General features: G+C 44.8%; 1 protein-coding gene across 1 annotated transcript; it reads right to left on the bottom strand.

Moving 5' to 3' along the window:
- Window positions 1–19,543: 19,543 nt before the first annotated feature.
- Window positions 19,544–61,264, bottom strand: LOC311245339 (uncharacterized protein; the record flags this gene model as incomplete). Its single annotated transcript, XM_084335182.1, has 5 exons — window positions 61,165–61,264; window positions 60,901–60,978; window positions 30,597–30,674; window positions 21,240–21,654; window positions 19,544–19,577 (listed from the first exon to the last, which is right to left on the bottom strand). The coding sequence occupies exons 1-5, from the start codon at window positions 61,178–61,180 to the stop codon at window positions 19,544–19,546; spliced, it is 621 nt and encodes a 206-aa protein (XP_084191308.1). The 5' UTR covers window positions 61,181–61,264.
- Window positions 61,265–72,089: the final 10,825 nt, after the last annotated feature.

Raw genomic sequence — 72,089 nt, 5'->3', positions numbered from 1 at the left:
CACGCTCCTCCGTACCTGCGCACTGACGCGCATCTTCCAGACCTTCGAGCTTGGCACGCTCCTCCGTACCAGCGCACAGGCGCGCACTCTGTTCCTAGCTCCGACAGCGGCTACCCGGTGGACGACATCCTCGCCACCGCCACTGTTCCGACGCGCACACCAAGGTGTGGCGCGCACTCTGTTCCTCGCTCCGACAGCGGCTACCCGGTGGACGACATCCTCGCCACCGCCACTGTTCCGACGCGCACACCAAGGTGTGGCGCGCACTCTGTTCCTCGCTCCGACAGCGGCTACCCGGTGGACGACATCCTCGCCACCGCCACTGTTCCGACGCGCACACCAAGGTGTGGCGCGCACTCTGTTCCTCGGCTCCGACAGCGGCTCCCCGGTGGACGACATCCTCGCCACCGCCGTTGTTCCAGCGCTCTGTTCCTCGGCTCGGACAGCCAGCCACCCGGTGGCGATGCCCTCGCCCCGTTGCTGTCCCCTTACCATTACGCATACGCCGGGGTGAGTTTTGATTGTGATGTCACTCACCCAGCGTAGTGCCCTTGCCCCCGTTCCCACTGCTGTCCCTGTACCTTTACGCATACGCCTGGGTGGGTTTTGATTGTGATGTCACTCACTCAGCGTAATGCCCCTTGCCCCCTTCCCGCTGCGTTTCCTGTACCATTACGCATACGCCTGGTGAGTTTAGATTGTGATGTCACTCTCCCAGCGTATTGCCTCTGTTTTTGGTTCTCACTTAGAATAGTATTTTTGGACTTTACATCTCCCCCTGTGTGTTTGTCACACGAAGATATTATTACTTAGTTCACTTTGTTATTTGGACTGTTCTGCACCTGCTCTGTTTTTTCCCTTTGTGCATTAACTATCTCCTCTGTCCTGCAGAGCGGCCCAGATGATTTCCACCAGTCCTCCCAGTTCCTCCCTGTTCCCCAGCCCGCCTCCGCGGGCCTCAGTCCCCTCAGTCCCTAGTCCTCTTTCCCTAGTTCTCCTAGTCCCTAGTCCTCTATCCCTAGCTCTCCTAGTCCCTAGTCCTCTCTCCCTAGTTCTCCTAGTCCCTAGTCCTCTATCCCTAGCTCTCCTAGTCCCTAGTCCTCTTTCCCTAGTTCTCCTAGTCCCTAGTCCTCTATCCCTAGCTCTCCTAGTCCCTAGTCCTCTTTCCCTAGTTCTCCTAGTCCCTAGTCCTCTATCCCTAGCTCTCCTAGTCCCTAGTCCTCTCTCCCTAGTTCTCCTAGTCCCTAGTCCTCTATCCCTAGCTCTCCTAGTCCCTAGTCCTCTCTCCCTAGTTCTCCTAGTCCCTAGTCCTCTATCCCTAGCTCTCCTAGTCCCTAGTCCTCTCTCCCTAGTTCTCCTTGTCCCTTGTTTACCTAGTCTCTTGTTCCTCTGTCCCAAGGCGTTCCCTTAACCTTCCCTTAGGCGTTCCCTTACCTTCCCATAGTGTTCCTGTAATTGTGATTCTCCCTTAAAGGGACAGTGCCTTTTTCCCTGTTTTTCCCTGTTGTTCAATAAATATCTGTTTCTTGGCAAACCATCATACCTGTCTTGTGTTGTGCGATTGGGGTCGGTTACAAACCATAACAGTACGACCCCACCAAGTCTACGACCCCAGCCAGCACAGACTGTGTATGTTGAGTTTGCCTTTTTTTTTCTTGTCCCCTCTAGCTCCCCTGTTTGCCCTGTTAGCTTCCCTGTTAGCCCAGTTTAGCTTCCTTGTTAGTCCTGTTTAGCTCCCTTGTTAGCCTGTTACTCCCCTGTTTAGCCCAGTTTAGCTTCCCTGTTTAGCTTGTTAGTCTCCCCGGTTAGCTCCCCTGTTTGCTTCCCGTTTTGCCCTGTTTGACCCCCCTGTAGCTAGCCATGCCCTGGCGGCTAACCCAGTCCCTCTGCATGGCCCCGGTCTGCTAGCTTGGCCCCGGCTGTTAGCACAGCCTCTATGTTAATGCAGCCTTGCAGCTGGCATAGGCCCTGTAGCTAGCCAGGCCCAAGCAGCTAACCCGGTCCCTCTGCATGGCCTCCACTTTTTTGTGTAGTTTCTCCCACTGCTAGGACTGCCCTTCAGCTAGCAAGGTCAGTATTCCCACAGCTAGGACTGTCCTTCCAGCTAGCTTGTTCTCTCATGCTGGTCCAGCCCTGTCTGCCAGCCTAGCTCCGGCAGCTAGCGCAGCCTCTATGTAGATGTAGCAGTACAGCTAGCATAGGCCCTGTAGCTATCAGTGCCTTGGCAGCTACCCTTTCCCTCTGCTAGCCTAGCTCGGCAGCTAGCGCAGCCTCTATGTTGATGTAGCAGTACAGCTAGCATAGGCCCTGTAGCTATCAGTGCCCTGGCAGCTACCCTTTCCCTCTGCTAGCCTGGCTCCGGCAGCTTGCGCAGCCTCTATGTTGATGTAGCAGTACAGCTAGCATAGGCCCTGTAGCTATCAGTGCCCTGGCAGCAACCTTCCCTCTGCTAGCCCTTTCCCGGTGCTACCATGGTTACCCCTTTGCTACCCTGCTTGCCCCTCAGTTCCTCTAGACCAGTTCTCTAGACCAGTTCTCTAAACCAGTTCTCTAGCCCAGTTCTCTAGACCAGTTCTCTAGACCAGTTCTCTAGACCAGTTCCTCTAGACTAGTTCTCTAGACCCAGTTCCTCTAGACCAGTTCCTCTAGACCAGTTCCCCCAGTTACCCCTCGGCGACCCTGTTTCTTTTGCTAGCCCCACTCTTGTGGTGGCTTCCCCTGCTGGCTTGGCCAGTACCTCTTGTTTTGCCCCCTGCCACTCTGTCTGTATTTGTTTTGGGTCGCCGGGTGGCTCCCGTTGGAGGGGGGGATACTGTGAGGTTTTGCCCGCTGCTCACTACCTTTTCTCTGTTTCTTTAAGCCTATACTGTTTATTTTCCCTTCTCACTCACTCTCTCTAGCCCCCACCCTCTCGTTCCTTACCCTTAGTGGCCACACCTGTTCGATATTCTATTATCTCTCGCACCTGTGGTGGCAGGCTAATTAGTCCCCCTGTGGGCTTTAAATACCAGGGCGCTTCCCCTCGTTTTGGCTTGGGGTCGTGTTGTATACTTGCCGAGTCATATTCTCTAAACGCCTGGACTCTTTCGGGAGATCCTCTGGTCTACCAATGCTGTAAGATGGATCTCTCCAGCCTTGAGATGTTTGCTCCAGCCTCCATCTGCTGTCGCCGTAGCCTGTGGAGGAGACATTGTTCTGCGCTCACTAATTCTCTACTGGAGGCATTCCAGTGTTCCACTCCAGACCAGCGCACTGACGCGCATCTTCCAGACCTTCGAGCTTGGCACGCTCCTCCGTACCAGCGCACTGACGCGCATCTTCCAGACCTTCGAGCTTGGCACGCTCCTCCGTACCAGCGCACTGACGCGCATCTTCCAGACCTTCGAGCTTGGCACGCTCCTCCGTACCAGCGCACTGACGCGCATCTTCCAGACCTTCGAGCTTGGCACGCTCCTCCGTACCTGCGCACTGACGCGCATCTTCCAGACCTTCGAGCTTGGCACGCTCCTCCGTACCAGCGCACAGGCGCGCACTCTGTTCCTAGCTCCGACAGCGGCTACCCGGTGGACGACATCCTCGCCACCGCCACTGTTCCGACGCGCACACCAAGGTGTGGCGCGCACTCTGTTCCTCGCTCCGACAGCGGCTACCCGGTGGACGACATCCTCGCCACCGCCACTGTTCCGACGCGCACACCAAGGTGTGGCGCGCACTCTGTTCCTCGCTCCGACAGCGGCTACCCGGTGGACGACATCCTCGCCACCGCCACTGTTCCGACGCGCACACCAAGGTGTGGCGCGCACTCTGTTCCTCGGCTCCGACAGCGGCTCCCCGGTGGACGACATCCTCGCCACCGCCGTTGTTCCAGCGCTCTGTTCCTCGGCTCGGACAGCCAGCCACCCGGTGGCGATGCCCTCGCCCCGTTGCTGTCCCCTTACCATTACGCATACGCCGGGGTGAGTTTTGATTGTGATGTCACTCACCCAGCGTAGTGCCCTTGCCCCCGTTCCCACTGCTGTCCCTGTACCTTTACGCATACGCCTGGGTGGGTTTTGATTGTGATGTCACTCACTCAGCGTAATGCCCCTTGCCCCCTTCCCGCTGCGTTTCCTGTACCATTACGCATACGCCTGGTGAGTTTAGATTGTGATGTCACTCTCCCAGCGTATTGCCTCTGTTTTTGGTTCTCACTTAGAATAGTATTTTTGGACTTTACATCTCCCCCTGTGTGTTTGTCACACGAAGATATTATTACTTAGTTCACTTTGTTATTTGGACTGTTCTGCACCTGCTCTGTTTTTTCCCTTTGTGCATTAACTATCTCCTCTGTCCTGCAGAGCGGCCCAGATGATTTCCACCAGTCCTCCCAGTTCCTCCCTGTTCCCCAGCCCGCCTCCGCGGGCCTCAGTCCCCTCAGTCCCTAGTCCTCTTTCCCTAGTTCTCCTAGTCCCTAGTCCTCTATCCCTAGCTCTCCTAGTCCCTAGTCCTCTCTCCCTAGTTCTCCTAGTCCCTAGTCCTCTATCCCTAGCTCTCCTAGTCCCTAGTCCTCTTTCCCTAGTTCTCCTAGTCCCTAGTCCTCTATCCCTAGCTCTCCTAGTCCCTAGTCCTCTTTCCCTAGTTCTCCTAGTCCCTAGTCCTCTATCCCTAGCTCTCCTAGTCCCTAGTCCTCTCTCCCTAGTTCTCCTAGTCCCTAGTCCTCTATCCCTAGCTCTCCTAGTCCCTAGTCCTCTCTCCCTAGTTCTCCTAGTCCCTAGTCCTCTATCCCTAGCTCTCCTAGTCCCTAGTCCTCTCTCCCTAGTTCTCCTTGTCCCTTGTTTACCTAGTCTCTTGTTCCTCTGTCCCAAGGCGTTCCCTTAACCTTCCCTTAGGCGTTCCCTTACCTTCCCATAGTGTTCCTGTAATTGTGATTCTCCCTTAAAGGGACAGTGCCTTTTTCCCTGTTTTTCCCTGTTGTTCAATAAATATCTGTTTCTTGGCAAACCATCATACCTGTCTTGTGTTGTGCGATTGGGGTCGGTTACAAACCATAACAGGAAGCCCAGACCGTCCAGACGGCCGGACCACAACATCAACAAGTGAGTTGTCCTGTTGACAGGATTCAAGAGGTTTATTTGTCACATACATACATACACAAGGCCTACCTACTACAGGCTACAGTAACGTCTGCAATCACAGTACCCCCCACCCCCCCCCCCCCCCCCCCCCCCCGCCGCAAAAAAATATTAAGGTTCCTTGGCTCACCCAAAGACCATGCTATGGTTCGCACACTGGTTATAACCTATTGTTTTGTGTGTTCGGATGCTTGTTCATTTTATGTTTCCCCTCAGTAGTATGAGTGTCCCAAGTACATGTTTCTAGGGTTTTCTCTTTCTGTAGTTCTTTTGGTTTGTTGTTTGTTTTCCACTGCTAGGCAGTGGTGGTTATTTTGGGGTCTTCCCCATACATTTTAACTAAATAACTGCTTCTATATGTAAAAAAGGCAGAAAATTAAGTCACTTTGCTTTGATTTCTAGCATGTTGTTGTTTTCTTGGTATCAGATTTTCGTATTGGGGAATATCAGACCTATATCAGTATCAGTTTCTCCCTCCCAATGTTTGGCCAACAATTCATATCAAATATTCCTCAGGTGTCATCTGTTGATTGTATTTCAGGGATTTAGAAAATATGTTTTACTTCGAAAAAATTCAATTCTGTATTGCTTGCCACCAAAGAGACTTCCGTCCCTTCAACAGATCTTCAAGATCCCGTCCAGATGTATTTTAAACCCTTAACAATTGTATACAGAACATTTCCACTAAAGGAATGTTCAAAATGGCATAGCAGCATCTCTACACCTTTACTCTCATTGAGAATGCAAGGATATATAAAGGAGTATGCAAATTGGCAATGAGCACAGATTTACATCACCAGGAAATCAGAGCAGTATATCAAGACATTTCAATACCTATTCAGCTTTCTCTGTATGCTAAAGCTACAGCTGTCAAGCTACCACATAATTTGACCGTGGTGGGTTCAACCTATTGGTGACATCATACATGCAACTCAGATTTCAGGGAAGTACAGAAAAGCTCTCTCTCTCCAAGGAAGAATGTGAACAAGGAAGACTGGTGACAATCGTAATATAGCAGATACTCAATAGTTCTTTCATATAAACTTGAAATATATATATATATATATTTCAAGTTGAAACATTATGTACACTACAATGCACTTTACTGCTCCTTTGCACTGTGGTTTGTTGTACTCTGTACTTGTACCCTGTGCAATGAAGTAGAATCTAATCTAATCTAAAAACTGGCAGCAAGCCCACGGCAAAGACACTTCATCTATTGAATTATGGACCTATATTCACCTCTAGCCTGATATTGGAACTATACCAACTATTGAAATGGTTCAGTAAATCAGCTGCGGTTCTAACTAAAATGATCTGGCACGTTTGAGTGATGTAGGATCAAGCTAGGTTCAGCGTTTCATTAAAATATTCTGGTAGGAATGATTTACGAGTAATAATAATCTTGAAAGGGAACTACCAGTGCTCACGGATAATGTACTTAATAATAGTTATTTTATGAATGGGCATCAGAATGGTACAAATGGTACAGACACATTACAGCACACAGCCGTCATCTGTGTTTGACTGGACCGAGATGAAGTGACCTACACTGTATTATATTACATAGACACAGATGAGGCCAGACATTAAGTGCACAGACCTTTATTTAAATATCAGCCCCAAGAGAGGGGTCTCTGTAAGGTTCCCTATCACTCCTGAGTGTGACAAAATTTATATATTTTACTCCTGCCAAACTGAACATACGTATTTATGTTGGTTAGGTGTCTGAATAGTCCCTTACAACCCTGATCGAACTTGTTGAGTTAAAAATTCTTAATGTCGTCTACTCGACTGAAATCGGAATCTGCAAAAGGAGGCCGCAAACAGCCCCCACGCTCTCCTAGTTCACCCCCGCCAACAGATTCTGCGGATGCCGATGACACCGGGACTCCGACTGCAGGGTTGCTACAAACCATGATGGGCTCCCGCAAGACTGATATCTTCGGCAAAATCGACTCCATTTCAACCTCTCTCAGGTCAGAGATGCTGTCGTTCAAACATGAGCTTAAGAAATCGATCGAGAACGTACAAAATAAACTCGACACGCAGGGAGAAGTTATATCGGAGCTGGAGCACGGCGTTACAGATAATAGCACCCGCATTAGTGAACCGAGACTAGCGTTGGCTCCCTGATGACTAGGGTAGAGTACCTGGACAACAAATGTGAAGATCTGGAAAGCAGAATGCAGAGAAACAACATTAGTAGAGTAGAGGGAGTAGAGGGTCCACGACCAACGGAGTTCGTGGCCGGGTTGCTTCAGGAGCTGCATGGCCTTGAAAGATAGCACTTGTTTTTCATATATAATGTAAATATCTATATATATTAGTTTATACTTGTTAAACTATAAACGCTGAGACAGACAGAGAACAGAGACAGTGAGAACAGACAGACATTTCCTATGTAAGTGTGTTTGTTCAAACTCAGGCTGTAAGCAGATAAGACACTGGCCAAGGTCTGTGAGCAGTCTGGCGATCACTTAGAAGTGGTGGGGGCAGGGTAGAGAGAGAGAGAGAGACGTTGCTATGGCTAACAGCCGTTGCTAGGGAGATACACTTTATAGCTGGGGGTTCTTCTGGGTTGAGTCAGACTAGCAGACGAGCAGACGAGCGTTGACAGCGAGACAGGAGAGGAGCTCCCAGCCCGCGGACGAGGATTGGGAGAGGCAGAAGGGGAACCCCGGCCACGAGGACATAGCTAGCTTCGGCTAATGGGACAGATAGCTTCGGCTAACAGGACAGGCTTCGGCTAGGGATCCAGGGCCCTCATTTATCAACTTTTCTTAGAAAGTATTCTACTTCCGTTCGTAAGCACAGAATTTAGAATGTGTGCACGCACAAAAAAAACGGGATTTATCACACGTGCGTACACAGGTCCTACGCAGTACGCACACCTGTCATGATAAATATCACCTTGCTCCTAAGCTGGAGCTTGTGCACTGTTTTAAGTATTTGCATACCAGAACCGCCCCGATTAACCATATACGGTAATGGAACACCCCCATGAAATGTGGAAAAGTGGACTAAGCCGAGGGAAGCGTGTTATGGAGAAATACGTGACAGGCTGACAGACGTGTACACGTACGGTGATGTCGGATATGATATCTATTAACCATTGCTGCCTGGGCAGCGCAAACACTAATAAAGACCGTGCTGGAATATGACTGCCTTTTTCCGTTTTGTTCGATTAATACCCAGGGATTAAAGTTCTCCTCAATTTTATTCCAAATCGCGACGGATTTTCCGTCAATTTTCTACCTGCTGCATATGATTTCTAGAGGCATACAATCTATTTTGATGTCAGTATTGGGTAGCCTATATAAACAATAATACGAGAGCATATACAAGAACAATGAATCTCACTGCCATGTATGATGTAGCCTATACGCCATGTGTAGCCTGCCTATGTGATCAATACAAACATGAACTTGAATTCCATCATGTCTGTGTGCGGGAGCTCACAAGGCTGTTGTCACAGTGGTACAGTAATAACAGTCTATTACTCGATCCATCTACAATATCACGATGGACCGTGCCATGTAGCCTGCCTATGTGATCAATAAAAACGCGAACTTGAATCCCATCATCATATTTACATAGTCTGTCCACTATGTTTATTACTTTGTTATTTCCCCCCCCTATCTATGTAAAGCGACCTTGCATGGGTCTCTTGAAAGGCGCTATATAAAATGAAGCTATTATTATTATTGTTGTTGTTATTATTATTATCACGTCTGTGCGCGGAGCTCAGTGAAGTTTCAACGGAGCGAGGTAATCTATTCTAACCAACAAATTGAAGTAGAAAGCATTTCGTTGTGGCCAATCTTATTTGGAAACATGACACAAAATAATAATAGTATGTCGCTTTTTATTTGAAACAATATTTAATGGCGTTTGGAGGTGGGTGTTCTGCGTCTGCCCCCCATGCCAAACAAGCAAGCCAACCTTTTGTTCGCGCATGAGCCTGTTATAATTACACTACCTTCGCTATTTCACAATGAACTATAATGAATTACGGTTCATACAGAACACGTGCCAGTGTCGGGAGTAATGCACGAAAGCTTATTTCCGCGTTGAAACTGCATGAACTGAGGAGCGCATAATGCCGTCCGTCTGCAGTAACGATCTTCTACCACGGGGCGTCAGCTACGCATGCTCCGAGCTGTGCGTAAATATAAAGTCAAGTTCACGTTCAAATTGAGGGCCCTCATTTAACAACGTGGCGTACGCACAGATATGTGCTTAACCCGTGCGTACGACCATTTCTAAGCAAAGTGTGGGATTTATCAATTTGAACGTGAACTTGACTTTGTGCGTATGTCTACGCACAGCCCAGAGCATGCGTAGGTGACGCCCTGTGGTAGAATATGGGGACTGCACACGGACGGCATAGCTCTCATCAGTTGCATGCATTAGTTTCAACGCGGAAATAAGCTTCCGTGCATTACTGGCGCGTGTTCTGTACGAACCGTAATTCATTATAGTTCATTGTGAAATAGCGACAGTAGTGTAATTATAACGGGCTCATGCGCGAACAATAGGTTGGCTTGCTTGTTTGGCACGGGGGCAGACGCAGAACACCAACCTCCAAACTAAGTTAGGGTTAAGGTTAAGGTTAGGGTTAAGGTTAGGGTTAGGGTTAGGCGGAAGAGACCCTTCGGCGCTAAACCAATCAGAGAGGGTCTTCGCTGTACGCGGCTAGCCAATCAGAGAGCGTCTTCGCACACATAGGCTACGTTTAAAAATCACCAATGCAGACCAGAAAGACTTTCGTCTTGTTTACATCAGGGTCCCCCATTTTCAATTCATCATAACATATATGACATACAGATAGACAGTACTGCTACATCTATACATATATGACATACCAGATTTACAAATACAGTACTGTTTGTGATACAAAAAGAGTAAAAAAAAAAAAAAAAAAAAAAAAAAAGAGAGAGTATATACATTTGATGAAGAAACTGTACAATTGAGAATGTTGTTGCATCTACAGTAGAGCAATCATCAATGTACATTATAATATATATTATAATATTTAAAGGTAGAATCGGTAATGGCGTCAAGCAGCGACCTCTAGGCAAAATATCCCCTCTTGGTACTGTGTATTTTTTTGTTTTGGTCTGATATGTGGGTTTTGGAGTTAAAGGAATACTTCACCCAAAATGAGATTGTGTACATTAATTACTCCGTGATGCCTTGATATGTATATCTACATATCCCTTACCTACTCTAGTTACGCTGCTGGCCAGTATGACTTACTACCATAGTGTCTTTATACCTGTATCACTGTACATATTAATACTATATCAATATCTGTACATATCCCTTATACTCTTACTAGTTACACTGCTGGCCAGTATGACTTACTACCATAGTGTCTTTATACCTGTATCACTGTACATATTAATACTATATCTATATCTGTACATATCCCTTACCTACTCTTACTAGTTACGCTGCTGGCCAGTATGACTTACTACCATAGTGTCTTTATACCTGTATCACTGCTTGTAGCTTTATAAATAAGTTATTGGTGTGTTCATAATATCCTACATTGTTGATTATTCTTATTGATTTTTTTGCATGGTGCATATTGGCTGTAGAGTGCTTTTGTAGGTATTACCCCACACCTCCGCACAGTAGCTCATATATGGTAGGAAGAGTGGTGCAGTCGTAATATGGGCCAAGGCCAAACGCCACGTGCACGCGCGCTCCCGTGCACGCGCGCGCATACATGTCTCTCTCCTCTTTCATGAGGCGGAGCTGGGGACGAGACGGGCGGTCTTTTGTCACATAACACACACCCAACACTCCACACAAACAAACAAACAAACAAACAAACAAACAAACAAACAAACAAACAAACAAACAAACAAACAAACAAACAAACAAACAAACAAACAAACAAACAAACAAACAAACAAACAAACAAACAAACAAACAAACAAACAAACAAACAAACACACACACACACACACACACACACACACACACACACACACACACACACACACACACACACACACACACACACACACACACACACACACACACACACACACACACACACACACACACACACACACACACACACACACACACACACACACACACACACACACACACACACACACACACACACACACACACACACACACACACACACACACACACACACACACACACACACACACACACACACACACACACACACACACACACACACACACACACACACACACACACACACACACACACACACACACACACACACACACACACACACACACACACAGCCGTACTGTATTGTACCCATTCTGCAATCTGTTAAATAAAGTTTTCATTCATTCATTCACACACACACACACACACACACACACACACACACACACACACACACACACACACACACACACACACACACACACACACACACACACACACACACACACACACACACACACACACACACACACACACACACACACACACACACACACACACACACACACACACACACACACACACACACACACACACACACACACACACACACACACACACACACACACACACACACACACACACACACACACACACACACACACACACACACACACACACACACACACACACACACACACACACACACACACACACACACACACACACACACACACACACACACACACACACACACACACACACACACACACACACACACACACACACACACACACACACACACACACACACACACACACACACACACACACACACACACACACACACACACACACACACACACACACACACACACACACACACACACACACACACACACACACACACACACACACACACACACACACACACACACACACACACACACACACACACACACACACACACACACACACACACACACACACACACACACACACACACACACACACACACACACACACACACACACACACACACACACACACACACACACACACACACACACACACACACACACACACAGTCTAGGTGATAAGTGCCGGCCGGGGTATACGGCGCGACAAGTAAATTTTGTGTCGTCGCGCCGTATACCCCGGCCGGCACTTATCACCTAGACTTTGCATAATAATAGGATGCGCGCACTTCTGCCTCAGTGATGTAGCCTAAGCGGCGTTTAACCGCATTTGACCACCACTGCATGCCTGGTAGGAAGAGTGTACAGTACAGTGTATACAGTGTTTTTTGGTTTAGAATGTGTCTTATCTTGCATAAAACACCAACACTCCGTGCCAATTTAGTCCTGACATATTTGATATGAGGTTTCCAGTTGAGTTTGTGGTCTATTATCACACCCAGAAATGTATTCTCAAATACCCTCTCCAGTTTAATACTATCAATCCTTAGTTCAACCGGTGTATTTACTTGTATATCACGTTTACCAAATATCATGAATTTGTTTTTTTTAAATATTTAATGATAATTTATTTACATCAAACCACACTTTCAGCTTGGTTAGCTCAGCTGCAACATCCTTTAAAAGCATTTGGAGGTTCTCTCCCTCACAGAAGACATTTGTATCGTCAGCAAAAATGACATTTTTCAATATTTTAGACACATTACCTATATAATTTATATACAGTATGAATAGTTTCGGGCCCAGAATTGACCCTTGCGGCACACCACAGATTATGTTTGACCGAGTGGACCTGTACTCCCCCAACTGCACAAACTGTTGTCTTTGTTCTAAGTAACTCTTTAACCATTTGAGCCCTACTCCTCTGATCCCATACCTTTCCAATTTTAGTAGCAGAATATCATGATTTATAGTGTCAAACGCCTTCTTCAGATCTATGAAGACCCCTATTGCAAACTTCTTATTATCAATTATGCTTGTCAGTTCTTCTACTAGGTCCATTAGTGCCAATGATGTTGAATGGTGTGGTGTTCCACAAGGAAGCATACTAGGACCGCTACTATTCCTAATTTATGCAAATGACATGTCGTCAGCTTGTGACTGCAACTTGTTCCTGTTTGCGGACGACTCAGCCCTGCTGGTCTCTGACAAGAACAAGTTACAGGTTGAAAAAGCCCTCAGCTCGGAACTAGGCAAAATCTGCATATGGCTCGCCGACAACAAACTATCATTACACATGGGCAAAACAGAGTCCATTCTCTTCGGTTCAAATAACAAACTCAGCAAGACTGACGACTTCTCGGTTACAGTGGGTGACAATATTGTCACAAGGAAAGATGAAATTACCTACCTGGGTTCCATCCTAGAGGCTAATCTTTCCTGTGACAAAATGGCATCCAATGTAATAAAAAAAGTCAACCAACGAACGCGATTCTTGTACCGGATCTCCTCTCTGGTAAACAAGAATACCCTGAAGACTCTAGCAGGAGCACTCATTCAAGGGTACTACGACTATGCTTGCACCTCATGGTACCAAAGCACCTCAAAGGCACTAAAAAACAAATTACAAACATCTCAAAACAAGCTAGTCAGACTACTACTTGACCTGACTCCTAGAACCCACCTCACCCCTGCCCACTTTGACAATCTAGGATGGCTTAGAGTAGACGACAGAGTACAGCAACTTGCAATGGGCCTGGTCTACAAGATACACTACGCGACCAAGGTACCCATGTACATGTCAAAATACTTCCCAAAGGTCAGTGAATACCACGATCACAACACCAGAGGGAGCTCCACAAATCATGTAAAACCCAGATTCGGCTCAAACAAGGGACTAAACACGTTTCGCAATTATGCCACATCAATGTGGAACGCCCTGCCTAAAGCTGTAAAGGAATGTGAATCACTACCCACCTTCAAAAACACTCTCAAAAAACACCTACGTGAGACTGCAATTCGAAACTGGCCCCTACAAATGTCCTAACCTAGTTGTACAGTAAATGACCAAGTAAGGCTTTGTCAACATTCCAATGTACAGTGTAAAATGTGTGTGTGTCCCCTACCCAACCCCCCCCCCCCCCCCCCCCCCCCCCACCTCCAATGTACAGCCCCCACCCAACCCCACCCCACCAACCTCCTCCAATGTACAGTTTCTACGCCAAATGTATATACACTCCTTTTCTGGACACTTTTGTATCACAAACAGTACTGTATTTGCAAATCTGATATGTCATAAATGTATAGATGTAGCAGTACTGTCTATCTGTATGTCATGTATGTCATATATGTTATGATGAATTGAAAATGGGGGACCCTGGTGGAAACAAGACGAAAGTCTTTCTCTGGTCTGCATCCCCTTAACAATTGTATGTATTGAGATGTACTGTACTGTACCCATTCTGCAATCTGTTAATAAACTTTTCAATCAATCAATCAAAATGATTCGATCTAAATCCATATTGACTGTCTATAAGTAATGCGTGTTTATCAATGAAACTGTCCAATCGTGCAGCAAACACCTTTTCCATTATCTTTGAGAACTGGGAAAGGAGAGAAACCGGCCTGTAGTTGGTGAATAGATTTTTCTCACCGGCTTTGAAGATCGGTATCACTTTTGCAGTTTTCATTTTGGTGGGGAAGGCACCCAGTTTGAATGAGAGGTTACAAATATGCACTAAAGGGTCTGCTATGGCTATTATTACTTGCTTAATTAAGGTCATGTCAATGCCGTTCCAATCTGTTGATGTTTTATTCTTAAAATTGTTCACAGTATCCATAATTTCATTTTTATCCGTATTTCTCAAGAAGATAGTACTTGGGTTTTTATTGATGTTGTTGATGGTGTTGTTGTGTATTTTTTTTTATCTTGTGTAACACTGTAGAGAGAGCAATCAACATGTCTTTGAGTGGGAGTGTTGAGCATATTTTGTATTGGTGGACAAAGTCATGTGTCTGCTCCTGTATGACATCACTGTGTGCATGCGTACAACAGACAAGGTGTTTTGATATAAAAGAGCATGCGCACTAAATAAACGGCCCTTAGCCTAGATGAAACTCAGTCCATGTGGTCGTGTCTATTTCTTCATGTCGAATGCTAATTACTTTGGTTGACTGCACACGTGGAGACTTCTGCTGACAAAAATGTCTCACGCAACACGTTCCACATTGATGTGGCATAATTGCGAAATGTGTTTAGTCCCTTGTTTGAGCCGAATCTGGGTTTAACATGATTTGTGGAGCTCCGTCTGGTGTTGTGATCGTGGTATTCACTGACCTTTGGGAAGTATTTTGACATGTACATCGTGTAGTGTATCTTGTAGACCAGGCCCATTGCAAGTTGCTGTACTCTGTCGTCTACTCTAAGCCATCCTAGGTTGTCAAAGTGGGCAGGGGTGAGGTTGGTTCTAGGAGTAAGGTCAAGCAGTAGTCTGACCAGTTTGTTTTGAGATGTTTGTAATTTTGTTTTTAGCGCCTTTGAGGTGCTTTGGTACCATGAGGTGCAAGCATAGTCGTAGTACCCTTGAATGAGTGCTCCTGCCAGAGTCTTCAGGGTATTCTTGTTTACCAGAGAGGAGATCCGGTACAAGAATCGAGTTCGTTGGTTGACTTTTTTTATTACATTGGATGCCATTTTGTCACAGGAAAGATTAGCCTCTAGGATGGAACCCAGGTAGGTAATTTCATCTTTCCTTGTTACTGTATGTACTGTGTGGATTGATTGAACACTTTATTAAATGGGCCTGGTCGACAAGATACACTACACCACTAAGGTACCCATGTACATGTCGAAATACTTCCCAAAGGTCAGTGAATACCACGCCCACAACACCGGAGGGAGCTCCACAAATCATGTTCAACCCAGATTCGGCTCAAACAAGGGACTAAACATGTTTCGCAATTATGCCACAACAATGTGGAACGCCCTACCCACAGCCGTAAAGGAATGTGAATCACTACCCACCTTCAAAACCGCCCTCAAAGAGCACCTACGGGAGACTGCAATTAGAAACTGGCCACTGTAAATGTCCAAACCCCCCCACCCCCTCCTAATGTACAGTCTCCTCCCCACCGTATGTATATATTTTCTTTTAGGATCTCTGGGTAACAGTCCTGTATATTTGCATATCGTATATGTCACAAATGTAACAGTACTATATACCTGTGTGTCCCTATGTCATAAATATCATGAATTGAAAATGGGGGACCCTGATGTAAACAAGACGAAAGTCTTTCTCTGGTCTGCATCCCCTTAACAATTGTGTGTATTGAGCCGTACTGTATTGTACCCATTCTGCAATCTGTTATAATAATAAAGTTTTCATTCATTCATACTACTGAGCAATAGTGCTAATCAGATGTATGTACAGAGTTGTTGTATTAATATGTATCTATCCATATATATTGTGACATCCTCCAGGCACGACGCAGTATACAAGTAGATTTCTTGAACTGATTTTAATGAAGCTTGTCCATTCTCCATCCAAACCGTAAATACATGAAAATGATACCATTAGCAATTGAAAGCCCATCAAAAACGTAGATAACATCAACCGTCAACATATAACGAAAATCATCATCCATAGCAATCAATACCTTATTGGCTGCGTGCCAGACAGTATAAGAGAACATCGATTGTGTTGCGTCTTTGTCCTTTTTCTTGTTATATTGTCTTGTGTTAGACAACTATTTTACTTGCTTGAATTGACCGCAAAGTCAAGACAGCCATCCATCAAGTCATGTCGGGTCTCAAAGAAAGGCGGAAACACGTCACCGGATATTAAGTGGGAAACAAGTCTTGTGAGACTAAATAATTGCACAAGCAAAAAGAAATCATGCGCCACTCATATTATCTATATTATAAACCCATATGAAATACAACCCTGAGTATTATTATTAATATGCAAAAATAAACATATAAAATTGTAAGCGAATATAACTATATTAACAAACTGTTAACCATAGCTGCATTTACATATATCCACATCCGTCTGTACATACCTGCATATAATCCTTTGTATATCTGTAGATACTAGCCTCTATCTATCTATCTATACATTTTGTACATGTCCCTTACCTACTCTTACTAGTTATGCTGCTGGCCAGTATGACTTACTACCATAGTGTCTTTATACCTGTATCACTGTACATGTTAATACTATATCTATATCTGTACATATCCCTTACCTACTCTTACTATATATATATATATGGGAGAAAAATAGAAAATGGGGATATTTATATAATATATCCCCATCCCAATTTCATATTTCCAATTCTCCCCTCCCCTGTCTTGAACGTTGCTAGACTATGCCTCCCACTGGTCGGCTGTAGTGAGGATAGAAGCCTTGCATCACGTGTCCCCTCCGGTACACGAGGAGGCAGCCTGTCGCATCTTTTCACCGCAGCAGCTCGAACTCTCAGTGGCGAGGAGTAACGCGTGGGAGGCTCACACTGCCCCCGATACTTCCTGTTTCCGCCGCACCGGCGTCACCAAACCGACTTGTAGGAGTCGCTGTCCACAACGTCCAATCCCCACCCACCGGCCCTCCCACCCTCTAACACTGCCAATTGTGTTAGTATGACGACCGGCCAAGCCGGTAGCAACGCCGAGAGCTGGGCTCGATACCAGCATCTCCTGCGTTAGTGGTGAGCGCCTTGCCCACTGCGCCACTCAGCCGTGCCACATAGAGGCAATTTCAACGTGCTTTACGTACATTGAAAAAGGTTACATCATATGGAATAGTTGATTTAAAAGGAATTAAAAAAATGTAAAGAAACATGTCAAAGAATAAAGGAAAGGAAGGGGGAAAAAACGAACAAAGAACAAACACATTTTAAGCTGCTTTTATCAGTAGTCAATGCTGGGACACATTAAACAGTATATTATGTTATATACTATATGTATGATATATTCAGTATATGTGAAGGTCACCTCCCACAGTCAGGCTGAATTAAGGGGCCTCCTTCTGTGTGGTGAACAACATGAAAACATAAAGAAGGATTACATAATAAACATAGATGATGAAGTAAGGTTTAGTCCATATTCCAATGTACAGTTTTGCTTGTACAGTTTCCCCCACCCACCTCCAATGTACAGTTCCCCAACCACCTACCCAACCTCCTCCAATGTACAATTTCTACGTCAAATGTATATACTCTCTTTTTTAGACTATTTTTGTATCACAAACAGTACTGTATTTGTAAATCTGGTATGTCATAAATGTATAGATGTAGCAGTACTGTATCTGTATGTTGTGTATGTCATAATATGTTATGATGAATTGAAAATGGGGGACCCTGATGTAAACAAGATGAAAGTCTTTCTCTGGTCTGCATCCCCTTAACAATTATGTGTATTGAGCTGTACTGTATTGTACCCATTCTGCAATCTGTTAATAAAGTTTTCGATCAATCACTCAATCATACACGCCACACTGAGGCCTACAACAAACTGACCGGATCTTCCTTTATTCATTATGTTGATTGTACTGTAGCACTATTTTACTCTGTCCATTCTATTGCATAATTTTACTATCTATTCTATTCTACTATTCTATTATTGCACTGTATTATTTTACTCTGTCTATTGCTTTTTATTACAGGTTCAAAACTGTCAGGTATTGAACTGTGTGGGTATCAAACAAGAGACTGTCAGGCTTTAAAACCTGTGTGGGTATCAAACAAGAGACTGTCAGGCTTTAAAACTGTGTAGGACCCAGGCCTAGAACTGCACCCTGAGAGAGAACTGCACCCTGAGAGAGGGAACTGCACCCTGAGAGAGGGAACTGCACCCTGAGAGAGGGAACTGCACCCTGAGAGGGAACTGCACCCTGAGAGGGAACTGCACCCTGAGAGGGAACTGCACCCTGAGAGAGGGAACTGCACCCTGAGAGAGGGAACTGCACCCTGAGAGGGAACTGCACCCTGAGAGGGAACTGCACCCTGAGAGAGGGAACTGCACCCTGAGAGAGGGAACTGCACCCTGAGAGGGAACTGCACTCTGAGCGGGAACTGCACCCTGAGAGGGAACTGCACCCTGAGAGGGAACTGCACCCTGAGAGGGAACTGCACCCTGAGAGGGAACTGCACTCTGAGAGGGAACTGCACTCTTAGAGGGAACTGCACCCTGAGAGGGAACTGCACCCTGAGAGGGAGGTTCGAAGGGTCAAAGTGGGTATAAGACAGGAGGGAAGACTGTCAAGTTTTAAACTGTGGATACCAAACAGAGAAGGTAAAGACGACTTTGAACTGTTGAACAGAAATCCAGAACTATTTTATTGCACTGTAAAAAAAGATTATAATAATAATTTGCATGGAATAGCGCACAAACTAAAGTATGTCGAAATTAACTGGTTAGTCAGTCTTGGACTATAAACAATGCCTGTCAAATGAGCCATACTATTGTCTCCATAGCTATAATACAGAACACACGATGGGTCCGCAAACATCGCTAAAATGGTCAATAACGCTGGCGCCATTGAGTAAAGATGGGAAAAGAGCGTGGCGGTCAATGAGTCAACAGGGACGGGGTTGAATGTGAACTAGATGAGGAAGGGAGGGACGTGAGTTTGTTTCTTCTCTGGTGTGAATCCTCATGTGTGTCTTTATATATGCCTTCCGAGTAAATCCTTTCCCACAAACTTCACGACTAAATGTTTTTTCCCCCCGAGTATGAGTTCTGATATGTACTTTTAAGTCACGTTTTGCACCAAATATTTTATCACAGGGTGCAACTATAGGGCTTTTCCCCAGTGTGGCTTCTCATGTGAATATTCAGCTCTCCCTGTCTACTATATCTTTTAGGACACAGTGTGCAACTATAGGGCTTTTCCCCAGTATGGCTTCTCATGTGTCTATTCAGGTCTCCCTGTGTAATAAATCTTTTGGGACACAGTGTGCAACTATAGGGCTTTTCCCCAGTATGGCTTCTCATGTGAAAATTCAGGTGTCCCTGTGTAGTATATCTTTTAGGACACAGGGTGCAACTATAGGGCTTTTCCCCAGTATGGCTTCTCATGTGAATATTCAGCTCTCCCAGTGTAGTATATCTTTTAGGACACAGGGTGCAACTATAGGGCTTTTCCCCAGTATGGCTTCTCATGTGAATATTCAGCTCTCCCAGTGTAGTATATCTTTTAGGACACAGGGTGCAACTATAGGGCTTTTCCCCAGTATGGCTTCTCATGTGAATATTCAGGAATCTCCGTGTAATATATCTTTTAGGACACAGTGTGCAACTATAGGGCTTTTCCCCAGTATGGCTTCTCATGTGTCTATTCAGGTCTCCTTGTGTAATATATCTTTTAAGACACAGGGTGCAACTATTGGGCTTTTCCCCAGTATGGCTTCTCTTGTGAATATTCAGCTCTCCCAGTGTAATATATCTTTTAGGACACAGTGTGCAACTATAGGGCTTTTCCCCAGTATGGCTTCTCATGTGAATATTCAGGTGTCCCCGTCTAATATATCTTTTAGGACACAGTGTGCAACTAATGCCAGTATATTTCTTGCCACAAACAGTACATGTGCTGTGAGTTTGAAGGTGAAGTTTCAAGCTCTCTGTGGGTTCTAAATGTTTTCCACACAAACCACAGTCACTAGAATGGGCTTTAAGATGGAGCATTAAAGCGTTCCTATTAGGAAAACATTTCCCACACACTTTACAGCTCCAGGTCTCACATGGTATTTGGTTTGATAATTTCACCTCATGGGATGAAACCACAGAGCTCTTGAACTGGTTGCTGTTAGACAAACTCTGTCCTTTGTTTTTCTGTGTCTTCTTTGATGTCAGTGAGTTTAAACCAGGATGAGGTTCACTAGTCTCCAGCCAATCATCACTGTCATCAGTTCCAGAACAGTCTGAAGAGAGGAGCTGGCCATCTGTAGTTGGTTCTAAATCACCAGCTAAGTTACTGACTGGTTCTGATAATCCACAGTCCTCTCCATCAGGTTCTGTTTTCATCTGTTCTGTTGAGGTGCTGGCTAGAGGCTCTGTCTCTCTGTTTTCCTCAGTCTGGGTTTGGTTAAACCATGAAGACCGAGGTTTCTCTTCATCATGTTCACTCTTCACAGGGACAGGGTTGAAAGTGAACTTGATATCAGCCTCCTCCAGACCTTGAAGCTGCTCTCCCTCCTGACTGGTCCAGAGTTCCTCCTGTTCCTCTTTAATCTGTAGGAGCTCTGGGTCCTGGGTTTGGTTAAACCATGAAGACTGAGGTGTCTCTTCATCATCTTCACTCTTCACAGGGACAGGGTTGAATGTGAACTTGATGATACCAGCCTCCTCCAGACCTTGAAGCTGCTCTCCCTCCTGACTGGTCCAGAGTTCCTCCTGTTCCTCTTTAATCTGTAGGAGCTCTGGGTCCTGGGTTTGGTTAAACCATGAAGACTGAGGTGTCTCTTCATCATCTTCACTCTTCACAGGGACAGGGTTGAATGTGAACTTGATGATACCAGCCTCCTCCAGACCTTGAAGCTGCTCTCCCTCCTGACTGGTCCAGAGTTCCTCCTGTTCCTCTTTCATCTGTAGGAGCTCTGTCTGCTCCTGGCTCAGACTGGGGCTCCTCTCCTGCTGCTCAGGGGGAACCTCCTCTTCACAGACAGAGAGCTGTGGGGGGTCTGGAGGGAGGCAGAATAATAACATGAATAGTTGTAATTGCTGTCACCATTGGAAAGCCACCCATTTTAAGAATTCACACATGTTCTTCCTGTGCCCCGGGACAGTTCAGTCAGTATGTTCTTCCTGTGCCCCAGGACAGTTCAGTCAGTGACAAAACTGAGGAAAACAAAAATAAACCATGTGAACTTTGGAAATTACTCAATTTGCAGTAAAAAACTTAAAACCAGGTTCTCAAACATAAACATAAAGACGGACAACACGCTCATCACAGACAAACTGGATTTAGCCATGTACTTAAACACTTTCTTCACAAACATAGCCACAACACTGGTAAACAAACTACCCTCCCACTCAGGGCAGTATGGGGTAGAACACATAGTAGCATACTACAAGAACCTAGGCGTCCACAAAGACGACTTCAAACTGGAAATGGTAACTACAGATGAGGTACTCAAAAAACTGAGCGCCCTCCAACCGAACAAGGCCACTGGCCATGACAACATCCCCTCCAAATTCCTCAGAGACTCAGCAGCCGCCATCACCCCAGTCATGCCCCGATCACGTTTTTTTGCCACCGATACCGATCACCGATCGTCGTGAGCCATATCGGCCGATACCGATCCGATCGTTTTTGATTACATTTTTTTTTAATTATTTTATATAATTTTTATATATTTTTTATAAAATATATATATTATATAATTAGACTTGTACTTGTATTATCTGCGAGACATCGCCACCACGCAACAAGCTCCACTGTCTGTGTGTACTCTAGTAGCCTCCAGCCAGGGACCGAAATTAACTTTTTGACTCACCGGCCAGTGGCGGGTAGATGGGAAGAATCTACCCGCCAAGCATATTTCTTACCCGCCAACTTTTTTTTGATAAAAAAAAAATTATTATTATTTTATATAAACATTTTTTTTAATAAAATATATATATTATATAATCATACTTGTGATTGTGTTATCTGCGAGACTTCGCGACCTCGCTGTCTGAAAACAGCTCCACTGTCTGTGTGTATACTCGAGTGGCCTCCAGCTCCAGCAAGGATTCTCCGGCGCTGCAGCTGGCCCTAAACGCTACATTCAGCATGCAAAAGGATTCTCCTGAGCTACAGCTGGACCCTATTCAGCAGCCCTCATGCGATGTAAGCCAGGGACTCGAATACGCATGTTGTTGTAGGACATTGATGTCAGGAGCTATAGCTACTGCTGGATGGCGTTGGGACCAGCGTTTCCGTTAGAACATATTCGTGCCGGTCTGAGTGTCCTGCAAGATTTCTATCACCGGACATATTCGAGATATTCCGGTCAGAGTTTTAAACAGCAGTCTATTATAATCACATTTTTATGAGCTAACGAATTCCGTTATAATTGGACATGTGTATTAATTACATCAAGCGAAGAATGAGAAATTGATTTGCAGAATCAAATTACTATCTCTCGCCTCTCAAGTTAGTGCGATACACTACCAGCATCAAGCTCCCGCTGCAGCAGCTCTGTCACACGCACCCCCAAATGAATCTCGAGTCGACATCGCTTCACCTCGTTGTATCAGACACGTCACACATATCATAATGTTCAACTTCACGTATACAGTCATTAATATATTCCAAATAAAATAAGTCCCTCGATACTCCGTGCTGCTGCTGACTTGAAATAAAATAGACCGATACGCAGTCGGTCCGACACTAAACAGCAGTCTGTTATAATCACATTTTTATGAGCTAACGAATTCCGTTATATTGGACATTTGTATTAATTATATCAAGCGAAGAACTGAGAAAGCAGAGAGACGGCAACATTATCGTGGGTTTGCGTGACGACTCTCTCCACCTCGCAACGACTTATTTGCAAAGAGTATGGCGCTGCAGAGAAGCTGCTCTTTTCTGGGAACCGCACAACAGCGCCCCCCACCCAACATTGGCTGAAAATGGCTGAATTGGAGTACTGCTGGAATATTGCATTGTACTGCTGGTACTGCGGCTCTACAGCTTCAGAAAAGTCCGCACACCCAGCACTAAGCTCTCGCCGACAACGTCGTTGTCATTATTAGAAGCAACGAGGAAACAAATGTAATGATCGTTTCGTTCATCGCATAGGCTATTTAATTTTAGCCTATTTTAATACAATTCAAATAATCAAATTGTGCTTAGACTCGGGAATTATTTTCACCGGACATTAAGACCGGAGAGATAAAATATGTCGGACTTAAACAGATTTTGCCGGTAAAATACCGGTAATTACCGGCTAACGGAAACGCTGGTTGGGACAGTGCCTCAGTGAACTATTTAGTTTACTGCGACATTTCGTAGTGACTAGTGAGCTACCTAGCCAACGGAGGTATTATGCACTGGACTATTGCTGGAGCATTTGTTGATGTCGGGAACTATCAGTAGCTAGCTGGCTGGATAACGTTACACAATGCCTCATGTATTAAACTAAGTGAATAGTTGACTGGGTCATTTTGTAACGGTAGCTAACGTTATCTCACGAAGGTCCCACACTGACTAGACTAACGTCTATGGAAGCAAATGAGTGCCAGAAGTATTTGAATTTTACCAGACACCGGTGACTGTCGGAGGCAATAGCCTCTGTTTACATGCAGCATACAGAAACAGGTGGGGAGGGGTAGGAGCAGCAATGCGCTGCGTGTCTGTGCTGAGACAGCGAGTGAGAACTCCGCTAAAGAATTGGATCATGATTTTCGGTTTTCACATGACTATTTGATTGCCCGCCACACGGCGGGCAGACCTCTCAGTGGGAGGCGCCAAACATAAAAACTGAGCGCCAATGGCGGGTGGCGGCCTCTAGTTTTGCCCCCAGCCTCCAGCTACGGCCAGGATTCTCCGGAGCTGCAGCTGGACCCTATACTCGAGTAGCCTGCAGCTACGGCCAGGATTCTCCGGAGCTGCAGCTGGACCCTATTGATCACATTCAACAACATACCCTGAGCTCGAATACGCATCGAATGAGTGTTATAAAACATTGATATCAGGAGCCATCTGTGGCTACTGCTGGCCGGCTATATAACGTTGATACAGCGCCTCAGTGAACTATTTAGTTCAGTGGGACATTTCGTTTTGAACAGTGAGCTGGCGTCAGCTAACGTGAGCTAGCGGAGGTATCATACAGACTTGCTGGAGCGTTTGTTGATGTCAGGAGCTATCAGTAGCTAGCCGGCTAGATACCGCTCGGTTAGACAATGCCTCATCATGTATTGGACTGGAAGTGAATGGTTGACTGGGTCATTTTGTAACGGTAGCTAACGTTAGCTCAGGGAGACGCGTACATGCAGTTGTTGAGGTAGATAACCATGATTATGTTTATTTATTTAGACTAGACTACACCGTGTTTGCGTGCGGGAGGGGCCGGAGGGAGGAGCAGACGCCGCACCACTGTGTGGGAGTGTGTGCAACTCCCGGTGTCTGAGACAGAACTCAGCGAGTGAGATCGGTTTTGACGATCGGCGAAAATAAAGCATCATCACCGATCACCGATCGCATATTTATATTGACCGATCGATCGGGGCATCCCTAGTCATCACACACATAATAAACCTCTCCATAAAACAGGGACACGTCCCCAAGGACTTCAAAATTGCGAGAGTAACACCCCTGCACAAAAAGGGCAGCAAATTAGACCCAGGCAACTACCGCCCTGTTTCTATCCTTACATCCATCTCGAAAGTCATGGAAAAAATAGTATACGAACAGGTCGAAAAGTACCTTGCGGAAAAAAATCGAATCTACGAATTCCAATCTGGCTTCAGAACATCCCACTCGACTGACACATGCCTTCTCTATTTGAACGGGCAAATACTGCGGCATGGTCATTGTTACAAAGGATCAGATTAAACCGAATATATATATTTATTGATTGATATATATTGCATAATATTTGTATATCGTTTGATATCCCTTGTATATTCCTTGTACATATACACAGAATATCCCTTTAGCCTAGTACAGACCATAATATTTCATTCTCCTATTGGACAGCGGTCCACAGGCGCCAGGGCCATGCCTCCAGAGTCAGGTTCAAAGCCACCGTCAAGACATGTCTGTACATGCCCGGCCTTGCCCAAGAATAAGAGACAGAAATGAGGTTGGCACTAGATTGTTCGCCGTGCATATAAATATGGCGCAGGTGAATACAGAAGTAGAGTTACCAATAAGTTGAAGCCTCACCCACGATACAACGTGCGGTGAAGTATGGCCTGTTTGGCCCCAAATAGAGCATTGAGACCGCGTGCGAATTAATAACTGAATTGTCAGAGTTTGGCGCTATACCGTCGAGTGCGACATATTTCTATTAAGTCAGTAATAGTCTATTTGTGTATAGTGTATCGTGCGGCTAAAGTTCTACAGTGACCAGCATCACCAACGCTTCCTCGTACCAGCTAGAGTGCTTATCCAGGCTGGGCTGCTTTCATAGCGCTTTCACCCGAGGAGACCTAGACGAGGATCGTGTGGACATGTACACTGGATTAATCTACCCGACGACTGCATAGCCATTTACGGCTGGATTATATTTGTTTTGGTCCTGTGATTTATGGAGCGGAGAATCGCCGACGCCTAAACGTGTGTGGGATTTACCCTGTGAGGAGCCACGTCGAGTCTGCGCCTCAGAGAGCCTGAGGCAGGCTAGCTTTCTTCACTGTGGAGCTACAGTCTACGGAGAACAGCTGTATTCGTCTGTGGATCAAGAGACTATTGCACCGTCTCCTGTACTTGGAGTCTCCTTAGTCATCGTTGACCAGACTCTCTACTACCGACAGATCCTCTACCCCTGCTGGCTTACAACGGGGGGGACCCTTCAGTATCTCCCGCTATATATATTACCAGTGCACCATAGATATAATTCCCTAAGATTCAGGTCGTATAATTACCTCCTGCGTAACCAGAGAATGGACATTCATTATTGATTTGCCTACGCACATTCCTTTGCCTTACAAGTGCATTCAAAGTATAATAGAGAAGTATATTATGTACCTTTTGCTGCAATAAATACTTAATTATAACTTTGTGTAACCGATTTATTGTGGGAAGTGTTCATCATATTTATATATCATGTACTGTATGGCCAGTAATTAAAGTACATAAAGCGGTAGTGGTTTAATGATACCATACTTATCAATACAGTCAGGGAATTGTACCCCTCAGTTACAGTCATGCTGGACCTACAAAAGGCCTTCGACACTGTCAATCACACCATTCTGATTGACAAGCTAAAAGCAATTGGTTTTGATATTTATCAGTGAGCTGGATACAATCCTAGAGAACAGAGAACAGATGGTGGAGGTAAACGGTACCCTATCCCCCCCCCTCACAGTGAACTGTGGTGTTCCACAAGGAAGCATACTAGGACCACTACTGTTCCTAATTTATGCAAATGGCATGTCGTCAGCTTGTGACTGCAACTTGTTCCAGTTTGCGGACGACTCAGCCCTGCTGGTCTCTGACAAGAACAAGTTACAGGTTGAAAAAACCCTCAGCTCGGAACTAGGCAAAATCTGCATATGGCTCGCAGACAACAAACTATCATTACACATGGGCAAAACAGAGTCCATTCTCTTCGGTTCAAATAACAAACTCAGCAAGACCGACGGCTTCTCAGTTACAGTGGGTGACAATATTGTCACAAGGAAAGATGAAATTACCTACCTGGGTTCCATCCTAGAGGCTAATCTCTACTGTGACAAAATGGCATCCAATGTAGTAAAAAAAAGTCAACCAACGAACTCGATTCTTGTACCGGATCTCCTCTCTGGTAAACAAGAATACCCTGAAGACTCTGGCAGGAGCACTCATTCAAGGGTACTACGACTATGCTTGCACCTCATGGTACCAAAGCACCTCAAAGGCACTAAAAAACAAATTACAAACATCTCAAAACAAACTAGTCAGACTAAATCAAATCAAATTTATTTATAGGGCCCGACAACACACGTTAATGTCCCCATGGGCCGTACAGGTCTTCTTTAAACAAGTCAAGAAGACAACATAACAATAAGTCAAGAACAGAACAAGAACACCATAAGGTCCAAACATTTTTAGATGAATGCAAATAAATGAAAGAATGCAAGCACTCCCAGACATACCCCACGCGAAGGTAAGGAAAAACTCACTAAAACCTAACAATAGGGGGAAAAAAGCTCCACAGGCAGTGTGGAGGAGAGAAACCTTAGAAGGGCCATTCAAGGGGGGATCTCCCTTCTTAGATGTTGGTGATAGTAGTGTTGCAGACGGACAGTTGGTAAGCATGCACTCATGTGTGTGGTGAAACACAGATGAGTGCATGCAATAGCAACTGTACATTTTGAAAAATTAACGATAGAGCTAATAGCGATAGCAACTGAACATTTTGAAAGATCAAAGACGGAGCCGACAGCGGATCCACCCGAGGCACAGGGGCGGCGCAAAGAGGGTCACGTCCTCCCCGTCTCAGTCACGGGACATTAAACACTCCGGTCGTTGCTCAGGGACAGCCGGAGACAGGGAGATAGGGGGTGGCGCAGAGAGGGTTGCGAACTCCCCGACATCATCATCAACTAGTCAGACTACTGCTTGACCTGACTCCTAGAACCCACCTCACCCCTGCCCACTTTGCCAACCTAGGATGGCTTAGAGTAGACGACAGAGTACAGCAACTTGCAATGGGCCTGGTCTACAAGATACACTACACAATGTACATGTCAAAATACTTCCCAAAGGTCAGTGAGTTGGTGGATATTTTCAATGTTTTAGCTAATTTTGATTTAAATTGTATAATTCCCATTTTAAAATGTTTTACCATGGTATGTTTGGTATCCTTTTTTTCAGCACAGCCTCACATATATGACCTGAAAGTTAGTTTTCATATTGTATAATACTGTATATACTGTATACTGCATAATGTACAACACAAAATCGGATTGAGAAAATGTGTTATTTTTACTATGAACCAATGCAAACATATTCAATCAAGCATATAAAACTGTAGAAATGCACCCTAGGTAGCATATTTACATAAACAAAAGAGAACAGAACAGAATTCAATTTACAAATAATTATTTTCTCCATACACAGGTAATAAACACAGACGAAAATTTGATTCTCAATCACCAGCATGCTTTTTTTTTTTTTAACAAAAAGTCAGTAAAAGTAAGTTTTTTACAAAAAAAACTTAATAAGTTTTACAGTAAAAAAGTAAAAAATAAGTAAAGTGGGATATTCAATATACATATATACAGTACACATATGACTAGAGTGCAGTCATATAGAGTGCAGGATGCCTGAGGTGTATCCAAAAGAAATATATACACTACACTCATGTGTACGTACGTGTGTGTGTGTGTGTTTTGATTGATTGATTGAAAAGTTTATTAACAGATTGCAGAATGGGTACAGTACAGTACAGCTCAATACATACAATTGTTAAGGGGATGCAGACCAGAGAAAGACTTTCGTCTTGTTTACATCAGGGTCCCCCATTTTCAATTCATCATAACATATATGACATACATGACATACAGATAGACAGTACTGCTACATCTATACATTTATGACATATCAGATTTGCAAATACAGTACTGTTTGTGATACAAAAGTGTCCAGAAAAGGAGTGTATATACATTTGGCATAGAAACTGTACATTGGAGGAGGTTGGTTGGGTGGGGTGGGGTTGGGTGGGTTGGGTGAGGGCTGTACATTGGAGGTGGGGGGGGGGGGGGGGGGGGTTGGGAAGGGGACACACACACATTTTACACTGTACATTGGAATATTGACAAAGCCTTACTTGGTCATTTACTGTACAACTAGGTTAGGACATTTGTAGGGGCCAGTTTCGAATTGCAGTCTCACGTAGGTGTTTTTTGAGAGTGTTTTTGAAGGTGGATAGTGATTCACATTCCTTTACAGCTTTAGGCAGGGCGTTCCACATTGATGTGGCATAATTGCGAAACGTGTTTAGTCCCTTGTTTGAGCCGAATCTGGGTTTTACATGATTTGTGGAGCTCCCTCTGGTGTTGTGATCGCGGTATTCACTGACCTTTGGGAAGTATTTTGACATGTACATGGGTACCTTGGTCGCGTAGTGTATCTTGTAGACCAGGCCCATTGCAAGTTGCTGTACTCTGTCGTCTACTCTAAGCCATCCTAGGTTGTCAAAGTGGGCAGGGGTGAGGTGGGTTCTAGGAGTCAGGTCAAGTAGTAGTCGGACTAGCTTGTTTTGAGATGTTTGTAATTTGTTTTTTAGTGCCTTTGAGGTGCTTTGGTACCATGAGGTGCAAGCATAGTCGTAGTACCCTTGAATGAGTGCTCCTGCTAGAGTCTTCAGGGTATTCTTGTTTACCAGAGAGGAGATCCGGTACAAGAAACGCGTTCGTTGGTTGACTTTTTTTATTACATTGGATGCCATTTTGTCACAGGAAAGATTAGCCTCTAGGATGGAACCCAGGTAGGTAATTTCATCTTTCCTTGTGATAATATTGTCACCCACTGTAACCGAGAAGCCGTCGGTCTTGCTGAGTTTGTTATTTGAACCGAAGAGAATGGACTCTGTTTTGCCCATGTGTAATGATAGCTTGTTGTCGGCGAGCCATATGCAGATTTTGCCTAGTTCCGAGCTGAGGGCTTTTTCAACCTGTAACTTGTTCTTGTCAGAGACCAGCAGGGCTGAGTCGTCCACAAACAGGAACAAGTTGCAGTCACAAGCTGACGACATGTCATTTGCATAAATTAGGAATAGTAGCGGTCCTAGTATGTGTGAGAGACACTGCTCAATTGTGCCACGCAGTAAAACAGTTTCTGTCTATGAACAGAGTTATAACTAAACAAAAGCACTAATAATAATAATAATAATAATAATAATAATAATAATAATAATAATAATAATAATAATAATAATAATAATAATAATAATAATAATAATAATAATAATAATAATAAGTCTCTCACCTGTCTTGGTTAGCCCTCCTTCCATGTCTCGCCTGCACTGAACTGGTTGAAGGCAGGTCATCTGCTCCTTGCTCCTCACTGTAGAAAATAAAAAGCACATTATTTTCAACATTCAACAAGGAATCTCTTATCTTATACAGCACACAGCACAGCACAGCACATATACACATATTTACAATCCAAAGAGTGTTCTTTGCAAACCCAACAAGTACAGTAAGAGTGTGACTGACTAAACATAAGCAATACATCTCCAAAATAAGTGCCTTTACCTTGTGTTGTTGTCATCTACAATAGATGAAGATTCTTCTACTGCTACTGCTACTGCTACTACTACTACTACTACTACTACTACTACTACTACTACTACTACTACTACTACTGCTACTGCTACTACTACTGTTATAAGTCGAACTACTAAAGCTAAAGTTTTGCTGGCTGGAAAAACCTGTGTTCTGCAGAAATGATCTTGTAAACAACGGATCGCTCACTTACATTCTTCTTCTACTGTTATTTTCTGGCAGTCAACTTCCGCCTCCTTCAGCACTTACTCTCACTTTTTTCGGCTTGATTCTAGCACAACAAATGGCCAAGATATTGATAAAAATTTAACGCCTGTCAAATTAAATCTGGCACATTTTACGCATGCGTATAGGTTTATTTAGCATCGAATTGAAGCATCGAATTGAAATGATCCTGGTTCAGTTATTTATTGTTTTATCAACACCAAATAAAAAGTAGCGTGTAGTTTCAAGGCACGTCATAATGCTACGTCGGGAAAAAAAAACGGAAATAGACTACATTTCCCAGGCAGATCACGTCAAACAACGACGTCATTCTATCGCGCCGGTGTTCTGCGGAATCCTACTCCCTCCTCGAAAACTGCTGCCGTAGCGCGACTCGCTAGACGCGTCTGCAAAATTCCACTACTCTGCTGAGAACTGCTGCCGTAGCGCGAATCGCCTATATCTTTGGACAGCTGGGTGACGTCACCCTATAGTTCACTCCGAATTCCAACAGGTGTACCGACATTTTATCATCTACAAATACATTCGGATGATATTGTTTAAGATATATCAACAAGACTCAACAAGACGTTCGTCAGCAAGGTGGCAGAATATTGTAGAGTGACCGATTGTGGGTCATGCGCATGCGTGCGCAAGCACAGGAGCGCTGTCAGCAGAATTCAGCAGAGTAGTTGTTTTTAATCTAATTGTTAATACATATATATCGCTATCAAAGAATGCTCCCACTACAGAATCATTTTATATGACCTCACTACTCACTCCATGTATACTGTATGCATATGGTGAGCATATTTTTATACTCCATCATAACATTTTTATGTAAGATTTCTGGGGTAAGGTATTTCAATACACCAATATATCGCTATCAAATAAACTCAGAATTCAGGGAACAAAACTTTTTATCATCTACTTTATACATGCTTTATACATTCTGCTGCAAAGCCAATTACATGCAAATATTTACATGCTTATACAGTAATAAGTTATGTATGTACAAATATGCGGTCCACCTGTTCTCCATTGCTATACAGACCAGGGTCGGGATTAGAGCTGCCGCGATAACCGCATTACCGCGGTATCGCTGTTGCATCACGCTCACCGCAGAGTTAGGCTGAATACCGCGTCACCGCTGTTTTTTATCATAATAATAAAGTTGGCTTGCGGCTCTGCAGATATACCCTACTCGGTTCCAAGCGACCCTATTGGTCCAGCCTGGCTCTGCGGCTCTGCAGATACCCCCTACTCGACGCGTCACACTTTGTAGCCTCTGAACGAAAACAGAACGCCGCGCCGCCATCTTTACTGCCTCGCTAAGGATGCATTTCATTCAGGATTTGTTTGCGACAGAACCAAGTGCAATAAACTAAAAAGAATGGATTCACTGTGTATTCTGCCTTATTTATTGATGAAACAAAACCGACATCAACCCAATTTACCACCGAGCGGAGAGTTTAGTGTCACAACAAGATCGCTGATGTGTTAAGTTTGTTGTTGTTATTACTACAGTCAGCCGATATACACGAGAGAGGTAACGTTAAACCCGGGTTTGCTTGGTAGAATACACAATGAGAGGTAACGTTAGCGTTGGCAGAATAGACGCAACGAGAGTCTGGTTAATGTTGTTATTGATTGATTGATTGAAACTGTGTTAAACTCTGGCTTGCTGCAAGCCCAGGGCTGTACGCTAAGCTTTTTCACTAGGGGCACACTTGCCCCTAAATGAGAAATTTAGGGGCAAAGAATATTTTTTAGGGGCAAATTTTTAAATAACTATTTTACCATTATAGTAGGGCTGGGCGATATGGCCTCTAAATGATATTGCGATATTTTTTGGCCATATCACGATACACAATATATATCGCAATATTTTGACATTTCCTAAAGCACTTAAAAATGCTTGATTTAACCCTTTGATGCATACAGTCACGCCAATATGATGATTATAATAAGTCCCTGCAACATATGTTTGCATTATTAAACCATGAAGATGCTTTAAAAAATTATTTAATGAAAATGTACTAAGAGTAGTCTACTGACACACTAATAAAAAAAATTATTTACATCTAAGACTATTTATATAAAAACTCTTGGGTGCCCTTTTTTTGCACAGTACTGTGTTTTCTATCCACTTTAGCCAAACACACACACACACACATATATATATATATACTACTGTGAGAAAATAATAATTACACACAAAGGGATAATGGCTTATAGCAGACTTAATGATTTTAGAATATTTCAGATAATGAAATTAAATGTTTATCATCAACTATCCAGTTAGTATTTATACTGTCTGTAACGTTTGGCTACTTTAAATCATTGAATGTAGAGAGAGAGCGAGAGAGAGAGAGGGGGCGAGAACGCACAAGAGAGCCAGCCCCCCCCCCCCCCGGGTTTTGTTCTAGGTTCGCGTTTTGATCGTCTAAGCTGCCGTAGGTGATGACGTCACACTCGAATGTAAACAGGAAGAGTCTAACACGGAGATGGAAAGTCACAGTGGATGATATACAGAAACGAATAACTAATAAATATGAAGTTATGTTTAAACTTCTGTTGTCAAGCGTTGTCACTTGTCAATATAACCCACCCCCTTTCCTCACTTTTCCACCGTCCCTGCTTCACTCGGGACCACCAGCTAACGTTAGCCTATAGCTCCGCCGTCCCTGCTTCACTCGGGACCACCAGCTAACGTTAGCCCATTGCTTGTGTCAATTAAATTGCATGTTATTAAATGTCCGCGCTGGTCTGTCTAATGAAATTACAACCGCAACATTATGTCGCCTGTACAGCCCTGGTTGTAGGCTAATGTTAGTGTAGTGAAATGCGAATGAAGGGGTGAAATCACTATTCGCAAGCTTGCGAGTAGATATAATTTTTCATTCGCACCGGCCAAATTAGGGGGCAATTTGCGACGATCTCGTCGCAGCGTACAGGCCTGAAGCCCTCGGACATCTATGCCCACGGAGCTTTCAGTGTACACAAGCGAGCGGCGGCGGCCCCGCCTGCATCCCCATTCCCCACACGGAGACAAACGGAGTAGTAGTACCTGGCTGCAGTGGAAAAGGAACAAAGTACCAGGTGCCTAAAGCGGGTCGAGTCGAGTAGGTACTATGCAGTGGAAAAGCCATTAGACTAGAGGCAGGCTATAAGAGTAGACTACCTAAAAAAAATAAAAATGCATTCAAACTTTTTTTTTTTTTTGTGCGCACTGTGCGGTAATTACCGCGGCGGTAGGAAATATTTCGCAAATTCGTGCGGTAAGGAAAATATCAATACCGCGGCAGCTCTAGTCGGGATAAGTATTATTAACACACAAGTGATTTTTGATGCATAAAAAGTGATATTATTAACACACAAGTGATTTTTGATGCATACAAAAGTGATTTTAAAACAAGATAACGCTAAACTCAGGCCTATATCTTTTTACAGCTGCGTGTTACAGCTGGATGTCATCAGCTGGGAGTCACATCGTCACATTTTGGTGTACGACATTTTATCATCTACTTTATACATGCTTTATACATTCTGCTGCAAAGCCAATTAAATGCGAATATTTACATGCTTATATAGTAATGAGAGATACTCAACTCTTCCTCTCCTTCCCTCCCTCAGATATCCACGTCTCTGAGCGGATCTCGGTCTGTCTCTCTGACATCTCCGCCTGGATGACGACCAACCACCTCAAACTGAACCTAAGCAAAACAGAATTGCTCCACCTGCCGGCCAAATCCTCCCCCCTGACGACCTTTCCATCACAGTCGAGAATGCAGCTGTGACCGCGTCCCCGACCGCCAAGAACCTTGGTGTTGTCCTCGACGACCAGCTGAACTTCTCTGCTCACATCGCAGCGACAACCAGAACCTGCAGATTCCTCCTGAGCAACGTGAGAAGGATCCACCCCTTCCTGACAAAAGAAGCCACCCAACTCCTCGTCCAATCAACAGTCATCTCCCACCTCGACTACTGCAACCGTAACGCACTGCTCGCTGGCCTCCCGGCCACTGCCACCAAGCCTCTTCAACTCATTCAGAACCCAGCGGCCCGCCTGATCTCAAACCTACCGAAGTCGGCCCATGTCACCCCACTTCTTAGGGACCTGCACTGGCTCCCCATTGCTGCACGAATCCACTTCAAGGCCCTCGACCTAGCATACCGTGCGGCAAAGGGAACCACTCCCGCCTACCTCCGGTCAATGGTCTCCAACTAGTCTACACACCCTCAAGACCCCTACGCTCTGCATCTCCTGGCCGCCTCAGACCTACTCCTATCCGAGCTCCGGGAGAGTCATCAAAGAGAAGCTGCCTATTCTCAGTCCTTGCCCCACAATGGTGGAATGAACTACCCAGTACCCACCCCAGTTAGAACAGCCGAAACCCGTCCAATCTTTCGCCGTCGACTAAAGACGCACTTCTTCAACCATTATCTGAAATTAAAAAAATTTAAAAAAGATATCTAACCCTAACTAACCTTACTACACTTGTCCTAATAAACTAACCTACACTGTAGCACCCAACACTTTGATGAACATTGTTACTCAGCTGATAGAGTTGTGCCCTTCCTGATGACTTATCGTACAGAACTTGTACGTCGCTTTGGATAAAAGCGTCAGCTAAATGACTAAATGTAAATGTAAATGTACTAGATTATGCAGACTATCCACAACGGATTGAATAGTAAGCATTTTTCTAAGTATTTATTTTAGATGTAGCTAACATTACCGTTGCATGATTGACGCATCTTCAAGGACAACAGCCGAGAAAGGCGGTCCTCAAATGTGCTTTTTAATGAGACCTACTCCTCACTTTTGTTTTGGAATGTAGTTTACATACAATCTCTACACTACTTTCTCTATAGTCCGGAAACGTATATACTCTCTTTTAGAAACTCTGTCTCTTAAACAGTACTGTATATCTTGTATATCATAAATGTATAGCAGTACTGTCAGGGTTCTACAGTGCGACCAAATTGCTCGCATATGCCCCTAAAAATATATGTGTGCGAACCGTAAAAATCAATTACGCGCACGGCCGCACGCTGTGCGAATACAGATTATAGCCTCTCTCGTCTTTTTTTTCCTCCGCTGTGAGATCGTTAAAAAACTACAAGTCCCACATTGCACTCAAGCCAACGGTCCAATCACAGTAGAGTGACGTGACTGGTTTCATGAGAAAGAAAGCAAATGACCAATCGGAAGCTCTCATTTGGCTTGTTTACTTCCTGAAACGCCACCATTGCGATATGCGAGAGTTTCCCCGATACATGTAACTTCTAGTCTTACCAATAGCAATATATTTTAGAACACCTAGATTTAGCGATAGCAATAGTAATATAACGTAACTTAATGCAACAAAACGAATGCCTTGCTTTGTTGATCATAACGTTGATGCAGTAGCGTATGCCGTTGTGTTGACTGTAACGGACATGATAACAACATAACACTGTGTACACATTCAAATTGCGATAATCGATTCTAACATTTTCAAATCGATGCAGTTGAATTTCCCCCTTAGGATCGATGCATTGTTACACCCCTACACCAAAGTAACTGGCCCACTGTGTATGTGTGTACAGCTAACTTGGCTAGCGTTATGAACAGCAGACGTGGGCAATAGGGTCCAGCTCTCTCGAGATAAAGCTGGGAACGAGGTTAGGGTCCAGCTGCAGCGCCGGACGGCCGAAGTGCAAGCGGTGTGACGTAATTGGCAGACTCGACTGTCAATCAATGGTCTACCTAACACGCAAACTCATAAACAATGTTTCTGTACTGGAGGTGTACAGTATTTCAATAGGCAACCCTGAAAGGATTATTTCTCTAGAAGAGAAACACAGCCAAAACATAGGCATTGTATGCATAAAAGGGGCAAAAGCTAAAGTTAAGTGACTGTTACTTTTGTAGCAGTAGTTTGATTTGATAGTTTATTTGATAGGGACAGCACATGTTAATGAACATCAAGTACAAAATACAAAATGTAAACATGCAGGGTTGTAGCAAGAGCTAATTTACACACATGCACGCACAGTACAAATATACATTTATTAAAAAAAAAAAAAAAAAAAACTCTTTTACTTGAAATATTTTCACTGTGCTCCTAAATATTTTTGGGTGCTCCTAAATTTCTTTGTGTGCTCCTAACTTTTTTCATTTAGGAGCACCTGTGCCCCTAGTGAAAAAGGTTAGCGTAGAGCCCTGGCTGACTGTATATCTGTATGTCTATGTCATATATGTTATGATGAATTGAAAATGGGGGACCTTGATGTAAACAAGACGAAAGTCTTTCTCTGGTCTGCATCCCCTTAACAATTGTGTGTACTGTACTGTATTTTATTGTACCCATTCTGTAATCTGTTAAATAAAGTTTTCATTCATTCATTCAGTCACTACTTCCTATATTGTCCGGAAACGGGGTTACAACTGACCGGACGTGGGTTACACAAATCACAAGCACCATTCTCTTCGGTTAAAATAACAAACTCAGCAAGACCGACGGCTTCTCGGTTACAGTGGGTGACAATATTGTCACAAGGAAAGATGAAATTACCTACCTGGGTTCCATCCTAGAGGCTAATCTTTCCTGTGACAAGATGGCATCCAATGTAATAAGAAAAGTCAATCAACGAACTCGATTCTTGTACCGGATCTTAGGGCTGGGCGATATGGCCTAAATATGATATCACAATATTTTCTGACCTTTCGGCGATACACGATACACATCACGATGTTTTTCTTTTTTACCCCAAACGATTCATTATGAGGCTTACCAAGACAGTATTTGAGTTTGCAAGCTAACATTAAAGACAAAATAAAATACCCATGCATTTAGCATTTTTATATTATATATTAGATTTAGATTATTGGATTATTAGATTATAATATATTGCATATATTTAGCAATGAGATATTATATGATTTAGATATGAAATATGATGAATTGAAAATGGGGGACCCTGATGTAAACAAGACAAAAGTCTTTCTCTGGTCTGCATCCCCTTAACAATTGTATGTATTGAGCTGTACTGTACCCATTCTGCAATATGTTAATAAAGTTTTAAATCAATCAATCAATCAATAGCATTTTAGCATTTTTATGAAACTACTGTATATTTGTATGTCTCTAAATGTTTTGATGAATTGAAAATGGAGGACCCTTATGTAAAAAAGCCGAAAGTCTTTTTCTGGTCTTCATCCTCCTGTACTGTATTGTACCCATTCTGCAATATGTTAATAAAGTTTTCATTCATTCATTCTGACGGACAACAGAATAATTTTGATTGACAGTCGAGTCTGCCAATTACGTCACACCGCTTGCACCCGCCCTGCTGTTCTTAGCACCAATCGGCAAGCGCCATTAGTTTTTGACTTCCTGAATGTCCGGTGTGCTGACATCAACAAAGCTACTTACATTAGCTCCCCGCAACCGACTAGTAGGAGACCAGTGCACCACAGGATGACTAAATGAGCCATAATGATTTTACCTCAACGAATGTTATAATAAAAGCCTTTCCATACATCCGTCTGATTGAAAACTTTATTAACAGACCGCGGAATGGGCATATCTCAACACAGGCTGAGATATGAACGAGTAACGTGTGGACCAGATTGACGTGACACAATCCTATTGGGCAAAACATCACGATATCCACGATACGTTGAAAAAGTGTATTGTTAATGAACTGTACCCGATATTTATATAATATCGTCATATCGCCCAGCCCTACCGGATCTCCTCCCTGGTAAACAAGAATACCCTGAAGACTCTGGCAGGAGCACTCATTCAAGGGTACTACGACTATGCTTGCACCTCATGGTACTAAAGCACCTCAAAGGCACTAAAAAACAAATTACAAACATCTCAAAACAAGCTAGTCAGACTACTGCTTGACCTTACTCCTAGAACCCACCTCACCCCTGCCCACTTTGACAACCTAGGATGGCTTAGAGTAGACGACAGAGTACAGCAACTTGCAATGGGCCTGGTCTACAAGATACACTACACGACCAAGGTACCCATGTACATGTCAAAATTAGAGTTGTTCCGATACCGATACTGGTATCGGAAAAGCCGCCGATACTGGCAAAAATGCTGGTATCGGTATCGGCGAGTACCCTCTAATGCTGCGCTCCGATACCATATGACGTAATTTATCAACAACACTGTGGTCTGTTGTGTAAGCATTATAAAACAAATGTGTGCTTAATCGATTAAAGTGACAATGCCATTTGTCATTTTAACAGCAGATACTTTCTTAAATGTCATCGTCCCGACTCCCGACAGAGCGGTGTTGACGGCGAGCTCATGGGTTCGCTTGGTGGCTGGTGTTATTAGCATTGAACGGCTAACCGAAAGCTAGCTTTAACATTACCTTGGCTAAAGTTGGGGCTATTCATATAATCCAGCAATAATGGCTGCAGACCTGCAAGCAAAGTACAGCAAGTTGGCAAAGGAGTATTCCAAGTTAAATCACAATGTCACCAGTAACGTTACAGTCTTCTATGGTCTTCCCATATACCGGTAGCTCATGCTAGCTAACGGTAACGTCGTCATTGCACAATTGCACGTCGCGTACACAATTAATGACATGTTGCGGACAGCCATATCGGCGACAATGTTTAGCTTTTAGTGCCAAATGATAAGAGTCTGAGGCGGAGTCTCAAAAGAGAATGTTGAATATTTATTGTGCAAAAATCACAACAGATCCGACTGCTACTGAACGGAGCCTTGTAGACAGACTGAGTAGGGTATATCTGCAGAGCCAGTGGGTAGCGAGTGCAGCAACGTATAATGTCCGTGTGGATCATTGGAGTAGGGTATATCTGCAGTGCTGAAGCCCCATACTCATTGATTAATGATACTAATACAAATCTATACAATCACCTGTTGTTGAATAAATACCATTACTTTCTAGTTATGACTAAAAAACAGTATATATAAAACAGTATTTGTTAAAAAAAAAAAAATTATATTTATAAAAAATTTATATAATATTGTTTTTTTTTTTTGTATGTATGCACTGGTATCGGATAAGTATCGGTATCGGCCGATACCCAAAGCTTAGGTATCGGAATCGGATCGGAAAGGAAAAAATGGTATCGGAACATCTCTAGTCAAAATACTTCCCAAAGGTCAGTGAATACCACGATCACAACACCAGAGGGAGCTCCACAAATCATGTTAAACCCAGATTCGGCTCAAACAAGGGACTAAACACGTTTCGCAATTATGCCACATCAATGTGGAACGCCCTACCCAAAGCTGTAAAGGAATGTGAATCACTACCCACTTTCAAAAACTATCTGAAAGAACACCTACGGGAGACTGCAATTCAAAACTGGCCCCTACAAATGTCCTAACCCAGTTGTACAGTAAATGACCAAGTATGGCGTTGTCAGTATTCCAATGTACAATGTACAGTGTGTCCCCCCCCCGCCCCCACCTCCAATGTACAGCCCCCACCCACCCCACCCACCCAACCTCCTCCAATGTACAGTTTCTACGTCAAATGTATATACACTCTTTTTCTGGACACTTTTTGTATCACAAACAGTACTGTATTTGCAAATCTGATATGTCATAAATACATGTAGCAGTCAGTACTGTCTATCTGTATGTCATGTATGTCATATATGTTATGATGAATTGAAAATGGGGGACCCTGATGTAAACAAGACGAAAGTCTTTCTCTGGTCTGCATCCCCTTAACAATTGTATGTATTGAGCTGTACTGTACCCATTCTGCAATCTGCTAATACACTTTTCAATCAATCAATCAAAACCACAGACCACTGCACTTCCGCGTTACATGGAGCTCGTGAGGGGGTCAGGGTACACACAACAACACTACAGACCACTGCACTTCCGCGTTACATGGAGCTCGTGAGGGAGTCAGGGTACACACAACAACACTACAGACCACTGCACTTCCGCGTTACATGGAGCTCGTGAGGGGGTCAGGGTACACACAACAACACTACAGACCACTGCACTTCCGCGTTACATGGAGCTCGTGAGGGGGTTAGGGTACACACAACAAGCACTACAGACCACTGCACTTCCGCGTTACATGGAGCTTGTGGGGGGGAAGGGGGCATATAATATAAAATGAATGAATGTTGATTAGAGCCTTGGTGTAAGTGGTTGTAGCTAAGCTAACCACTAACGTCAAGGCTCTCTAATCAAAATTCATTCATTGTATCCCCCCCCCAGCTATGAGCTCAACATACCGGAAGTGTTGCGGTGGTCAATAATAACTTTTCGATAATAGCAATAAAAACTAAGACATTATTTTCTCACCGTGTGTTTTCTTTTCGTACCGGCGGCGCGCGAACGTGCTGGAAGAACAGCCACAACAATTACGTCAAACGTGAAAACAGGCTTGTTCAAGATGGATTTCGGTTTGCCTCGACTAGTAGACGAGAGTAGCCGAGTGAAGCCGGGGGAGGAGTTAAGAGGGCGGACACTGCCGATTTCACGAGAGCCCCTCGCCTAGTCTCGCGCGGCAGATACGCTTTCACGTCACCACACACACATTACACACCTGTCCAGCTCATTATAATGCGATGGCCGTGTGCAAAATTAGATCAGATTCAAATGTACAGCACACCATATACTGCTACAGTGGAATATACTATTCATATACCATAATGTATACCATCTTGTTGCGCGCTCCTGGCCGCACGCACACACAACACACTGCTGTATGTGTGTGTGTGTGTGTGTGTGTGTCTGACAGCTTGAAGTTTATCATGATGATATGATGATAAGTTGATAACGCATAACATAATAAAGTCTTCAATCAATCAAACGTCTCATAACTCCCTGGCTGTCACATGGCTGGTGACTGACAACTTTTCTGAGCCAATAGGCGCTTTGCGCGACCGTAGCAAGTCGCTTCCCAGCCGGGAGCAGCCGGCTCAGAGGTACTGTGGAGCCTCGCTCTGAATGCTGCGCGCGGCTCGCTCCCGCGGGAGTTCCGCGCCTCGCCTCGTCAGGTTTTCAGAGCAAATCGGACAACATTCTAACCGTCATGCAACGCGCTTGGCGAGGCCGTAGTAAAACCTGCGCAGATCTGCGTCCGCCTATCCCATCTTGAACAAGCCTAACGTCAAGTCATCATTCCTCCCGCGTGCGCCGTGTTTCTGAACCAAGGAGGATGTGACGTCACGGATCCCACCAACAGCCCGACAACTAAGACCCGCCTTGGTAGAATTTGGAGCGTTGGGATTGGTCAGAGGGAGCTACGGTAAATTTGACATGTCTGTCAGTATTGAGAATGTTGTTGCATCTACACAGTAGTAGAGCAATCATCAGTACATTATAACACGTTTCGCAATTATGCCACAACAATGTGGAACGCCCTACCCAAAGCTGTAAAGGAATGTGAATCCCTGCCCACATTCAAAACCGCTCTTAAAGAGCACCTACGGGAGGCTGCAATTCGAAACTGGCCACCGTAAATGCCCAAAACCCCCACCACCTCCTAATAGACAGTCTCCTCCCCACTGCATGTATATATTCCCTCCCCGCCGTATGTATATTTCTCTCCCACCCACCCACCCCCTCCTAATGTACAGTCCCCTCCCCATCATATGTATATACTCTGTCAGGATCTAGGGGTAACAGTACTGTATATTGGAATACCGTTTATGTCACAAATGTATCAGTACTAAATACCTATATGTCCCTATGCCATAAATGTCATGTATGTTGTGTATGTCATAAATGTCTATATGAATTGAAAATGGGGGACCCTGATGGAAACAAGACAAACGTCTTTCTCAGGTCTGCATCCCCTTAACAATTGTATGTATTGAGCCGTACTGTATTGTACCCATTCTGCAATCTGTTAAATAAAGTTTTCATTCATTCATACTACTGAGCAATAGTGCTAATCAGATGTATGTACAGAGTTGTTGTATTAATATGTATCTATCCATATATATTGTGACATCCTCCAGGCACGACGCAGTATACAAGTAGATTTCTTGAACTGATTTTAATGAAGCTTGTCCATTCTCCATCCAAACCGTAAATACATACAAATGATACCATTAGCAATTGAAAGCCCATCAAAAAAAGTAGCTAACATCAACCGTCAACATATAACGAAAATCATCATCCATAGCAATCAATACCTTATTGGCTGCGTGCCAGACAGTATAAGAGAACATCGATTGTGTTGTGTCTTTGTCCTTTTTTTGTTATATTGTCTTGTGTTAGACAACTATTTTACTTGCTTGAATTGACCGCAAAGTCAAGACAGCCATCCATCAAGTCATGTCGGGTCTCAAAGAAAGGCGGAAACACGTCACCGGATATTAAGTGGGAAACAAGTCTTGTGAGACTAAATAATTGCACAAGCAAAAAGAAATCATGCGCCACTCATATTATCTATATAATAAACCCATATGAAATACAATCCTGAGTATTATTATTAATATGCAAAAATAAACGTATAAAATTGTAAGCGAATATAACTATATTAACCAACTGTTAACCATAGCTGCATTTACATATATTCACATCTGTCTGTACATACCTGCATATAATCCTTTGTATATCTGTAGATACTAGCCTCTATCTATCTATACATTTTGTACATGTCCCTTACCTACTCTTACTAGTTACGCTGCTGGCCAGTATGACTTACTACCATAGTGTCTTTATACCTGTATCACTGTACATATATTAATACTATATCTATATCTGTACATATCCCTTACTATATATATATATATAAATAAATATAAATATTTATCAGGTCGGTGCTCCATGCTCAATTCTGTACCCCTTCCTAGATGCCAGCAAAAGCAGGAGATGTTCAGGTCAATACAGGCAAAGGCAAGGCAAGGCAAATGTATTTATGTAGTACCATTCATACATAGAGGCAATTATCTTTTGTATCCACTTTTTCTCCCCATTTTCTATTTTTCTCCCATCCCCTGATTCCAATTCTTCCCTCCCCTGTCTTGAACGTTGCTAGACTATGCCTCCCACTGGTCGGCTGTAGTGAGGATAGAAGCCTTGCATCACGTGTCCCCTCCGGTACACGAGGAGGCAGCCTGTCGCATCTTTTCACCGCAGCAGCTCGAACTCTCAGTGGCGAGGAGTAGCGCGTGGGAGGCTCACGCTGCCCCCGATACTTCCTGTTTCCGCCGCACCGGCATCACCAAACCGACCTGTAGGAGTCGCTGTCCACAACGTCCAATCCCCACCCACCGGCTTTCCCACCCTCTAACACTTGCCAATTGTGTTAGTATGACGACCGGCCAAGCCGGTAGCAACGCCGAGAGCTGGGCTCGATACCAGCATCTCCTGCGTTAGTGGCAAGCGCCTTGCCCACTGCGCCACTCAGCCGTGCCACATAGAGGCAATTTCAACGTGCTTTACGTACATTGAAAAAGGTTACATCATATGGAATAGTTGATTTAAAAGGAATTAAACAAATTTAAAGAAACATGTCAAAGAATAAAGGAAAGGAAGGGGGAAAAAACGAACAAAGAACAAACACATTTTAAGCTGCCTTTATCAGTAGTCAATGCTGGGACACATTAAACAGTATATTATGTTATATACTATATGTATGATATATTCAGTATATGTGAAGGTCACCACCCACAGTCAGGCTGAATTAAGGGGCCTCCTTCTGTGTGGTGAACAACATGAAAACATAAGGAAGGATTACATAATAAACATAGATGATGAAGTAAGGTTTAGTCGATATTCCAATGTACAGTTTTGCTTGTAGTTTCCCCCACACACCTCCAATGTACAGTCCCCCCCCCCACCTACCCAACCTCCTCCAATGTACAATTTCTACGTCAAATGTATATACTCTCTTTTTTAGACTCTTTTTGTATCACAAACAGTACTGTATTTGTAAATCTGGTATGTCATAAATGTATAGATGTAGCAGTACTGTCTATCTGTATGTTGTGTATGTCATATATGTTATGATGAATTGAAAATGGGGGACCCTGATGTAAACAAGATGAAAGTCTTTCTCTGGTCTGCATCCCCTTAACAATTATGTGTATTGAGCTGTACTGTATTGTACCCATACTGCAGTCTGTTAATAAAGTTTTCAATCAATCAATCACTCAATCATACACGGCACACTGAGGCCTACAACAAACTGACCGGATCTTCCTTTATTCATTATTGTTGATTGTACTGTAGCACTATTTTACTCTGTCCATTCTATTGCATAATGTTACTATCTATTCTATTCTACTATTCTATTATTGCACTGTATTATTTTACTCTGTCTATTGCTTTTTATTACAGGTTCAAAACTGTCAGGTATTAAACTGTGTGGGTATCAAACAAGAGACTGTCAGGCTTTAAAACTGTGTAGGACCCAGGCCTAGAACTGCACCCTGAGAGGGAACTGCACCCTGAGAGAGGGAACTGCACCCTGAGAGAGGGAACTGCACTCTGAGAGAGGGAACTGCACCCTGAGAGGGAACTGCACCCTGAGAGGGAACTGCACCCTGAGAGGGAACTGCACTCTGAGAGGGAACTGCACTCTGAGAGGGAACTGCACCCTGAGAGGGAACTGCACTCTGAGAGGGAACTGCACCCTGAGAAGGAACTGCACCCTGAGAGGGAACTGCACCCTGAGAGGGAACTGCACCCTGAGAGAGGGAACTGCACCCTGAGAGGGAACTGCACTCTGAGAGGGAACTGCACCCTGAGAGGGAACTGCACCCTGAGAGGGAACTGCACCCTGAGAGAGGGAACTGCACCCTGAGAGGGAACTGCACCCTGAGAGGGAACTGCACCCTGAGAGAGGGAACTGCACCCTGAGAGAGAGAACTGCACCCTGAGAGGGAACTGCACCCTGAGAGAGAGAACTGCACCCTGAGAGGGAACTGCACCCTGAGAGAGGGAACTGCACCCTGAGAGAGAGAACTGCACCCTGAGAGGGAACTGCACCCTGAGAGAGGGAACTGCACTCTGAGAGGGAACTGCACCCTGAGGGAACTACACCCTGAGAGGGAACTGCACCCTGAGAGGGAACTGCACTCTGAGAGGGAACTGCACCCTGAGAGAGGGAACTGCACTCTGAGAGGGAACTGCACTCTGAGAGGGAACTGCACCCTGAGAGAGGGAACTGCACTCTGAGAGGGAACTGCACTCTGAGAGGGAACTGCACCCTGAGAGGGAACTGCACCCTGAGAGAGGGAACTGCACCCTGAGAGAGGGAACTGCACCCTGAGAGAGAGAACTGCACCCTGAGAGGGAACTGCACCCTGAGAGAGAGAACTGCACCCTGAGAGGGAACTGCACCCTGAGAGAGGGAACTGCACCCTGAGAGAGAGAACTGCACCCTGAGAGGGAACTGCACCCTGAGAGAGGGAACTGCACTCTGAGAGGGAACTGCACCCTGAGGGAACTACACCCTGAGAGGGAACTGCACCCTGAGAGGGAACTGCACTCTGAGAGGGAACTGCACCCTGAGAGAGGGAACTGCACTCTGAGAGGGAACTGCACTCTGAGAGGGAACTGCACCCTGAGAGAGGGAACTGCACTCTGAGAGGGAACTGCACTCTGAGAGGGAACTGCACCCTGAGAGGGAACTGCACCCTGAGAGAGGGAACTGCACTCTGAGAGGGAACTGCACCCTGAGGGAACTGCACCCTGAGAGAGGGAACTGCACTCTGAGAGGGAACTGCACTCTGAGAGGGAACTGCACCCTGAGAGAGGGAACTGCACCCTGAGAGGGAACTGCACCCTGAGAGGGAACTGCACCCTGAGAGGGAACTGCACCCTGAGAGGGAACTGCACCCTGAGAGGGAACTGCACTCTGAGAGGGAACTGCACTCTGAGAGGGAACTGCACTCTGAGAGGGAACTGCACCCTGAGAGGGAACTGCACTCTGAGAGGGAACTGCACCCTGAGAGGGAACTGCACCCTGAGAGAGAACTGCACCCTGAGAGAGGGAACTGCACCCTGAGAGGGAATTGCACCCTGAGAGGGAACTGCACCCTGAGAGGGAACTGCACTCTGAGAGGGAACTGCACCCTGAGAGGGAACTGCACTCTGAGAGGGAACTGCACTCTGAGAGGGAACTGCACTCTGAGAGGGAACTGCACCCTGAGAGAGGGAACTGCACCATGAGAGGGAACTGCACCATGAGAGGGAACTGCACTCTGAGAGGGAACTGCACTCTGAGAGGGAACTGCACTCTGAGAGGGAACTGCACCCTGAGAGGGAACTGCACCCTGAGAGGGAACTGCACCCTGAGAGGGAGGTTCGAAGGGTCAAAGTGGGTATAAGACAGGAGGGAAGACTGTCAAGTTTTAAACTGTGGATATCAAACAGAGAAGGTAAAGACGACTTTGAACTGTTGAACAGAAATCCAGAACTATTTTATTGCACTGTAAAAAAAGATTATAATAATAATTTGCATGGAATAGCGCACAAACTAAAGTATGTTGAAATTAACTGGTTAGTCAGTCTTGGCCTATAAACAATGCCTGTCAAATGAGCCATACTATTGTCTCCATAGCTATAATACAGAACACACGATGGGTCCGCAAACATCGCTAAAATGGTCAATAACGCTGGCGCCATTGAGTAAAGATGGGAAAAGAGCGTGGCGGTCAATGAGTCAACAGGGACGGGGTTGAATGTGAACTAGATGAGGGAGGGAGGGACGTGAGTTTGTTTCTTCTCTGGTGTGAATCCTCATGTGTGTCTTTATATATGCCTTCCGAGTAAATCCTTTCCCACAAACTTCACGACTAAATGTTTTTTCCCCCGAGTATGAGTTCTGATATGTACTTTTAAGTCACGTTTTGCACCAAATATTTTATCACAGGGTGCAACTATAGGGCTTTTCCCCAGTATGGCTTCTCATGTGAAAATTCAGGTGTCCCTGTGTAGTATATCTTTTAGGACACAGTGTGCAACTATAGGGCTTTTCCCCAGTATGGCTTCTCATGTGAATATTCAGGTCTCGCTGTGTAATATATCTTTTAGGACACAGGGTGCAACTATTGGGCTTTTCCCCAGTATGGCTTCTCATGTGAATATTCAGGTATCTCCGTATAATATATCTTTTAGGACACAGTGTGCAACTATAGGGCTTTTCCCCAGTATGGCTTCTCATGTGTCTATTCAGGTCGCTCTGTGTAATATATCTTTTAAGACACAGGGTGCAACTATTGGGCTTTTCCCCAGTATGGCTTCTCTTGTGAATATTCAGCTCTCCCAGTGTAATATATCTTTTAGGACACAGTGTGCAACTATAGGGCTTTTCCCCAGTATGGCGTCTTATATGTTCTTTTAGGTGAGATTTTCGACTAAATCTTTTAGGACACAGTGTGCAACTATAGGGCTTTTCCCCAGTGTGGCTTCTCATGTGAATATTCAGCACTCCCTGTCTACTATATCTTTTAGGACACAGTGTGCAACTATAGGGCTTTTCCCCAGTATGGCTTCTCATATGTGCTTCCAAGAGTGTAATGCCAGTATATTTCTTGCCACAAAGAGTACATGTCCTGTGAGTTTGAAGGTGAAGTTTCAAGCTCTCTGTGGGTTCTAAATGTTTTCCACACAAACCACAGTCACTAGAATGGGCTTTAAGATGGGGCATTAAAGCGTTCCTATTAGGAAAACATTTCCCACACACTTTACAGCTCCAGGTCTCACATGGTATTTGGTTTGATAATTTCACCTCATGGGATGAAACCACAGAGCTCTTGAACTGGTTGCTGTTAGACAAACTCTGTCCTTTGTTTTTCTGTGTCTTCTTTGATGTCAGTGAGTTTAAACCAGGATGAGGTTCACTAGTCTCCAGCCAATCATCACTGTCATCAGTATCAGTTCCAGAAGAGTCTGAAGAGAGGAGCTGGCCATCTGTAGTTGGTTCTAAATCACCAGCTAAATTACTGACTGGTTCTGATAATCCACAGTCCTCTCCATCAGGTTCTGTTTTCATCTGTTCTGTTGAGGTGCTGGCTAGAGGCTCTGTCTCTCTGTTTTCCTCAGTCTGGGTTTGGTTAAACCATGAGGACTGAGGTGTCTCTTCATCATCTTCACTCTTCACAGGGACAGGGTTGAAAGTGAACTTGATACCAGCCTCCAGACCTTGAAGCTGCTCTCCCTCCTGACTGGTCCAGAGTTCCTCCTGTTCCTCTTTAATCTGTAGGAGCTCTGGGTCCTGGGTTTGGTTAAACCATGATAACTGAGGTTTCTCTTCATCATGTTCACTCTTCACAGGGACAGGGTTGTATGTCAACTTGATGATACCAGCCTCCTCCAGACCTTGAAGCTGCTCTCCCTCCTGACTGGTCCAGAGTTCCTCCTGTTCCTCTTTCATCTGTAGGAGCTCTGTCTGCTCCTGGCTCAGACTGGGGCTCCTCTCCTGCTGCTCAGGGGGAACCTCCTCTTCACAGACAGAGAGCTGTGGGGGGTCTGGAGGGAGGCAGAATAATAACATGAATAGTTGTAATTGCTGTCACCATTGGAAAGCCACCCATTTTAAGAATTCACACATGTTCTTCCTGTGCCCCAGGACAGTTCAGTCAGTATGTTCTTCCTGTGCCCCAGGACAGTTCAGTCAGTGACAAAACTGAGGAAAACAAAAATAAACCACGTGAACTTTGGAAATTACTCAATTTGCAGTAAAAAACTTAAAACCAGGTTCTCAAACATAAACATAAAGACGGACAACACGCTCATCACAGACAAACTGGATGTAGCCAATTACTTAAACACTTTCTTCACAAACATAGCCACAACACTGGTAAACAAACTACCCTCCCACTCAGGGCAGTATGGGGTAGAACACATAGTAGCATACTACAAGAACCTAGGCGTCCACAAAGACGACTTCAAACTGGAAATGGTAACTACAGATGAGGTACTCAAAAAACTGAGCGCCCTCCAACCGAACAAGGCCACTGGCCATGACAACATCCCCTCCAAATTCCTCAGAGACTCAGCAGCCGCCATCACCCCAGTCATGCCCCGATCACGTTTTTTTGCCACCGATACCGATCACCGATCGTCGTGAGCCATATCGGCCGATACCGATCCAATCGTTTTTGATAAAAATTTTTTTAAATTATTTTATATAATTTTTATATTATTTTATAAAATATATATATTATATAATTAGACTTGTACTTGTATTATCTGCAAGACATCGCCACCACGCAACAAGCTCCACTGTCTGTGTGTACTCCAGTAGCCTCCAGCCAGGGAGCGAAATTTACTTTTTGACTCACCGGCCAGTGGCGGGTAGATGGGAAGAATCTACCCGCCAAGCATATTTCTTACCCGCCAACTTTTTTTTGATAAAAAAAAAATTATTATTATTTTATATAAACTTTTTTTTTAATAAAATATATATATTATATAATCATACTTGTGATTGTGTTATCTGCGAGACTTCGCCACCTCGCTGTCTGAAAACAGCTCCACTGTCTGTGTGTATACTCGAGTGGCCTCCAGCTCCAGCAAGGATTCTCCGGCGCTTCAGCATGCAAAATGATTCTCCTGAGCTACAGCTGGACCCTATTCAGCAGCCCTCATGCGATGTAAGCCAGGGACTCGAATACGCATGTTGTTGTAGGACATTGATGTCAGGAGCTATAGCTACTGCTGGATGGCGTTGGGACAGCGCCTCAGTGAACTATTTAGTTTACTGCAACATTTCGTAGTGACTAGTGAGCTACCTAGCCAACGGAGGTATTATGCACTGGACTATTGCTGGAGCATTTGTTGATGTCGGGAGCTATCAGTAGCTAGCCGGCTGGATAACGTTACACAATGCCTCATGTATTAAACTAAGTGAATAGTTGACTGGGTCATTTTGTAACGGTAGCTAACGTTATCTCACGAAGGTCCCACACTGACTAGACTAACGTCTATGGAAGCAAATGAGTGCCAGAAGTATTTGAATTTTACCAGACACCGGTGACTGTCGGAGGCAATAGCCTCTGTTTACATGCAGCATACAGAAACAGGTGGGGAGGGGTAGGAGCAGCAATGCGCTGCGTGTCTGTGCTGAGACAGCGAGTGAGAACTCCGCTAAAGAATTGGATCATGATTTTCGGTTTTCACATGACTATTTGATTGCCCGCCACACGGCGGGCAGACCTCTCAGTGGGAGGCGCCAAACATAAAAACTGAGCGCCAATGGCGGGTGGCGGCCTCTAGTTTCGCCCCCTGCCTCCAGCTATGGCCAGGATTCTCCGGAGCTGCAGCTGGACCCTATACTCGAGTAGCCTGCAGCTACGGCCAGGATTCTCCGGAGCTGCAGCTGGACCCTATTGATCACATTCAACAACATACCCGAGCTCGAATACGCATCGAATGAGTGTTATAAAACATTGATATCAGGAGCTATCTGTGGCTACTGCTGGCCGGCTATATAACGTTGATACAGCGCCTCAGTGAACTATTTAGTTCAGTGGGACATTTCGTTTTGAACAGTGAGCTGGCGTCAGCTAACGTGAGCTAGCGGAGGTATCATACAGACTTGCTGGAGCGTTTGTTGATGTCAGGAGCTATCAGTAGCTGGCCGGCTAGATACCGCTCGGTTAGACAATGCCTCATCATGTATTGGACTGGAAGTGAATGGTTGACTGGGTCATTTTGTAACGGTAGCTAACGTTAGCTCAGGGAGACGCGTACATGCAGTTGTTGAGGTAGATAACCGTGATTATGTTTATTTATTTAGACTAGACTACACCGTGTTTGCGTGCGGGAGGGGCCGGAGGGAGGAGCAGACCACTGTGTGGGAGTGTGTGCAGCTCCCGGTGTCTGAGACAGAACTCAGCGAGTGAGATCGGTTTTGACGATCGGCGGAAATAAAGCATTATCACCGATCACCGATCGCATATTTATAGTGATTATCGGCCGATCGATCGGGGCATCCCTAGTCATCACACACATAATAAACCTCTCCATAAAACAGGGACACGTCCCCAAGGACTTCAAAATTGCGAGAGTAACACCCCTGCACAAAAAGGGCAGCAAATTAGACCCAGGCAACTACCGCCCTGTTTCTATCCTTACATCCATCTCGAAAGTCATGGAAAAAATAGTATACGAACAGGTCGAAAAGTACCTTGCGGAAAAAAATCTACGAATTCCAATCTGGCTTCAGAACATCCCACTCGACTGACACATGCCTTCTCTATTTGAACGGGCAAATACTGCGGCATGGTCATGCTGGACCTACAAAAGGCCTTCGACACTGTCAATCACACCATTCTGATTGACAAGCTAAAAGCAATTGGTTTTGATAGTTTATCAGTGAGCTGGATACAATCCTACCTGGAGGGGAGAGAACAGATGGTGGAGGTAAACGGTACCCTACCCCCCCCCCCCTCACAGTGAACTGTGGTGTTCCACAAGGAAGCATACTAGGACCGCTACTGTTCCTAATTTATGCAAATGGCATGTCGTCAGCTTGTGACTGCAACTTGTTCCTGTTTGCGGACGACTCAGCCCTGCTGGTCTCTGACAAGAACAAGTTACAGGTTGAAAAAACCCTCAGCTCGGAACTAGGCAAAATCTGCATATGGCTCGCAGACAACAAACTATCATTACACATGGGCAAAACAGAGTCTGTTACGAAGGATCAGATTAAACCGAATATATATATTTATTTATGGATATATATTGAATAGTATTTGTATATCGTTTGATATCCCTTGTATATTCCTTGTACATATACACGGAATATCCCTTTAGCCTACTATAGCCCATAATAGTTCATTCTCTTATTGGACAAAAGGACCAGGTGCCAGGGGACCAGCCCCTGGCGTCAAGTTCAAAGGTACCGACGAGACATGTCCGTACTAGCCCCGGCTCCGCTCAGGGATACGGCTACCGAAATGAGAGTGGCACTATTTGTTCACCGTGCATATAAATATGGCGCAAGTAAATGTAGAAATCCCTTAGTCCTTACCCTTCTACCATACTTATCAATACAGTCAGGGAATTGTACCCCTCAGTTACAATTGGTCCTTCGAGCCGGATGGTAATTAGTGTAATATTAATATAGTGGTATTAATATTGAAATGGCCTATGATGAACACTCCACGAAACGGTCCTCCTAAAGTAGAACGCCCGCAGCGTAGACGGCAGCCACCTCAGTACTTAGAGGATTACGCTGCCAGTATACTACCTAGCCTTCTACAAACGGTAAACGCGGTAAAAGTAGAAAGTAAAATTATGTCCGACCCTATCAACCAGGATACCCCGACCACAGAGGCCCTAGTGGGTTCTAATGTAACTGACCAAGCTCACGGTGGGGACCAGGAGGGAACTGACACGACTTTACCCCCCGCCAAGACCGAAGAAGTAGTCCCCGAAGAGCTCCGGGAGGAAGACAACCCTCCAGAGATGGAACTCTGCACGGAACAAGATGAGGAGAGCGCCGAGGAGATAGAGCTCCAGGACTCCCCGCAGGGGAACGCATCCCCAACGAGTACTGCCAGGAGCGGATCACCTCAACCAGCGTCTTCCCCCAGCGAGGCGGACAGGATGCTGGCACAGGCGTTCCTCGCCAGCCTAGCAGCCTCTACGGAGCGCGATCGACTCCAAGCACAGACGCTTAGCGAGCGCGAACAACTCCAAGCACAGATGCTTAGCGAGCGCGAACATTCTACCATTGAAAGAGAACGCCTCCAAGCGCAGCAACGGAGCGACGACGAGCGCATACGGCTGGAGATGAGACGCCTTCAGACGGAAGAGAATATGGCAAGAGACCAGGCCGACACCGAGCGTGCCGCTGCCGGTGCCCAAAGAGAAGCAGAGCGCGACATCGCTCTCACCAAGCGCGAAGCCGAGCGCGACCGATTACAAGCGCAGCTAATGGAGCAGCTGATCGCCAGGGCAACACCCCCTCCCTCCACAAGGGGTTCCAGGGCCTCGTCAAGACACGGGTCAAGGGCACCCTCCCCTAACCGATTAAGCGACCCTGAGCCCGACCACCAGAGAGAGTCTATACCCCCCTCCGAACTCCTTCCCCGACTGGTCCCAGTGAGACCCAGCTACAAGGAAGGAACGGCGTACACCGCGGAGAGGCTAAATAGACGACTACAGGATCTAGATGACCTGGCAGAGGAAGAAGAGGGAGAAGAGGAGAGTCAAGCCCGACAGCAGCACATTACTCCACAGGACCAGGAGGTCCAGTACAGCCCAGGCTATACCCCCGCGGCTCTGCGCTACAGACCCCCGACTCTATTCACGGGTGAGCATGACGCACGACCAGTCCCGAGGAATAGTACCTGGACCAGCGGGCCATGGTACCCTGCCGGTACCAGCCCACCGAGAGGCGTAAGAGGAGACTCGCCTAGGAGGCCTCTCTTCCAACGCTCACCGATGTGCCAGCCATCCACGGCGTCATACATTGGCACACCGACGTTTCCAGACTTCACCCATGAGAACCGAGCACAGTACACGGAGCTACGGATGTGCTTAGAGACAATGATGGTGGATGTAGCTGATGAACGCCACAAGTATGCTATCCTATTGAAGCACCTGAAAGTGCCCAGAGCGCACAACATAGCGCTGGCCTATGCCACCTCCACTACCCCATACACAGCAGCTCTAGCAGCACTAGACCAAAGATATGGACGTATATGGGATTACGTAATACAAGAGATAAGGCATATTGACCGCCTACCCCCAGCAACAGACAATCGCTCACTAGACGACCTGTCTATCAAAGTACAATCCCTGGTAGGGATGCTGGGGGCGCAACGAGAAAAGGGTATGCATGAACTATACGCAAACTCGAACGTCGAGAGGATTTTAGAGAAACTGCCGCCCGCCCGACAGGAGCGCTTCAGGCGGCAAAGAGACCACCGTGATCCTAACGGTCCCGAGCCATCCCTCCTAGACCTAGCCGACTTCCTGGCGAGAGAAGTCAGCAGCCTACGGTTGGATACGTTCGTGCGGAGCACACCAAGCTCCAGAGAGGGACCTAGGAGAGCAAACGATGGCCGAAGATCGGTGACTGTCATGCACCAATCAGAATCAGTACCGAGCAGCAAGAACCACAGTACCCCCTCGATGAAAGAGAAGTGGAAGATGGTGTGCCCGTACTGCGAAAAGGAACACTGGTTGTCACAATGTGACCTGTTCAAGAAGATGACCGCTGAAGAAGTGAGTCAATGGATAAAGTCCAACAGGCGCTGTTACCGATGTGCGCGCGGTCACATGGCAGCCGAGTGCCGCCTCAAGAAGAGGTGTAGTCGGTGTGACGGAGCCCACCTAGATGTCCTACACGACAGTAACAGAAGAAAGCCTGCACCATCCAGCAGCACAAAGGCAAGTGTTATGTACATTGACCCCGCTAGCAGCAGCGGCGCCCAGGTGCTCTTAAAGGTGGTCCGCGTAACACTGAGTTACCAAGATAAGGTCATGGACACTTACGCCGTCCTTGATGACGGGTCAGAGAAGACCCTTCTCCTCGCGTCCGCTGCGGCCCAGCTGGGGCTGCGGGGGAGCGAGAACCAGATGACGATTCGGACAATAAGAATAGATCTAAAGACGATAAAGGGCGAGAATGTCTCCTTCACTATCGCAGCAAGCGGGCAGCCAGAGAGACGGTATAGGATTACTAATGCTTTCACCAGCCAAGAAATAGGACTATCGCAGTACACCTACCCCATCGCCAAGCTGATGGATAAATATGTGCACCTGCGTCAACTACCTATCCCGCTCATAGACGGTGCCACCCCGACCCTGCTGATAGGCTCCGACCATGCAGACCTCATAGTCCCGATAGACCGGGTCCATACAGGACCCAGAGGTTGTCCTGCAGCAGTCGAGACCCGCCTAGGATGGACATTACAAGGCCCCCTCGCCAAGTCTCTTAACCGAACAGCAGCCACTAGCTGCCTCCACTCCAGAGCGACAGAAGAAGACACCACACTCCTGCAGCATGTCGAGAGGCTATGGACACTAGAGACAATGCCCTTTAAGAACGAAAAGAAAGACATTCGTTCCAAGGAAGACATTTACGCTATAGCCCTCCTCGAGCAAGGGACAAAGAGTCACAGTCAACGGAGTGATGAGATACGCAACTCCACTCCTGAGGCGAGAGGGAATGCCCACCTTTCACGCCCCAAAAGAAGCGACGGAGCGGTATCTATTGAACACAGAGCGGCGCCTAGCCAGAGACCCCGCTCAAGAGACTGTGTACCGCGCTGAGATTAACAAGCGAATCACAGCGGGACACATAAAGAAAATTGACTGGCGACGTCGTGCGCTGCTCCGCGCCTCCCTGATCAAAGACGGCTTTGATCTCCGGCAGCGGGCCAGCAGCGACCCGCAAGTATTGCGCAGCCTCTCCCCCGAGGACAAGGCAGCGAGCAGCGACACCTGGATGGCGACCATCCCAGGAGAAGCCCAAGAAATGACACTAGGACTAGTCTGGCGCTTCAAAACAGACTCGCTCCATTATAGACACAAACCCCTGACCAAGGAGCAGGGAAGGTCGACGGCAATACCGACCACCAGACGGAGTGTATACAGAACACTCGCCAGACAATATGACCCGTTGGGATGTATTCTACCTTACACCACCAGGGCAAAGATGATTGTAAGAGCGCTATGGGACAAGGACCAGGGCTGGGACGATCCCATACCCGAACACCTTGCATCCACATGGAGAGAGTGGGAGACGGAACTCCGCTCACTCCCAGGTGTTAATATACGCCGCAGCTACTTCCCACCCACAGTGAGGCCAGAGACATGCAAGATGGACCTGCACGTATTCAGCGACGCCTCCGAAGTAGCCTACGGTTCGGTGGCCTACTTGCGTGCCCGAGAGGAGGGAGGAGAAATACATACTGCTTTCATCCTGGCTCGCTCAAGAATAGCCCCACGAAAGCAACAATCTATCCCGCGTCTAGAGCTCTGCGCAGCCCTAGCAGGAGCGCAGCTCGCCACGTTAATCCAACGTGAACTCACCATCCCGGTGCAAAGAACAATCTTGTGGTCAGACTCCACGACCGTACTCACATGGATCCGGTCTGATTCGTGCAGATACAAGGTCTTCGTGGGAGTCAGAGTCACCGAGATTCAAGAGTTAACAGAAGTAGCGAGCTGGAGGTATGTGGACACCAAACACAACCCAGCTGACGTCATCACCCGGGGAATGTCCCTGGATGACCTCACCCGTCACAACCTCTACAGTGACGGACCAGAGTTTCTCAAGCTCCCCGAAGAAGAGTGGCCTACACCCACCCCACGGGAGGCGAGTAAAGAGGAGGCCGAAAACAAGAAACCTATGTTCTGTGGATTGAACACACTCGTCTCCACAGATCCCGACATAGACGATTGCCTCACCCTACAGAGTGCGCAGCTAAAGACATTTCTGTGGCACCACCCAGAGGTTCAGCCCACGACTGACATTTCAGCAGCTGACTACGAAGAAGCAGAACTTCTTCTACTACAACGAGCCCAGAGAGACTCGTTCCCCGATGAGCTAGCCTGTCTACAGGGAGCAAAGCCCGTCCCATCAGACAGCAGACTGCTCCACCTAGCCCCCGAGAGCGACGCCCATAGTCTCATCAGAGTGGGTGGTCGTCTGCGGAGAGCCCCAGACTTACCGGATGACGTCAAGTACCCGATAGTCTTGAACAGCCGACACAAGGTCACAGAGCTGATCATAAAGAAATACGACGGGGATGTGCACCACGCAGGGGCAGAGAGAGTCTTCGCGGAGATCAGACGTCGTTATTGGATACTGCAAGGGAGAGAAGCAGTGCGGCGCTTCCAGCGAACCTGTCTAGACTGTCGTAAGTGGCGAGCCCAGCCCAGTATACCCCGGATGGCTGACCTACCTCCCTGTCGCCTCCGACTCGGCGACAAGCCTTTTCACTCCACCGGTATGGACTGTTTCGGCCCGCTGTATATAAAGAAAGGAAGAGGAACCGAGAAGCGGTGGGGTATTGTATTCAAATGCATGACCACCAGAGCGATACATATCGAACTCCTTCCAACCATGAGCACAGACTCATTCCTTATGGCCTTCCGAAGATTCACATCACGGAAAGGAAAACCGTCTACATTATTGTCTGATCACGGGACAAACTTCAAAGGCGGAGAAAGAGAGCTGAGAGAGAGCTTCCAAGCTATGGGCCCAGAACTTAAGACCCACCTCGCTCCATCCCAGATTGACTTCCAGTTTAATCCCCCGAACGCACCTCACTTCGGTGGAACTTGGGAACGAGAAGTACGTTCCATAAAGACAGCCCTGTACGCCGTGCTTGGGGCCCAGACCGTAGCGGAAGAAGTCTTAATGACAGTCCTCACGGAGATCGAGGGAGTATTGAACTCAAAGCCCCTCGGTTACGTCTCAAGTGATGTAGCAGATGTCGACCCAGTCACCCCCAACACACTCTTGATGGGGCGGCTGGACCCCGCGCTACCCCAGACAATGTACAGGCCTGAAGAAGCGAACGGCCGAAGAATGTGGAGGTACAGTCAAGTACTGGCTGACAAGTTTTGGAACAGCTTCCTACTCCACTACCTACCGTCTCTACAGACCCGCCAGAAATGGGTGAAAGAGAGAGACAATTTGACAGAAGGAACAGTCGTCATGATTATCGACCAGTCACTACCCCGAGCTATGTGGCCGGCTGGCCGCGTAAGCAAAGTGATCACCGGTGCCGATGGAAAGGTCCGAGCAGCTGAAGTGCTCGTCCAAGGGCGGACCTACACCCGACCCGTGGCGAGGCTAATAGAACTGCCAAGGCTCCCCGATACTATCGATGACGACCATGACCCCATGACTTTGTGAACTGACTGACCCTCACAGCGGACATTGAGTAGTGGACAGTGCGGTTAATCTGTCTCTGCTTAGCTAATTAGGTGGGACTAATTAGGGGGCGGCTGTTACGAAGGATCAGATTAAACCGAATATATATATTTATTTATGGATATATATTGAATAGTATTTGTATATCGTTTGATATCCCTTGTATATTCCTTGTACATATACACGGAATATCCCTTTAGCCTACTATAGCCCATAATAGTTCATTCTCTTATTGGACAAAAGGACCAGGCGCCAGGGGACCAGCCCCTGGCGTCAAGTTCAAAGGTACCGACGAGACATGTCCGTACTAGCCCCGGCTCCGCTCAGGGATACGGCTACCGAAATGAGAGTGGCACTATTTGTTCACCGTGCATATAAATATGGCGCAAGTAAATGTAGAAATCCCTTAGTCCTTACCCTTCTACCATACTTATCAATACAGTCAGGGAATTGTACCCCTCAGTTACAGAGTCCATTCTCTTCGGTTCAAATAACAAACTCAGCAAGACCGACGGCTTCTCAGTTACAGTGGGTGACAATATTGTCACAAGGAAAGATGAAATTACCTACCTGGGTTCCATCCTAGAGGCTAATCTCTCCTGTGACAAAATGGCATCCAATGTAGTAAAAAAAGTCAATTCTTTTCGTCGATTCTTGTACCGGATCTCCTCTCTGGTAATCAAGAATACCCTGAAGACTCTGGCAGGAGCACTCATTCAAGGGTACTACGACTATGCTTGCACCTCATGGTACCAAAGCACCTCAAAGGCACTAAAAACCAAATTACAAACATCTCAAAACAAACTAGTCAGACTACTGCTTGACCTGACTCCTAGAACCCACCTCACCCCTGCCCACTTTGCCAACCTAGGATGGCTTAGAGTAGACAACAGAGTACAGCAACTTGCAATGGGCCTGGTCTACAAGATACACTACACAATGTACATGTCAAAATACTTCCCAAAGGTCAGTGAGTTGGTGGATATTTTCAATGTTTTAGCTAATTTAGATTTAAATTGTATAATTCCCATTTTAAAATGTTTTACCATGGTATGTTTGGTATCCTTTCTTTCAGCACAGCCTCACATATATGACCTGACAGTTAGTTTTCATATTGTATAATACTGTATACTGCATAATGTACAACACAAAACACAAAATCGGATTGAGAAAATGTGTTATTTTTACTATGAACCAATGCAAACATATTCAATCAAGCATATAAAACTGTGGAAATGCACCCTAGGTAGCATATTTACATAAACAAAAGAGAACAGAACAGAATTCAATTTACAAATCATTATTTTCTCCATACACAGGTAATAAACACAGACGAAAATTTGATTCTCAATCACCAGCATGCTTCTTTTTTTTTTACAAAAAGTCAGTAAAAGTAAGTTTTTTACAAAAAAAAGTTAAAAAAATAAGTTTTACAGTAAAAAAGTAAAAAATAAGTAAAGTGGGATATTCAATATACATATATACAGTACACATATGACTAGAGTGCAGTCATAGAGTGCAGGATGCCTGAGGTGTATCCAAAAGAAATATATACACTACACTCATGTGTACGTACGTGTATGTGTGTGTGTGTGTGTGTGAGAGACACTGCTCAATTGTGCCACGCAGTAAAACAGTTTCTGTCTATGAAGAGTTATAACTAAACAAAAGCACTAATAATAATAATAATAATAATAATAATAATAATAATAATAATAATAATAATAATAATAATAATAATAATAATAATAATAATAATAAGTCTCTCACCTGATTGATTGATTGAAAAGTTTATTAACAGATTGCAGAATGGGTACAGTACAGTACAGCTCAGTACATACAATTGTTAAGGGGATGCAGACCAGAGAAAGACTTTCGTCTTGTTTACATCAGGGTCCCCCATTTTCAATTCATCATAACATATATGACATACATGACATACAGATAGACAGTACTGCTACATCTATACATTTATGACATACCTGTCTTGGTTAGCCCTCCTTCCATGTCTCGCCTGCACTGAACTGGTTGAAGGCAGGTCATCTGCTCCTTGCTCCTCACTGTAGAAAATAAAAAGCACATTATTTTCAACATTCAACAAGGAATCTCTTATCTTATACAGCACACAGCACAGCACATATACACATATTTACAATCCAAAGAGTGTTCTTTGCAAACCCAACAAGTACAGTAAGAGTGTGACTGACTAAACATAAGCAATAAATCTCCAAAATAAGTGCCTTTACCTTGTGTTGTTGTCATCTACAAAAGATGAAGATTCTTCTACTTCTACTTCTACTGCTACTGCTACTACTACTACTACTACTACTACTACTACTACTACTACTACTACTACTACTACTACTACTACTACTAGACTACTACTACTACTACTACTACTACTACTACTACTACTACTACTACTACTACTACTACTGCTACTACTACTGTTATAAGTCGAACTACTAAAGCTAAAGTTTTGCTGGCTGGAAAAACGTGTGTTCTGCAGAAATGATCTTGTAAACAACGGATCGCTCACTTACATTCTTCTTCTACTGCTCTTTTCTGGCAGTCAACTTCCGCCTCCTTCAGCACTTTCTCTCACTTTTTTCGGCTTGATTCTAGCACAACAAATGGCCAAGATGAACAGGCTTGTTCGAGATGGATTTCGGTTTGCCTCGACTAGTAGACGAGAGTAGCCGAGTGAAGCCGGGGGAGGAGTTAAAAAGGCGGACACTGCCGATTTCACGAGAGCCTCTCGCCTAGTCTCGCATGGCAGATACGCTTTCACGTCACCACACACACATTACACCGGTTCCTGACAGGGAGCGAGCGAGCGAGCAAACTAGAGACGAAATCGCGCGCGACACTGTCCTGACTGATATGAGGCGGCGCGTGTCCGAGTGTGTCTGTGTGTGTGTGTGTTACCTGGAAGCACACATGGGGGGGGCCTGCGATTCTTGACCAATAAAAAGTGTTTAGGGGCGGGACTCGGCCGTGTAATCGCTCAACTAGAGACACAGCGAGCGAATGAGGGATTGATTGATTGATTGAAAACTTTATTAACAGATTGCAGAATGGGTACAATACAGTACAGCTCAATACACACAATTGTTAAGGGGATGCAGACCAGAGAAAGACTTTCGTCTTGTTTACATCAGGGTCCCCCATTTTCAATTCATCAGGACATATATGACATACATGACATACAGATAGTCAGTACTGCTACATCTATACATCTATGACATACCAGATTTGCAAATACAGTACTGTTTGTGATACAGAAGGAGTCAAGAAAAGGGAGTATATACATTTGACGTAGAAACTGTACATTGGAGGAGGTTGGGTGGGGGGGGTTGGGTACACTGGGATACTGACAACCACACTGGGCAACCTACATTGGAGGTGGTTGGGGGGGGGGGGGGGCACACTGTATAAACAAGCAAAACTGTACATTGAGGGGGGGGAGACTCTGTACAAACAAACAAAATTGTACATTGGACTATTGACAAAACCATACTAGGTAAATGACTGTACATTGGAGGGGGTTGGGTTAGGATATTTACAGGGGCCAGTGTTGAATTGCAGTCTCCCGTAGGTGTCTCTTGAGAGAGGTTTTGAAAGTGGGTAGTGATCCACATTCCTTTACAGCTTTGGGTAGGGCGTTCCACATTGATGTGGCATAATTGCGAAACGTGTTTAGTCCCTTATTTGAGCCGAATCTGGGTTTAACATGATTTGTGGAGCTCCCTCTGGTGTTGTGATCGTGGTATTCACTGACCTTTGGGAAGTATTTTGCCATGTACAGGGGTGGACGACATCGCTGCTCAGTTCGCTGTCGCTCGCGGCAGGTCAGGATAGTCTGATTGAAACAAATACATTTTAATCATTTTCGCAATCACGCTCGCTCGCGTCGCTCCCTGTCATGAAGGGGTGTTACACACCTGTCCAGCTCATTATAATGCGATGGCCGTGTGCAAAATTAGATCAGATTCAAATGTACAGCACACCATATACTGCTATGGTGGAATATACTATTCATATATACCATAATGTATACCATCTTGTTGCGCGCTCCTGGCCGCACGCACACACAACACACTGCTGAATAATTCTGTTTTGCATCAATATATATATGTATACTGATCTGATAAGGCATATTCTTTTATTGACCTTGAAAGATGAGGAGAGGGTGTTTAGCAATCAAATATTTATTACAGAGTGAATATTCAATATTACAGAGTATTTACACAAACAGCTGAGAGTGGAGAATTCAACTTAGCTTCGGTGAAGGCAGAGCAGAAGTCTCCCTGGTCCGAATCACATTGTCATTTTTATAGTCAGCTGGTTGGTTTTCTGAGCGAATGAGGTGGCTTTCTTCCAAATTAGCATGAAGAAAGGTTCAGGCCTTTAAACAATGTCTAAATAAGGTAAACAGTTGAAATGACAAGGGTCTAGAATTACATCTGTCTCCTGGTAGTTTCAGACAGCTGGGGTCATGGTGACACATAGGCCTGTTTTAATACCATATCATAATAACACATTTGAATGGTACACACATTTGTAGATATCTTATGGTTTTTACAATTGATAAATGGATTGATTCATAGGTATTATACATTATTCTAGATCCTGACAATGCTCCCTGTCAGTGGTCAGCCAAAACCGTCACCTCATCAGTTCTTGGGGCTGTGTGGCTTTTTACCAACAGCTGCACTGACCCTTCCGGTAACAAATAGATTGTGACACCTCAGTTTGGCCACAGAATAGGAAGACATAAAATACATGTATCTAGGGACATAAATAAATAGATTTTATCCCACAATCCCCCCTTTCACATCATTAATGATGTGAACAACCTAAAGATATAAAACAAAATGACCAAAACTCTCAGAACACCAACCATAATGATATGGAAAAAACCTCCAACCCTTTGTATGAGCGCGAAAACCCCTGCGACCAGTCGTTACTTTTGCAGGGGAAACTCTTACTCACCATCCCACTGGCCTTAGCGATCATATTCCTCAGAATACACAAAGGGTGAGACTGCATAAGCAGTAGAACATAAGGCATAGAACTGAACAATAAAAGCATCAATAGTACACAATAAGAGCATCAATAGTACAGTTGTATAACACATCCATAATACAAGGAAATAAACACTGGCTCTATAAATCATCAAGGAAAAGGGAATGGAAAAACGGGGCCCCTCATAGTTATGTATTGAAATAAAATACCACCCCCCTTTTGCGTGGTGAATCAAAATATAGCAATGACAATCAATATGAGGAGAACTTTCATTCACTCAAAAATTCCTTTCATTTTACCAGTAGGGCAAGCCTGGGGTGGAAAAATGTTCCGGAGTCTTTATTGACTTCCCATCTGGTTCACTTTCATACTTTTCATACTCACTTTCAATCGATGTAAACCTTTGTATGCAACAATGATATCTGTTTCCAAATTTAAATGAAAAGGCATAAATAGACTACATCTGCTTACCTATGTACTGATAATATAACGTATATAACTCATATCATAACTGGTTGCGTCAGTTTAATTCATATAACATATCAAACCTTATATCGGATTCCAGGGGCAGAGACATTTTTATAAATGAAATAAATCCTATGATCTCCTTGTAGTATAGTCTTCTGCTGTTGATTATATACTGTATGTAACTCCTGCAATGTAGTTGAGGGTCCAAGGGTCACTGGTGATGAAGGGTCCAAGGGTCACTGGTGATGAATTGTCTATAGCAAAAGTGGTCAACATTGTTCTTTTCACAGTCTAGCATGTGTTGTGGCCGCTCTTACTCATACCATACTCCTTTCCCAAGTCTGCAATCTGCGGGAGACAACATCTTTTCCCCCTTCATGTATTCGCCGCTGCTTCATGCTGAATGTATAGCAAGGAGGTCACTCCATGTGACACCGGGCTGTGTCCAGGCTGGAGACGTCCACGAGTGAAGAGTAGTCCGGGGTTGTGTGATCCACGGTGGTGAAGCCTCCCTCGGATGGGGAGTGGCAGGGGCACAGGCCTCATATCCAGCCTCGGTGATGATCTGATGAGCCTCAGGTGTGTAGGTTGACCAGGTAGATGGCGTGGAGAAGGAGGAACAGGAAGCTGCCCATATAAGGGCGTGGAGACTGCTGCCAGACAGGGGAGAGAGAGAGAGAGCCTGGCTGTGGCTGTAACATGTATCGGATTCTTCTCCCTCCGGTGAGCCAAATGTTCTAGATGTGTGATGACACTAGCAATGGAGCAACCAAACGTTTCTTGGTCCTTTTCCTCTGGGCAGGTAGTGGCTCCTCAGCTAATTTGATTATATTCTAGAACCATTCAGGATTGACCTCTGAACTTGTTCATTATTTTGTTGAGTACTAAACCAACCTATAAGTCTAGTAAATATAGTCAAGTAGCCACCATTAATTAGGAACTATTTTCCATAAAGTCTCCTATTGTGGCATTCTCTGTCTATATATTCTTAATTTTCTAAAAATTAATCTAATTTAGTATCTGTCCCTGGAATCCCCCCCCCCCTTTAAATTTACCTTAAATTTACTCCCACTGAAAACAGTAACCCGAGAATTTAATCTAAACTGCGCGGTAACGGAACAACCATGTCAAATTATTATTGTTAATATTATTCTAATCGCTCTCCTACATTCCATCTCTTTTTCCAATGATGTAATCAAATTGAACCTATAAACAAATGTAAAAAGGTGCTACAAAGGTTTCTATATTCCTACAATACTCTCCTCACACTCTTTACTTCCAAGCTTCCTCAATTTTTCAAAAGCAGAAGGAACAAAACAGATACACATTGAAACACTTATTAATGACTCACTTAAAGAAACAAACAGACAGACAAACAGAGCACAATAAGGTAATTCAGGGTTTACCCCCCTTTCGTGATGACCTTATTATTTAAACCTAGTAAATGAAAGATACTTAAGCTATTTATTCATTCCAAATTATCCCTGTGGTTTTATCCTATTTTAAATGTATTGTCTTTCCAAGCATCGCAATACCAGTTTTAATTAAAATAACTTAATTTTGGCCAAAATTAGGTAATATCAATTATTTTATCTGTCTTCTAATTTGTATCGGAACCAAGTCTTAAGATATGGAATTATAGGACAGGATGATAGGATGCACTTTTTGATTGATTACCCGATCCATGAAAAACCTAAATTCAACTGCAGTATACCTTTTCCCCAAAAGAGAGTGACATCGATCGTGCCATGACTACCAGAATGGTCTAATCTAAAGGAGACCAGGTCCCTGGACACTGGTCAGCTGCTGTTGTCAACCAGCCTTAAACCCAAACACCTATGCTAATGTTGACTTACAGTATTTACCCCCTAATCAGAACCCCTCTTTTACCCTGTTTTAATGAACAATTGGACCAGTATAGTAAGTTAGGATGGGCCAGTATGGGTAGGAGAGTTTTTGATGAACCAGTACAGGTAGGTTAGTTTGGATCTTTTCCGGCCAGAATAGAGGCTAAACACGCCCCTTTAACTTGAATTTGGTTGCCGGCGGCCATCTTTTCACCAGAAAATCCTAGCTCCACTGTAGTCATTGCGTTGAATTTTTGGACTCGTTCAGACAAAACGTCTTGATAATTGTTCCCTTGAAAGGACATTCGTTTTTTGGTAGAAAGAAAATGTTGAACCAAAGCGGTACTGTCTGACAACATAACGCGTCCATCCCTGACATGGTTTGAACACGCAGGGCAAGAGAGAGAGAGAGGCAGGACAACAATTGACTACTTCCATTGTAGTCCATCATATTAATACATCTCTTATCAATGGTCCCCCAGAGCTGTCATTCCGTGTCAACCAGGTTGAATACTTCATAATGAGATTTAACTATGCAAAGAATGACAGCATCTAATCAGTACAACAGGAAGCCGTCAATATATAAATTATGATGTAAATCACTTATCCGCAATGCACTACTTACTCACAGTTGATCTAAAAATATACTCAATTACTTTCTGTCACTCAATTGTCACCCACTCATCCATTTATCAATCAGACACCCCATTCATCCAGTCAGCAGTCAATACTCAATCACTCAATCCACCCATCAAAGTTGTGCTTCTATTCAGCCGCGGATATATAGGCGAGGCGACTGAAGCAGCCGCCTTATGGCCCGCGGGGGGTCTAGGGCCCGGGCCCGGCCCGGGACTGAATGGAGTTGCCGTTCGTTCGTGGGACTGGATGACAGACTGCATTGCGCCATGCCCCGGGCCCGGGTCCTATGTTCCCCGGGCCCCCTATGTTTCCCATGTTCCAAAAGGGTTCTATGTTCTCCGGGCCCCCTATGTTCCCCCTATGTTTTCCCGGTAGCGATAAAGGCTCGCCCCAGGCTCGCCACAGCAGTGGATGGATTTAAAAGATAGGGCACTTTTATAGATAATTTATTTGTATCGCAACGGAGTCATGGATCTAGTCGTGCCACGTAGCATTATGTCGAATAAATTCAAATAGAATAAACAAGTCTAAAACAAAGACTTTTAAACGAAGTTTAGCCTATTAAATCATTTTATAAGCGTTCGTTTATTTGTGGTCTGCGTGAGAACACTGAAGCAACAATCTGCAGAACACCAGCCCAGCCCAGCCCTCCCCTCTCCTCTCCTCTCCTCTCCTCTCCTCTCCTCTCCTCTCCTCTCCTCTCCTCTCCTCTCCTCTCCTCTCCTCTCCTCTCCTCTCCTCTCCTCTCCTCTCCTCTCCTCTCCTCTCCTCTCCTCTCCTCTCCTCTCCTCTCTCTGTCCCCACGCTGTCAGGCAGATGGTGGTTGCTTCAGTTCTCACACAGACCGCAAATAAACGAATGCTTATAAAATGATTTAATAGGCTAAACTTCGTTTAAAAGTCTTTGTTTTAGACTTGTTTATTCTATATGAATTTTGTCTACATAATGCTACGTGGCACGACTAGATCCGTGACTCCGTTGCGATACAAATGAATTATCTATAAAAGGCTTTTAAAATCCACTGTTGTGGCGAGCCTGGGGCCTGCTTTATACCGCCGCTGCAGTGCAGAGAACACTCTCCGTGGTGCTGAAACGTTTTTCCTGTTTTATTCCACTATTCCAGGAATTTCCAGAATTGTGTGCGAGAGATATTGGGATCATAGGAGAGAGATGGGAGAGAGACCTGCATGACCAAGCTTGGCTTCACAGTAGAAGAGAGAAGACAAAAGCGATTTGATCACTTTATTTTTTTATGACCCTCCATGCTCCGTGACTTTCCTTATTGAAGCGTTCTTATTAATGTCCGTGTTGCGCACACGTGGGAGGAGGGAGGGATGTCCCGGTGACCCTCCATGCTCCGTGACTTTCCTTATTGAAGCGTTCTTATTAATGTCCGTGTTGCGCACACGTGGGAGGAGGGAGGGATGTCCCGGTGACCCTCCATGCTCCGTGACTTTCCTTATTGAAGCGTTCTTATTAATGTCCGTGTTGCGCACACGTGGGAGGAGGGAGGGATGTCCCGGTGCCGGGTCAGGTGGTGTTGGTCGGGGGGGGGGGGTGGGGGGGGGGGGGGCCCGAGCTGGCCCGAGCTGTCAAGAGCTGTCAATCTCGCCTCAGGGCCCGTGGAGCATTCCAACCGCCACTGCTTCTATTGGTTGTAACTTAATAGGCCAGGTTACATGATTAATGAATTATATTTTATATGTTAATATCGATTATTGTTTATATTTACATTACATTAAAGCCAAGAGATACTATTATTTACGTCCATCGTCACATTAGTTGGTAGGAATACAAGTTCCAGAATGCCTTGCGTCTATTTGTCTGCTCAGAGCTAGAGAGACACACAGGCGCGAGGATAGTGTATTGGAACTTGACGTTTGGACAATCTATTATTTTTGGGAAGTAGTTATTCTACACGTCTATCTTTTGTCCTTTAAACTTCTATTAATTTCCCAGGCCCTCTTTTAAACAAACACTCACCTTAACACTAACTTTAAGCACTTTAACACTACATTTTATTTATCTATTATTGAAGAGATTTGTACTATATTCATAACCCATTTGCACCTTACCTTAAAGTTTTGTATTGTCTGCATTGTACCTCACTGTATTTAGATTTTACGTCATACTTCAGATTGCATGTTGTATTGTATAATATACCGTATCTTCTCTAATATTGGACGGGTCTTGTATTTACCGTCCTCAGCTCCAAAGAGCACCAGGCCTTTAGAGGCCTATATAAGAGGCAGGCCTTAATTTCATTTATTTAGACTAACATTATTTAAATATTGATTAACGTAATTCACACACTGAAGTTGGAGAGTAGGGAAACCCGTTAATGTGGTCAGAGTGTAGTGGGAACGGTAGAGAGAGACAGTGCTTAACCAGCATTTTCCAAGAGTTTATCTCATTCTGTATCACGGCATGATCATTCATGCGACCTTGTATTGGAAGCCGGCCTATATTTATTTTGTCTGCATTTATCAAAGAGGCCCGTCCTCTCCACTATTAGAGGATTTACGGCATTTCTTTTCTATTCACTGTTTTCTATACTGTAAAAACACTCTCCGGGGCAAGCATTTTACCGTAAAGTACATGTATTTTATTGTGATAAGTGATGAACAAACAGCCTTAAAAGTCTATTAAATTAACTAAGGGTTATCGAGTTTATTCAGCATAGCATGACTAATGTCCTATTTTGTGTGATTTTATTACTGCACCTTAAGTTTGAGTCAGAATTTTGTATGCATATATAATGACAATATATAATGACAAATAAAGTATAATCTAATCTAATCTCATTTTAGTTTTAGCAGGACCATAATTGTACTCAAATTGACTGGTGCATCTCACAGAATACTACGGTACTCTGTGTGTGTGGCTCCCCCTGAAAGACTGCGTTGTGTGTGGCTCCCCCATCACCAGAGGAGGCAGACCGATTTGATTCTGGTCACTGCAGCCATGTTGATTTAGCTCACAACATAGATTAAACTGCAATTGCAAATATACTTACGAATGGGAGGTGCAGTGCAACCGTGCAAAGCTTGGCCATATATTTCTGTCTAATAAAGCTGTGTACGGCGAGCATTTTGATTGCAGTGTTGAAATAACTTTAAACAATTTTATTCCTAAAACATATGGTTTGGCTTGATTTATGGTGACATAAGATGCTTATGATATAATAATTTACCATTCATATTACATTGGACACAAATATATATTCTAAAGCTGGATTCTAATACAGAAAAGGTATTCATATTATTTCAGTTCTTTATTTTGTCCAGTATGACCTGAAAAGAGCTATTATTTTGTTATATAAATAATAATAAGGTTTCATCCATTTGGTTAGGAGAGCTGATGTCCTCCTGTTTAGAACCCACAACTTGCTCCTCACACGTGACCGAACCATTCACTTCACACCCTTGCACGCTGGTTACATTCAGGGCATTCTAAAATCCCCACATGCAGTATTTCGGTGTGCATCTGTCACAGATTTCTAGGAAGTTCTTGATAATGAAAGATTTAGCCACACGTCGCTTATTGTAGTACCGCGGAAGAGGAGGTTATTTAACATTTAAAAGGCTAAATAAATTCTTAATTGTAGTTGCGAGAGGCAGTGTTAGTGTGTGTTATTCTGGTTAGCCGGACCCCGGTCCCCTCTCTTAAACTCGGATGATATTTGCGCGAATGGTCCACTCTGATTATGTTTCCCCGTATCATATATATTGGCGCAGTTAGCCTGCTTGTTTGGCACGGGGGGGAGGCAGACGCTGCGGCAGAACACCCCATCCTCCAGACGCGATTAAATATAGTTTAAAAAATAAAAAGCTAAATGTGACTTCTGTTTTAGCTAGAGGCGCTGTGGCCGACGACAGCTGCGTCTGACGTCCACAAATACAACCAAAACACAATAATGGATCTAGCCCCCACCACCACCTCCTGTTGCGAGGGGGCGATTGGAAAACGACGGAAATAAATGTTTTGAGTGATGGGACCAGCGAAAAAGGAGAACCGTTAATGCCATTACTCATTAGCACAACCATTCACAAACACATGTTATTTACAGACTGTAAAGGATCCAATTTAGTTTCCTAATTATAATTTTATAAAGGAAATTGGATTTCCAATGTTTTAGTTATACGGTGTAATTTTCTATGGGACTTTTACTTTGTTAAACCGGAAGCTTGCTGTGTGCTCAATTTAGCAAGGCTAAACTCTGGTTTGGCTGGCTTGTGTCAGAGTGGAAGTACGTTTGAAGAATAAAGTGTGACAGCGTGAAAAGTTACGACGGGCACCGGAAGTTATGTTGTTGTTGGATATACGCAAGCGAACAGTTGTGTGGACTCTTAACAAGCGAGTGTTTTGGACATGTATGTACGTTTTGGTACAACCCGGGTGTGATCATTGACTCACACATAACAGAAGTCCATATTAACATTGTTTACACCGACTGTGAAAGGGTGATTTTGAAGAATACAGGAGAGGTGTGAGGTGTCCCTTTGGACCTCCGCACCTGGCTAAGTTGACTGACATCTGATACTCCCTGTTATGAGATCGTATTACTTGTGGCGCAAATAACTGCTTTTCCTGCTTACAGTGTATACACTGACTTACTGCACTGAGCCATGCTCAAAATAACTAATAAAACAAGGTTTGATGAGTGGCTATTCATTTAACTAAGGAGCTTTTTTTGACATTCATTCACGACTAAATTGTTCCCGGGATCTTCTATTCAAACATAGGCTAGACAAAAAACGAATTCCACATTTATTCACACCCACCATGCATTCCAGACTCATACAGTCATACCATGAATCTCACTGTCATGCTATAGATGTGTGTTCCTATATGTAATCCGTTTGCACTATAGGCTAAGGGCAATAATGCCCGGTGTGTGTGTGTGTGTGTGTGTGTGTGTGTGTGTGTGTGTGTGTGTGTGTGTGTGTGTGTGTGTGTGTGTGTGTGTGTGTGTGTGTGTGTGTGTGTGTGTGTGTGTGTGTGTGCTTGCTTGTTAGAAAAGACAACAACTTATGCCAACTTATGCCAATTCGCCAGTCAAGCCTATGCTATTCCCCCCTTTCCCCTGTGTAAATCTTGAAACCTCTGAATGCTTTTGACTTCAATTCTATTAATATTTGATAGAATCAAATACATCAAGAATGTCTATTTCATCCAGTCTTTCTTGT

This window comes from Notolepis coatsorum (genome assembly GCF_963971535.1).
Source record: "Notolepis coatsorum genome assembly, chromosome: 18".
NCBI classification, from domain to species: domain Eukaryota; kingdom Metazoa; phylum Chordata; class Actinopteri; order Aulopiformes; family Paralepididae; genus Notolepis; species Notolepis coatsorum.
Note: the sequence above shows the minus strand (reverse complement) of the source record. Positions and strands in the feature narration are given on the sequence as shown.